General features: G+C 36.9%; 1 protein-coding gene across 2 annotated transcripts; it reads left to right on the top strand.

Moving 5' to 3' along the window:
* The first annotated feature begins 28,132 nt into the window (after positions 1-28,132).
* On the top strand, positions 28,133-64,810 carry LOC131161915 (uncharacterized). 2 transcript variants are annotated; one of them, XM_058117937.1, is made up of 8 exons: positions 28,133-28,462; positions 28,573-29,186; positions 30,890-30,968; positions 34,035-34,186; positions 61,266-61,389; positions 61,524-61,709; positions 63,282-63,353; positions 63,503-64,810. In XM_058117937.1, exons 2-8 carry the CDS (start codon positions 28,741-28,743, stop codon positions 64,331-64,333), a joined length of 1,890 nt encoding a protein of 629 aa, XP_057973920.1. In that variant the 5' UTR covers positions 28,133-28,462; positions 28,573-28,740; the 3' UTR covers positions 64,334-64,810. The 2 variants fall into 2 exon arrangements, with proteins under 2 accessions (XP_057973920.1, XP_057973919.1); XM_058117936.1 differs by having other exon boundaries at positions 28,133-29,186.
* The last annotated feature ends 7,279 nt before the right edge of the window (positions 64,811-72,089 follow it).

Raw genomic sequence — 72,089 nt, 5'->3', positions numbered from 1 at the left:
CAATGTTCACGGATTTTGCCTTAATTCCCTTTTTGTTATTTAATTACTTCGAAAAAAATATTGAAAGTCACAAAAATTTAAAATTTTCCAAAAATGTCTTTGCACTTGAAAAAAAATCAACCAGAAAAAGTCCAAAAAAGTCTTACAAAAACCATAAAAAATATGTTTGAGGTTCCGAGATTTGTGTCATCTCGAAGGATTCCGAAAACCTCCCGGAATATTATTTTCATACTTAGAAAAATCCTACAAATTTCAAAACCCCAGGAGTGTATTTTTATAAACTATTTTCTCAATTTTCCATCCCGACGATTGCAATAGGAGGCATTGAACTCTTCAGAGTATGGTATGCCCCGGTTCTAAGAGAATATCTATATAGTATTTTCTTTTGTGCACTTTCTTTACACTTTTGACAGGGAGTAATTTTCTAAGGCTTGTTAAATTTATTTTAGGATAATTTTCGATTAACTAAGTACCGTTCATAAGAACGGGCACGTAGGGGGTGCTAATACCTTTCCCTCGCGTAACCGTACTCCCAATCCTGACTTTGGCAACGCAGACCGATTCTACCCTTAATTAGGTAGTGATCAAGTGTTCTAACCACACTCTAAAAGGTTAGTGGCGACTCCATTACACCATTTTTCACGAAATTTTAAATACATTTTTCATTCGCCTTGTTCCGCTTCGAGATGTCGCGACATTATTCATGCTCATGCATCAGTCTTTTTGCCAAAGATTTGATTATTTTGGGAAATGTTAGACGAAATTTCGACGGCATGTCGTCTATAAATAGGACATTTCCCATAAAAGCCTACACTAAAAGGATTCAAGCAAGCAATATAATATTCTGGTTGAGCATGCGAGAACCTAAAATGTCTGCCAGCATGCAATACACATCAACTGCATCCGCCATGCAGGAGGCATTCTAGATTAAGCATGCAATTCAGTAGTACAATCAACAGTCCATATAAAATGTAATCCATCCAACTAGATACCATGAACAATAAATAACCATGAATAGATAGGAATTCAGTCCAGTACTCATATGGACATTTAGGCATAAAATAAAAAATATGAGAGCATTTTAATTTATATAACTATGAAAGAATATATGTTCCCCTTGAGTTATGCGCTTAATCCATTTTATGCCTTTTCATAATTTTTTAATTCTTTAGCCAAGAGATCTATATTTTTAATGACATATGCTTAGCTTTGGATGAATAGGCTTAGAGGACCAAAAAGTCATAATCAATACCTCTTCGGGGTCATAAGCCTAGGATGCCTCTTTTCTTATGAATTTCAATATGTGATAGAGGCCCAAGTTCAAATGGCTTTCAGATATAGCTACTTGTGCGCAGGTTTCTTTTACAATTTAAATTTGAAACCTAGTGCAATTAATTTAGCCATTCAACCTCACTTAAGATATGAAGCTCTAAAGGATTTGTCTTGAGGTTTGAGAACTTGTGAAAGAAATATAGGATGAATACTCTTAAAGATTAAATTTATATTATATTCAAAGGAGTATTCCGGTGATGCAAGACATTTTTCAAATTTCGTGCTAGTGATCATGTCCAAACTTGAGCAAAGAGCATCAAGGAGTAAATGAATTTCTTTGAATACTGCTCTTTGGTGAGTTCAAATTTTCCAAAAATGGAGGGTATCCTCTAGATATGACAAGGATACAAACCATTGAGAGGATGAATCTCTACTTAGATATGATCGTGGTTTTGTAGAGATTTCTTATGGAAAGGAAGGCATTAGCATGAATCAAAAGCAAAGAATTTTATATTTAAAGCACAAGGAATTATTTTGATTTGAACAGTAAAGCATGAATCCCTTAGTCAATGACTCTAATTTTGATTACGAGAAGGATGTCTATTAATAAGCACCTGATGAATAAGGAGTTATGATCAACAGTACATAAACCTGTAGAGATGGTTAAAAATTTTATTAGGAATTTAAGGCTCCAAGATGAGTTTAGGATTAGATGATGCTTAATATATTATTTATTTCCTAAAGCTCAGTCTTGCGCAATGGACAAAGTGTGCTTAACGATAGATTTTCATATTCAAGTATGAGTTAAGCATTTAAAATTAAATACTACGTAAACATGCCATGTCCAATTGGAAGTGAATTTTTATTCAAGTAGCCAACAATTTCATATTTCAGCCAATAAATATACGCATTAAGTTCAGAGTGGTTATATACATGGATTTGCAGATTGGCTTGATTCTCAAATGAGCTTAGTATACCAAAGGTGGAATGAATATGCTAAGATTTGCCATTTTAGGGACAGATCACTTCGTAGGCCAATAAACATCACTCCCCCAAAGCCTAGAACCTAAGGAAAGCATTTATGTAATTCCAATTAGAATTCGTTCCTCCTTAAGTTCTAATGAGTTTGCTTTCTTGACAACACATACCATTTTTCTATCTTTGAGTCTTGATGGGTTAGGACTAGGTGGTACTTTGACTCTCCAGACATGTTTGGGTTTCACACCTTTCCTTTTAAATGAGCAATCAAATTTTATGTGCCCCTTCTTTTTACACAAGATGCAGGTGGTGTGAGTATATGGATTGGAGGAGGTACTAGCACAATGTTTTGATGCTCTTACAAAGTACCCTATATATAGGTTCTTTCTTTTCTTATTTTCAATCCCATTATAACCTATACCTTATTTATCTAAGGTCATTTTTGTGAACCTAACAACTTATCGAAGTTGTTTTTACTTCTAGTAAAAGTGTAGATGATTTTAGCCTGGTCTTCTAATTTTCTTTCAATATCTTGAATTTTAAAATTCTTTAATTCTTTGCAAACATCCTGTAATTTTACAAATTCATTGGTCAATGTGTTTGCTTTACACTCAAGTTCTGAAATAAGAAGATCCTTTTTATTATCACTAGAAATTAGGGATCTCAAATCTTTCAACTCTTTTTCCAGCATTGCATTCTTGTTATCCAATTTTATGATTTTCAACTCATTTTCTTTTACAACAAGAATTTTAGATCCTAGATTTTTAAATAAAGACTCATTCTTGTTGTTCAAGGTAGTATATCTTTTATTAACTTTAACAAAAGACTTATGAGTTTTAATGTATACAACTTGCAATTCCTCATAACTAGGCATGCTTTCACTACTAGAACTATTACATGATTCAGTATCAAATGTATCACAAGAATTATCACAGGAATCAATGCATGGATTATTCGATGAAGTAGAAGGAGACAAATTTACCTCTTCGTCGGTTAAAGCTATAAAGCATTGATTTTCTCCTTCATGACCTTTTGAGCTTGAGTCACCCGAAGTGATAGCCTTTTCTTGCTTAGTTACTCCATATTTCTTTTCAAGTTCCTCCCATATCTTTTTAGCACTGTGAAATGCCATAACTTGATGAAAAATGTTAGAATCTAAAGCATGCAACAAAGTGTTCATGGCATCAAAATTTATTTGCATTAAATACATGTCATTATCATTTAACTCATTTTCAGATTTGGGAACTTCAACACAATCAATGATTTTCACTAGTACACTATTTCCCTAGGCAATAACTTTCCAGAACCTCCAATTCAAAGCTTTAACAAATATAGTCATTCAAAATTTCCATTCGGCGAAATTTTCACCGCAAAACACTAGAGGGTTTGTAGATAACCTTCCCTCACAAGATGGGGATGCACCAACACAATCCATCATGATCTTTTTACAAAATAACATTTAAGTCTAGGTAACAAGGCTCTGATACCAATTGTTGACTTTAGTGCAATCCTAAAAGGGGGGATGAATTGGAGATATAAAAATTCTTCCTAGGTTCAACTAATCCAGCAACAGTATTACACAACCTAGGGATAGTCTAAATACGTATGAAATTGTAGAGATGATATATCAATCAATTTTAAGTACATGCAACACACTTCCTATATCTCTCAACCAAATACAATAACGTGCCAACCAGGTACGCAGTATATTCAACAAGGAAAATTAATCAAGCACGAAGCAGAATATAATGTAGAAAAAGTAAAAGTGACACCGAATATGTTATTGGGGTTCGATAAACGTGGCTACATCCCCACCTTGTCCTGCAAACCCAAGGATTCCACTAATGCTCACTTAACGGGTAGAGCGGCACCAGTTACAACTAGGTCAAATTACCAAGGCTGACCTAAACCTTTACACACTCTCCTTGCAAGGCAGAGAATACCCTAAACAGTTGATCCTTTTAGGCTAGATCAAACCCCCACAAGCCACGCCTGGAATACAACAGTCAATTAAAATTCGCGTACAATTTAAGTGCTTCTATACAAGCATATATGTACCACAATACAGTCCATATAAATATGTACTCACTGATGATATGGATTTAATGCTCAGGTGATATCCAATATGTAAACTCTCCAAAATATGTGAGTATATGTATATGTGAGAGTTTAACATTTGATTCAAGATATGATATTCAACAAATAATTAATCAAAGGAAGTTAAACACAATCCAAATCAAATATCCCAAAGATTTTGTAAATGAACAGCGCAATAGATATGTTGGAATTGGTGTATTCCCAAGAGGGGAGTGAATTGGAATTTAAAACTTTTTTCCTAGGTTTGACCTAAATAACAGCAGTATATTCACAACTTAGGGTCTTTCTATGCAGTTCCAAATGCGCAAATAAATATAATGTGCGAAAATTAAAATCATGTGCAGCATTCACCAACTATAACATACATGTGTAGGAATGTAAACCGCAGAAAGATAAACAGTGCACACACGATATGTTATTGGGGTTCGGCCAATACTGCCTATGTCCCCACCTCTAGCTTGTAAGACTGAGGATTCCACTAAAGCACACTTAACGGGTCAAGCGACACCGGTTACAACTAGGTCAATTAAGGGGTTGACCTCAACCAACACGCCTTACCAGGAAGGTGCACCTAGCTTTCCTAATCGGGTCTAAGCCAATCCGAGACTATTCAACAGGACTAGTCTCCCTCTTCAGGCCTACGCCTAGAATACAACAAATGTATATAAAATTTGCGTACACAAAAATATACTTCTCACACTAAGCAAATATGTACTACAATATGCACAGCTAATAATCAATCCATACCAAACATGTAAGAACTATAAGCTCAGTGGTGTATATGTGTATCTTTGTGTAAGCAACACTCAACAGGATGTGATCACTATAATATTCAAGAATGTTCTAAACAAGCTATATCTTTGAAACAAGTTAATACCAAATCTTAATATTCAATCAGAGTTTCAAAGATGCTTAATCAAATATTCAAATTAACTCAAAATATTTTCCTTCAATGTAATGAGCTCAATAGTAGGTTGAAAAATGTTATAGCTTGTAGAAAATGTTTTTGCAAAACAAAATCAAAGCTAAGGGAATCTTGCAATGACAATGCAAAGATCCCTAGGCTTGTTAGTTTATCCCAACACAAGATTTGTAATATTGAAATCTGTGGGATAAACTTAACTAAACTCCCCAAAAATGAATCACACAATCAAACAAAAATAGCGGGAGTATTAGTAGTATCTAATAAACACAAGAGCAATCAATAAACTCTCACAATATCAAGATGTATCAAGGGAATGAATATTTGAGAGTATTTTGGGCAAAATGATATTTTGAGATAGAGAGGATTTTTGCTAATGATTTTGGCTAATCTCATCTTACTATTCACAAATGAACTCATATTTATAGACAAGGTCAAAAATATAATCGTTTGCGACCTATTGGGTATTACTAGGATTGTTTAAAAACATTTAAGCATAATTAACCCTATTTAAAAAATTTAACTGCGATAAAAATAATTTGCCAACCCGAGAGCTCCGGCCGACCGGACGCGAGGTTCGATTGACCAAGTGACCAAGTTCGATCAATTGGGAGTGTAACGACCTGCTTAATTAACTGAGTATTTTTTTTTTACACTAATATTCTACATGATCTGATACCATGCTGGGGGGTAAACTCAACCAAAACCTAAGCAGCAAGAAGCAAAAATCATGTAACATAACCATAAATCATTACATACAGTACCAAAGTTCAGAAATGTTTTCCCCAAAATATATACATATATCACGGTTCCCAAAATAACCTCAATTGGTGAGGGCTATACCAAAATGCTCCCACAAATGATACTCACTCTCTGACAAGGTACTACTGATGCCCTTCTACCTGCGAGCCTAATCTGCTCGCCTACCTGGATCACCTGAAAAATGTTTCAACACTAGGATGAGCCAACGCTCAGTAAGAAGAAAAATGCTATTACTAGTGTGTGGCAAATGAGTTACTATATATCATGAAATCTATTTTCATATAAACATGAATAACTGAATACAAAAGTACAGTACAAATAATAAATACACCAACCCTTTCCATGTTGTTTAACATAACAGCATTATAGGTTATAATTCAAACTACTTCTAGTGTACATAAATATGGTCCCTGTTTCTGTAAATCCGTACATATGTAGTAGTAACTGAAACTGTTCCCTGTGGCTATCTGTATGTCATGACTTACCCCCCTCATGACAAAGTTGTGCGGCCATAGGCTGGATTTACCCTAACTGGCCAACCAGGAATAAATCACTGAACTCCGTCAGTCGATCTGCCCACCTCAACCCATATCTAGATGGGGAGCCTAACCTCTTTAAGGGCTTAGGTGATCGACCTTACCACGTATTATCTGAAAAGGTGGTTCCACTAAATAAGTAACATAATATCTATAGCAACGGTACCATGCTCTGTAGCTGCAAGTCCAACAGGGTCTAATATCATATAATATATTTATATACATATCTATCTTATTTATCATGATTCTGAAGTAATTATAATAACCATGATGCTGCATAAACTGTACTGTAAATCTGATAATTGTATAATCATAACACTGTAACTGCATAATCATAATACTGATATTCGTATAATCATGGTACTGAGATTCGTATAATCATGTTACTAAAATCCATAAAATCATGGTACTGAAATTCGCACAATCATGTTACTAAAATCCATAAAATCATGGTACTGAAATTTGCATAATCGTAATACTAAAATTCGTAAAATCATGAAACTAAATTCATAAAACATATCCCCATACCATATACATATTCACAAGCCACACCATACTAAATACATAATTTTCATAATTAAATAAATTGTATCATATTTTAAGAAATGCCTAGCATACCATATTTCCCTTACCTGACTACTAAAAAGCCCCTAGGGAATACAAGCCTAACACCTGCAGGGCCTCCTACAAAACACCCTGAAACCAACATATATCAGAACATAATATCAGTATTTTTTCCGTCTATATCATTTCCTATAACTGCCAGAAAGCCAAAAACTAACTAAAAGGCCTTACCCTGAATTTGGGATGAAATCCAACTCTGTTTTCCTGACGATCCGCTCTGGCAGATTCGCAAAGAACTCTGCTAGGAATGTTGTGGTAGCTTCGGATTGTCGATCCGGTGACTGGTGGGGCCGGAATCGAAGAGAGAAGGGAGAGGGAGACATAGAGAGAGAGAGAGAGAGAGAGAGAGAAAGAGAGAGAGGAGAGAGAGAGCTCGATGAAAAATGATAAAAATCTCGGGTTTCCACTATTTATAGGGTCAGGTTTGTCAACGAGACACGTCACCTCGTCGACGAGCCCTTCATAAAATTCGTCGATGAGACCTTGTGTTCATTGACGAAATTCAGAGCAACCAGAACCGTCTCTCGGTATTTTCTTGTCGACGAAGCCCTGTGTTCGTCAACGAAATTCTGAAGACCTTCGTCGACGAGACCCTGTGTTCGTCGACGAAGTCTACGGCCTTCTTCTATTTCTGTTTCTATTTTCTCTCCCTTTTTATTTAAATTCTATTATTTTCCGGGTTACTACATTCTCCCCTCCTTATAAAATTTCATCCTCGAAATTTACTATCTGAATCTTTATCTATACTTCCATCATTCCATAAAGAAAAGGGTCTACTTATTTTATTACCTGCCCTCACTTATGGCGGAGGAATACCGTGGTTACATGGGTAGTTCTGGGAGATTACAACCATAAAAGAAAATTTCTCCCAAAACAAAATACTACCTAACCTATACTCTACATTACAATTACACTGGACTCAACAAAATAAAATTACCATCTAAGCATATATATATATATATATATATATATATATATCATCAATACTATGATCCACTAAACAAGTAGGGATATTTCTGTCTAATCTCGCTTTCAAGCTCCCACGAAGCTTCTTCTATAGCGTGATTTCTCCATAAAACTTTCACTAATGGTATCCTTTTGTTGCGCAATTCTTGGTCTTTCCTATCTAGGATCTGTACTGGAACTTCTTCATATGCTAAAGCCTCACTGACTTCTAATTCTGCGTGACTGATGATATGGGAAGGATTTGGGACGTATTTCCTCAACATAGAAACATGAAATACGTCATAAACTTGAATTAAAGATGGCGGTAAAGCTAGCTGATAGGCTATTGGTCCAATCTTCTCAAGTATCTCAAAAGGGTCAATAAACCTAGGAATCAACTTGCCCTTCTTCCCAAATCTCAAGATCCCCTTCAGTGGATTTATTTTCAGAAACACATGATCACCTACTCCAAATTCCAGTTCCCAGCGGCGAGTATCTGCATAACTTTTTTGCCAACTCTGTGCTGCACTGATCCTATCTCGAATAAGTCAGACTTTATCACATGCTTGCTAAATTATCTCTGGACCTAAAACTCGCCTTTCGCCTACTTCATCCCAGAAAAAAGGAGATCTACATCTCCTACCATACAATGCTTCATAGGGTGCCATATCGATGCTAGCTGGATAACTATTATTATAAGCAAATTCAACTAACGGCAAAAACTGAATCCAGCTACCTCCAAAGTCTAGCACACAAGCACGAAGCATATCTTCCAATACCTAGATGGTTCTCTCAATCTGACCATCGATCTGAGGGTGGAAAACTGTGTTGAATGCCAGTTGGGTCCCTAGGGCCTCCTACAAACTCCTCTAGAACCATGACGTAAAACGTGGATCACGGTCCGAGACTATGGATACCGGAACTCCATGGGATCGAACAATCTCCTGTATGTAAATCTCTGCTAACCTGTTCATAGGGTAGCTGACCTTTATAGGCAGAAAATATGCTATCTTTGTCAACCTATCAACTATCACCCATATGGCATTCTGACTATGCAGTGCTTGCGGCAGCCTAGTAACAAAATCCATGGATATGTGATCCCACTTCCACTCGGGAATGAAAAGTGGCTGCAACTGACTAGCTGGCCTCTGGTGCTCAGCCTTAACCTGCTAGCACGTCAGACACTGTTGCACAAACTCTGCTATCTCTCTCTTCATACCACTCCACCAGAAATAATCTCGCAGATCTCTATACATTTTCGTATAGTCAGGATGAACAGTGTATAGAGACCTATGTGCCTCCTCTAGAATTGTCCTCCTAATGCTATCATCTCCAGACACACACAATCTGGTGCGAAATCTCAAAGTCTCATCGTCAGAAATACTAAACTCTTCCCCCTGACCATCCTGTACTTTGGCTATCACCTCCACTAACTCTAGATCATCTTTTTGAGCAGTTTTAATCTTCTCATACAACGTGGGCTGTACAACCAAACTGGCCATAAGCGCCTGAGGATCACCTTCCACTAATTCCACACCGAGTCTCTCTAAGTCCATCTAAATCGGATGCTGAACCACTACTGCTAACTATGCTGTATCTCCTGACTTACGGCTCAACACATCAGCTACCATATTTGCTTTACCTGGGTGGTAACTGATAGTGCAGTCGTAATCCTGAATGAGTTCCAACCACCTCCTCTGCCGCATATTCAATTCTTTCTGTGTAAAGATATACTTTAGGCTTTTATGATCAGAGAATATCTCACACCTCTCACCATAAAGATAATGCCTCTAGATCTTCAGTGCATGTACAACCGCAGCCAACTCTAGATCGTGAGTAGGTTCTTTTCATATTCTTTCAGCTGTCAAGATGCATATGCTACCACCCTACCGTGTTGCATCAACATATAGCCAAGCCCTTTCAAGGACGCGTCACTGTAAATAACATAACCATCGCCTCCCAATGGAATCGTCAGTACTGGTGCAGTGACGAGCCGCTGTTTTAATTCCTGGAAGCTCTACTCGCACTCTTCATCCCACACAAATTTGGCATTTTTCCTAGTCAACCGCGTGAAAGAACCTAACAAGGCTGAAAACCCCTCAACAAAACGACGGTAATAACCTGCCAGTCCTAAGAAACTCTTGACTTCCTGCACATTCCTCGGCCTAGCCCAATTTACCACCATGTCAATCTTGCTGGGATCCACTGAAATACCATCCCCTGAGATCACGTGGCCTAAAAATGCCACCTTCTCGAGCCAGAACTCACATTTACTAAACTTAGCATAAAGCTGCTCCTCCCTGAGAGTCTGCAACACCTGTTTCAAATGTACCTCGTGCTCCTCAAAACTCCTCGAGTACACCAGTATATCATCAATGAAAACTACTACAAACTAATCTAGATACTGGTGAAAAACTTTGTTCATCAAGTCCATGAACACGGCTGGGGCATTCGTTAGACAAACGGCATAACGAGAAATTCATAGTGCCCGTGCCTGGTCCTAAAGGCAGTCTTCGCGACGTCCTCCGCTTTTACTCTCACCTAATGATACCCGGATCTGAGGTCGATCTTGGAATATACATGTTTACCCTGGAGCTGATCAAATAAATCGTCTATACGGGGTAGAGGATATTTATTCTTGATAGTAACTTTGTTGATTTCTCTATAATCGATGCACATACTCATGGACCCGTCCTTCTTCTTTACGAACAGAACTGGAGCTCCCCACGACGATACACTAGGCCGTATAAACCCCTTGTTCAACAAATCCTTCAACTGCTCCTTTAATTCTCCCAATTCAGCTGGAGCCATATGGTACGGGACCTTAGAGATCGGCGCAGTCCCTGAAGGTAAATCTATAGGAAAATCTACCTCGCGCACAGGAGGCAATCCTGGTAGCTCATCTGGAAAAACATCTAGAAATTTCTGTACCACTAGGGTGCTGTCAATATTTAATTCATTTTCAGATGCTTCTTTCAAAAATGCTATAAACCCCTTACCTCCATCCAAGAGTAATCTGTCCGCCTGCACAGCGGACACCAGCTGTGTTGGAGCACGTACCCGTGAACCAACGAATCTGAATTCCTGCTCTCCAGGAGGTCGAAAAATTACTTCTTTCTGGAAGCAATCAATGCTAGTGTGATTGGCAGCCAACCAGTCCGTACCCAGTATTATATTGAACCCACATATATCAAATACAATGAGATCTGCTGGTAATACTTTTCCCTGAATCTCTATCGAATAGTCTCTAAGTACCCTCTGACATCTGATCACTGACCCTGATGGTGTAGCTACCGACAGTGCTATATCTAATGACTGGGTTTCACTCTCAGATAATTTAACATAAGATGCAGAAATGAAAGAATAAGTAGCACCCAAGTCAAAAAGAATAATAACTGGGTATGATAAAATGGTAAATGTACCTGTCACCACATCCGTAGCAGCCTCTGCATCACCTAGCGTCGTGGCATAAACTTGCGCTGGAGCTACGTTCCTCTGCTGGCCACCCCGGGGCGCCTGGTATCCTCCCCGAGCTGCCTGATGTCCTCCCTGATAAGGCCTGGGTGCTGGGACCTGATCCTACTGACTTGGGCAATCACGCATCACATGAGCTAATCTCCCACAATGATAACATACACCCTTACCTACCCGGCACTCACCCAAATGATGTTTCCCGCATGTCTGACACACTAGGTAAGTCTGCGCACCCTAGTTTCCACGAGGTCCTACCATCTGCCTCTAGTCTCTTGTAAAAATCCCAAAAAGAAATATAAAAGATTAGTGGAATGATTTCCAAAAAAAGAAAAATAAATAAATAAATAAATAAAATAATTAATTAATTAACTAATTAATTAATCGAATTTAAAAGAAAAAGAAAAAATAATAATAATTAAAATTTATTTTTATTTTTATTAATAAAAAATATTATTAATATTAATAAAATATATTATTATTATTATTATTATTATTATTATTATTATTATTATATATATGTTAAACCACCTGAAGCTTCAAAAGAAGCTTCAGGTGGATTCTTAATTTGAATTCACCCCCCCTGTATTATCTTCTTCTTCTTCTTCTTCTTCTTTTCTTTTCTCTGCAACTCTTTGAACTCTCTCTCTCTCTCCTCACGTTCTCTCTCCTCGATTTCGTGACGGATTTTCGCTCGATCGAAAATCCGAAGATACCACTGGACTCCATTCGCCGCTGCCGTCATTTCTACCGGAGCGGATCGGTGGTAGGAGTGGTGTAAGCGTATTCCCCAGGGTAATCCATTTTTCCCTTTTTCTTTAATTTCTTACAAAATATAAGCCCAATTGAAGAATGGACACCACCACGAGAATCTAGGGATGATTCTCTACAAGTCTAGTGGGACAGAATTCTCGTGGAGGTGTCGGGCCAAAACCCCATATTTGCGGTGCATGGGTTATTAAGGGACTTATTTTTAATTAATTAGCATTAATTTAGAAATGCTAAAATATTAAGCATCTAGGACTAAAGTAGGATTTCTGGAATTTAGGACCCAGGTGAGCGCCGCGGGTGTAATTTTGGGACCCGCAGGTAAAATTCAGAAAAATTAAGTGGGGATGTTAAATAATAGTTTAAATATTAATTTGAGGTATATGAAGCCTAGGGAAGGCTGGATGAGTATTATTTTTGAGAAATAGATTAATTAATTTGGGAAAAATGTAAATTGCAGGAGTTAAATTTCGGGCGCCAAGGGCATGAAATTTTGGGTCCTAACGAATTTCTCAGTAGCCAGGTTAGGGAATAAACTAAAGCAGTAATTTTCCATACAAATTATTATTTATTATGAGTAAATTTATTTTTAGAAAAGTATATGTTATATTGTGTATTACGAATGAAATGTACGATTGGGAAAATACTGCTATAATGATTAAAATGTATATGTATGTATGAGATGTAAGGAATTCACGATTTTAGAATATGAAGTATGATTTTTTTTTTACGGCATATGTGTGGCATGAATATGTTTTACATGGAATGTATTATGATTTGAAAAATTTTACAAACGAAACATGTTTTCAGGTATTATGAAAAGATGAATTATGTTGTAATGGTTTTGACGATTATATGATAAATGATGTATTTTCAGAAAATATATACCTGAAACAATTTTGGTGCGAGGCCATATATTTGTGTTATCGGCACGAGGCCGTATTTATGTTATTGGCGTAAGGCCATGTATTTATGTTATCGACACGAGGCCGTATTTATGTTATCGGCACGAGGCCGTATTTATGTTATTGGCGCGAGGCCATGTATTTATGTTTTCAGCACGAGGCCGTAATTACTATATTTTAGGCACGAGACCGTAATGATGTTATATATATGATCATGTATTATATGTTATCACCACCAGGATATTAGTTTAGTTCAGTTCAGGGGCTCGGTACCATAGCTATATGTGTAGATCAGATATCTACGTCAGATTAGTGCTAACCATCCCACGAGGGGATGGGAGATGGATAGTCGATGTGGCTTTCAATAGAGTGTGGACGTCCACCTGACAGTCCGGACCAAGGTGTGGCGGGCTCATCGTACTTACAGACATATTTGATTCGGCAGTGGTCGGCCAGCCATTGTCGGGTCCTGCCTTCGGGCTGCACAACCCGTCATAGGGGTAATACATGACACCAGCTAGCTATTCATCCTGGGTTTGTTTTCAGTACTACAGTTATAACAGATGATTTTATGTATGTTATGATTTATTAACAGATGTGAAAATATATGTTTATCCAGTACGATATGATGGATGTTTACAGAATTATGAAATATACTGCATATGTATACATATGTGTACCTTAAATATTCATGTTGTCACACAGCTGTATTTAGTTTATTTTCCCTTACTGAGAAGTGTCTCACCCCTAAACTTAATTAATTTTTTAAGAGCCCCTGAGAGATCGGCGGGTCAAGGCCACCGTTGAGCTAGTGAGATTACCCTATGAGAAGGGTAAGATTTTGTAATAGGGTCAGAGTTATTTTGTGTTTGACCCTAGAGATATTTTGATGTATATGAGGATGTATAGAAGTATAGTTTTATAATGTTATAGAAAGCTCTGGTATTATGTTTTATGATTGGATGTTTGAGATTTTATATTTATTGTTGTTAGGTTTTCTGCTGTGTTTAACAGGTGTCCCCGCTATCCACGGGTTCGGGTTGACCATTTGATCTATTATGTGACATTTTATGTTAAGAAATTGAGGGACGTTACATCTCCCCTATCGCGACCACCTCTCCATGGACCCCTACTAGAGCCAGCTTGAAAACCCTGAGGCAGCAGGCCTCTTCCTCTGACTCTGAGCTGCTACATCCCTCTAAATGTCACTCTCAATAATCGCAGTTCTGTCTACAATCTCTTTAAATGTCTAAGCCCTAAAACCAATCACCTACTCAAACAGATTCTGCCTCAACCCTTTTTCAAACTTCCTCGCCTTCTTCTCTTCATCAGGTGCTAAATGGGGAGCAAAACGCGACAACTCGACAAACCGAGCCGCGTACTAGGATACAGTCATCTGCTCATGTACCAAATGTAGGAACTCTGCTGCCTTTGCACCCCGAACGATAGCAGGGAAATACCGCTCGAAGAACATATCCTTGAATCAATCCCACGTCACTGGAACTGGAACCGAACTTTGCTCCTCTATCAGACGCGTTGCTCTTCACCAGCGCTTCGCCTCCCCTGTCAATTTAAAAGTGGAAAATACTACCTTCTGCTCATCCGTACATGGAAGCACCGCCAACATGTCCTCGATATCCTGGACCCAATTCTCAACTACAGTCAGGTCATCTCCTCCAATAAAGGATGGGAGCTTCATATTCGTAAACTGCTCAATCGAACAGTCATGCTCCCCAGAACTCCTGGCCATCTCAGCCATCACCTGCTGAGTGACACTGCGTAGCACAACATCAGTATCTCCTCCACCTATGCTGGAAGGTCCTGGCCTGTCCTCCCTAACATTCGTGCCGCTGCTTCCTGGATCCATCCTAAAAACAAGAAACACACTTAAACACTTTATTTCCTATACGGACCTATCTTGTACCAACTCGCAATTAATTACCTTCCCTAACTTTAACTAATAGCTAGTTCCGTCACCTAGACACATGATCCGTCAATAGTTTACTATGGTTTTCCTGAAATCTTCACCCCAGGAAAAACACAGAAACCACTACGGAAATCCTATACCCAGACATAGAACAAATCTCCAATCCCTTTTCCTATACTCTGGTATTGCTTTTGCTGCACTCTGTAGTCTACAGAACCTAGCAAACCTAGGCTTTGATACCAAACTATAACAACCTGCTTAATTAACTAAGTATTTTTTTTTTTACACTAATATTCTACATGCTCTGATACCATGCTGGGGGTAAACCCAACCAAAACCTAAGCAGTAAGAAGCGAAAATAATGTAACATAACCATAAATCATTACATACAGTACCAGAGTTCAGAAATGTTATCCCTAAAATATATACATATATCACGGTTCCCAAAATAACCTCAATTGGTGAGGGCTATACCAAAATGCTCCCAAAAATGATACTCACTCTCTGACAGGGCACTACTGATGCCCCTCTACCTGCAAGCCTGATCTGCTCGCCTACCTGGATCACCTGAAAAATGTTTCAACACTAGGATGAGCCAACGCTCAGTAAGAAGAAAAATGCTATTACTAGTGTGTGGCAAATGAGCTACTATATATCATGAAATTTGTTTTCATATAAACATGAATAACTGAATACAAAAGTATAGTAGAAATAATAAAATACACCACCCCTTTCCATGTTGTTTAACATACCAGCATTATAGGTTATAATTCAAAGTACTTCTAGTGTACATAAATATGGTCCCTGTTTCTGTAAATCCGTACATATGTAATAGTAACTGAAACTGTTCCCTGTGGTTATCTGTGTGTCATGACTTGCCCCCCTCATGACAGGGTTGTGCGGCCCATAGGCTGGATTTACCCTGATTGGCCAACCAAGAATAAATCACTGAACTCCGTCAATCGATCTGCCCACCTCAACCCATATCTGGATGGGGAGCCTAACCTCTTCAAGGGCCTAGGTGATCGACCTTACCACGTATTATCTGAATAGGTGGTTGCACTAAATAAGTAACATAATATCTGTAGCACCGGTACCGTGCTCTGTAGCTGCAAGTCCAACAGGGTCTGATATCATATAATATATTTCTATACATATCTATCTGATTTATCATGATTCTGAAGTAATTATAATAATCATGATGCTGCATAAACTGTACTGTAAATCTGAGAATTGTATAATCATAACACCGTAGCTGCATAATCATAATACTGATATTTGCATAATCATGGTATTGAGATTCGTATAATCATGTTACAAAAATCCATAAAATCATGGTACTGATATTCGCATAATCATAATACTAAAATTCGTAAAATCATGAAACTAAATTCGTAAAACATATCCCCATACCATATACATATTCACAAGCCACACCATACTAAATACATAATTTTCATAATTAAATAAATTGTATCATATTTTAAGAAATGCCTAGCATAACATATTTCCCTTACCTGACTACTAGAAAGCCCCTAGGGAATACAAGCCTAACACCCGCAGGACCTCCTACAAAACACCCTGAAACTAACATATGTCAGAACATAATATCAGTATTTTTCCGTCTATATCATTTCCTATAACTGCTAGAAAGCCAAAAACTAACTCAAAGACCTTACCCGGAATTTGGGATGAAATCTAACTCTGTTTTCCCAACGATCTGCTCTGGCAGATTCGCAGAGAACTCTGCTAGGAATGTTGTGGTAGCTTCGGATCGTCGATCCGGTGACTGGTGGGGCCGGAATCGAAGAGAGAAGGGAGAGGGAGACGTAGAAAGAGAGAGAGAGAAGAGAGAGAGCTCGATGAAAAATGATAAAAATCCCGAGTTTCCACTATTTATAGGGTCAGGTTCGTCGATGAGACACGTCACCTCGTCGACGAGCCCTTCATAAAATTCGTCGACGAGACCTTGTGTTTGTCGACGAAATTCAGAGCAGCCCGTACCGTCTCTTGGTATTTTCTTGTCGACAAAGCCCTGTGTTCATCGATGAAATTCTGAAGACCTTCGTCGACGAGACCCTGTGTTCTTCGACGAAATCTACGACCTCCTTTTGTTTTTGTTTCTATTTTCTCTCCCTCTTTATTTAAATTCTATTATTTTCCGAGTTACTACAAAGAGAAATTTGAACTGAAAGTTCAGTCGACCAGACAAAGGGTTCCAAGGCAATTTTTCCATTTTCACGTGGTTCGGTTGACCGGGACACTTTGAACTAAAAAGTTCGATCGACCAGACAGTTGTGGCATCTCCCGAGGACCTTCAGTCGACTAGGGTGTTGAACTGCTTTCCTAGTCGGTCAACCGAAAGGTCAAAGTGTTGACCCCAAAGAGTTTAGTCTACCAGCAATTTTGAATTGAGCAAGTTTGATCGACCGTATAATGGTCAAACTATTGACCTGGTGACCGGTTCGGTCGACCGACAGATTTACACTATGAAAGTACGATCGATCGAACATACATTTTTAATGCATTTCGGTCCTATTCCCTATGTATATTAACCCTATTCATATAATGATTAATGTTTAAGACTATAGGACATATTTTTATAAATTATAGGAAGTCCTAAGGTTAGTCTAGGTCTTCTTTAGGATACCAAAAAAATTCAGCATTGGTCGACCAAGGGTGATCCCTAAGGTCTTTCTAAGGTCATGATTTTTTGTGGAGACCTAGAGTCATTCTAAGGTTTTTGAGCTTGTAACTCCTACATACATGATATGCATTAAATATTACAGACTTTTTTCCTATTTAATATTACAGACCTGAATTGAAGGATAATATAAATTACAACTTCAACTAATCTTCAGGGTCTTCAAGCTTCAAGCTTTCACGTGCCATCAAATATAAACTTGCCAATAAGAACCTGCACACAAACTTGAAAGTTATCAAATACAAAAAGTATTTGTCATTATCAAAACTGGGAATGACCCATAGGGTCAACAAGATATTTTGGATTGAGGCTTACAAAACCAATATCAAAGATATATGCAAGCTTTCAAGTCTTGCAATATAAGTGCCAAGACTAGCAAGAAAAAATCGACCTTCCCAATCAAGTATTTATAAATGAAATAATATGGGAAATATCAAATAACAAGAACTCTCAAAATGGTTTTTCAAAATGTATGCGTTTGAGAGAGTATTTTCCAAAGGAAATATTTGTAAAAATGTATGCAATAACCACAATCACTTCCCTTCTATGTTGCAATTGATTTGCAAGATATGGGAACAAATAAAAACAACACCCAATCTCAAAATATGTTTACAAGAGAGTATGAATGAGTGTTTTCCCAAATATGAGTTTGGAATGAAAATAGTATAGCTAAAGAGTATGAAAAATTTGAGAGGAAAAATTATAACCACTTTTGCTAATCAAGTTGCTAATTAAGTCAAATGAAATGATATATATATATATATATATATATATATATATAGGAGGGACTCAAAAAGTAACCGTTGGGACACAATGGGTATAATAACCCCAAAAATAATTAAACAAGATTAGTGGAATGATCCAAAAAAAAAATATTAATAATAATAATAATTAATTAATTAAAATAATATAAAATAATATTATAATATTAATATATATATATGTATAATATAAAATTATTATTATATATTATATATATAAAAAGTGTAACTCTAGCGCATCTCTCACTCTTGTCTCTTCCTCGTCTCCTCTCTCCCACTCTCCTCAATTTTTTCACCAATATTCGGCTAATTGGAAATTATAAAATACTCTGCCACCGACATATCTACTAGAGCGGATTTGTCGTAGGAGCGGCGTAGGCATGTCTCTTGGGGTAAGGCCAATTCTTACTCTTACCTCAATTTTTCTTTAATATTAAGCCCAATTAACGAACGTAAATTGCCAGAAGATTCGCGAAGAGATTCTCTACAATCTAGCCGGAACGGATTTTCAAGTTGGAGCTCCGGAGCACCAACTCTAAGTTGAGGGTAAGTTTAATAAGTTAGGTTTTATTATGCTATTTAGGGTATTCAGAATTTAGGGGAATTTTAAGGAAAGTTACTCTGGGGATTGTGACGAATAATATGGTGAAATTTGAATTTCAGGGTTTCAGGGGATTTGAATGTCGTGAGGTATAGGTCAGGGTTGTATCGGGCTTTTCAAGAATCAGGTAAGGGGGTTAAGTTAAGTTAGAAATTTTATTTAATTTGAACCAATTAAATTAATATATTTATTTATTTATTTAAGAATTTGAAGGTTATTTCGAAAACCAACCGTTCGAAATGGATTTTACAAACCTATGATATATGGTATGGTATTTTAAATAGAAACGACCAGCGAAAAGTTTGGTTGTTTGTATGGTTATGTTTAAATATTAAAATCATGTGGCCGATGATTATTTGGTAAAATTTATTGTTTAACTAGATTTGAGAATGTTTGCGAAATACTAGAACTGCTTGTGAAACATTGGCATTGTTACGAAAATACTGGAATTGCTTGTGAATAATGCAAGAATTTGGTATGACGGCCGTGGGGCAAGTTTTAATTAACGACTATACGCCATGGTTTATTTTGTGGCCGGGGGTCAAGTTTTTGGAATAACAAGAAAAATATGTGAAATGATGTTTTAAATGGTATTTTCTATTATCTAAATTGCATGATATGCTTTAGGAACCTTGGGGACCAGTGTATTGTGAGTACGATACCATTGCTAAGGATTTGTTATGTAGTCGTATGCGCCCACACCTGTGCTGAGAGGTGTAGGGTGGCCTTGTCCGATTTGCCTACATGAGGTGAATGTATCCCCTTAGGTGAGGGCAATCAGACCAGCAGTTGGAGCTGCGTATACCCGTGGAGTATCTTAGTGAAGAGTATAGATGACTACTGTTTGGGTGGATCCCCCAGGACTTTAGTCCAGCCTTTGGGCCGCACAACTCGTGCCATGGGGGAAGTAAATGGCGTGTTTGTTACAGGGAGTGTCTTATATGCATATCTGTTTAATTTATGTGAATATGGATAATTAATAAGATAACTTCGAGGACTTACTAAGAAAGGTGAGTGCCCTAATAGCAGTAACGGTATTAGAGTAAAAGGAAGCTATAATGGGCGGGTAATCTTCTCTATCCTTAGCTAATTGTGTGTGTGAATGTAAAATAAGAATGATTTCATAAATGTGTTTATCTACTTAGTGAACTGGCTATTTTGTGTATACTAAATGCATACTGGCCACACAATGATATTAACTTCGTTTTTCCCTTGCTGAGTTGTGTCTCATCCCTATTTTACAAACTGTCTTTTCAGGAAAACCTATAAATCGGGTCTGGCAGGCTAGAGAAGTCGGGCTAGTGGTGTAAATTTATGTAGGTAGTGTGTACAGATAGAGATTTTTTTTTGTTTAGTTTCATGGGATGTAATTATGATAAAATGGATTTATTTGTGTATAAAGGTAGTATAGAACTCTGGTAATGGGTTTTTGGAGATTGTATCTTTTATTTCCACTACATTTTATTTGATGAGTTTGGTGTTAGGTACACAGACGTTACTAAAGTAGCACCCCGGGCCCCACGTGACGGGTCGAGGCGTTACAATGGGGAATATTAAAAATGTTTAATTTGAGTTTTAACCCCAATTACCCTTAATTACTATAGTAAAAATAAGGCAACCCGAGTCGGTTGCTTGAGCCATAGGTTCGGTCACCCGAACACTCATAGAATGAAACAAGCATTTTATGCATTCGGGTGCCCGAGAAACAATTCGAGTGGCTAAGGTCAAGGCGATTTTCCAAAATGTTCGAGGTTCGGTCTCCTGGACTCAAGTTCGGTCGACCAAAGTGCTCAGTTCGGTCGCCCGAGGTGAAAATGAACATGAAGTTCGGGCGCCCGAGGACATTGAAAAAAGGTCAAGTTTTGAGTTCGGTCAATCGTGAACACTCAGTTCATTCTGGTTCGGTCGCTCGAAGTCAGGCAAACTATTTGACTTTTCTACGTTCGATCAACCAAGGCATTTTACCTTGTCTCAGTCGTCCGAAGCTTTTACAAGTTTAAGCGAAAGTTCATATTTTAATTTAAATTCACCCCTGATGACATGTGAGTTTAGGGGGATTCTATGCAATTAATGTGTAGGAACCTAAGTGTCAATCTAAGGCCACCTGAGAATATAGGCCTATCATGCATGATACAGTTATTACAGACCATATTATATTACAGTCCAAAATGAAGAATATATAAAAATTACAATTACAAATGAACACAATATTCTTCATTCTTCCTTGGGGTCATCATACGCCATCATGAGATAGGATTCTTTTCAATTTCATGCATAGAGTGAACCTGCATACAAGCTTAGGGAAAAAATCAACACCAAGGTATTTTTCATTATCAAAACGGGATATAACCAATTAGGTCAACACAAGCTCATGACCCCAAGTAATTTCCTCCAGGCCTTTGCCCATTCAGAGACATTAGGACCCTCAGACTCCAGAAAGAGGATTCTCTAAGGGACAAAGAAGGGTTGAGCCAATTCTTATGGCTTACTCAGAATTATTTCCCCAACTAATCTAAAGGAAGCTTATCTCAACCATCCATAGGGTGCCCGTACATCCTCCCTTCTTGAAATGGTATGACCCAGATGCTCGGTGCACGTACCATGCCAACTGTCCCGGACACACTATTGATCGTTGTTGATCGTTCAAATACAAAGTCCAATCATTAAGAGATGCATGTTGTCTATCATTCGATGTTGAGGAGCCCAACATCCAAGGCAATCCCTTACCTAACCATTGGGGGGGGGGGCACCATCAATGCTCTAGAGGAATGTGTGGAGAAAAGTAGGAAGCTAGAGCCAAATCAATTCCTATTAAATATGGTTTACGAAAAGTTATGCCTAGCAGGAATGCATCATCTGCCCCTGTACTAGATGCAGAAACTCTGCTACCTTCATGTTCCAACAGAAGGAAAATATCGCTCGAAGAATAACTCCTTGAATTTGTCCTATGTCACTGGCACTGGAACCGGCCTCTGCTCCTCTATCAATCGTGCTGATCTCCACCAGCGCTTTGCCTCCCCTGTTAGCTTAAATGCTGCAAATACTACCTTCTACTCGTTCGAATAAGGAAGCACTGCCAACGTCTCTTTGATGTCCTAGACCCAATTCTTAGCTACAATCGGGTCATCTCCTCTAGTAAAGGATGGGGGCTTCATCCACGTAAACTGCTTGATCGTGCAGCTACGCTCCCCTGAACTCCTGCCCATCTTAGCCATCACTTGCTAGGTGACGCTGTGCAGTACTGCATCGGTATCACCACCCATGCTGGAAGGTCCTAATCTGTCTCCTCTAACATTCGTGCCACTACATCTTAGGTCCATCCTGAAACAAGGACATACTTAAGAACCTTATCTCCTGCACACACCCTATATATTTTATTCCACTCAAATCCCATATTTATAGTTAACTACTCTCCCCAATCTTAACTCAAAATCTAGTTTTGCCACCTAGACACACGACCCGATGATAGTTTACTATGATTTTCCTGAAATCATCACCCTAAGAAAAACACAGAAACCACCACGGAAAATCCTGTACTCAGACCACAAAACAAACCTTAAATCATTTCCCATACTCTAGTATTGCTTTTGCTGCATTCTAAAGTCTACAAAACCTAGCAACCTAGGCTTTGATACCAAATTGTAACGTCCTGCTAAATTAATTGAGATATTTTTTTTATAATAATAATTACTGTGAAATTCCATTGCTTTGATACCTTCATATATAAAACTAACCATCCACCTAAGCAGCAAGAAGCTAAAATCACATAACCACCACCATATATAAATATGTACAATACCAGAGTGCTAGAATACTCCCAAAATATACATATAAAGCTGCACCTCCAAAATCCCTCTTTTGAGACTAGAAATATACAAAGAAGACCTTTCCCAAAAATACTCACTTTACCGACAGGTAGTACTGAAACCCCTCTATTTGCAAGCCTAATCTGCTCGCCTCATTGGATCACCTGAAAAATATAAGTTAAATGGGATGAGGCGACGCTCAGTAAGAAGAAACATGCTATTGCTAATGTGTGGCAAATGAGCTACATGCTTGCAAAATCTAATTTAGAAAAATACCATAAATAACATAACTGAATGAAACTTGTATACCTACTAGAAAATACATCATACCTATATTACTTAACATAAACTGAGTTTTCTAAATATCTTATTCATACTACTGCTAATAACTATAAGTATGTCTATTTTATGTAAATATGCTCATATATATATATAATAATTGAGAAAATTCCATGGATGGATAACTGAAATCTTGAATTAACCCCTCATGACAGGGTTGTGCAGGCCAAAGGCGGGACCTAACTTGGCTGGCCAACCAAGGTAAGTCAACTGAACTCCGACAGTCAGATCGTGCCCCCTCAACCCATATTTGATGGGGGAGCCTATCCACAACATAGGTACGATCGACTTCTGAATACCACCTATTATCTGAATAGGGGTTGCACTCTGAACTGAATATAGCTACGGCACCGTGCTCTACTGCTGAATATGGTCCATTAGGGTCTGATACTGTATACATAACTGATATTTCTAAAATATTATTTTTACCATGATTTTATAACAGCTGAAATAACCATAACACAATAAATACTGAGCTGAATAAACTGTAATAACTGGATAGCTGATATGTCTGCATAACTGAATACCTGAATTTTCTGTTTAACTGTATAAACTAAATGTTATGGTTTTGAAATGACTATATCATAATATTCTAAGAAATACTGTAAAATACGAGTTTCTATGCGTGTGCTGAAAATCGTGGTATTCTGAAAATTATGGAAACCTTATACTGGGCTAATAATAAACTCATGCCACGCAATTAAACATTAATATTATCAGGTTCTGAAATTGCACAAATAATTTGGATAATAATTTACTAAAAAACATATAATTTATACTGAATCAGAACAAGTTTACTTAACATAGCATATTTCCCTTACTTGATTCTGGATAAAACCCCCTACTGTATCAGGTTCTAGACCCGCAGGGCTTTCCACTCAATACCCTGAAAACCATATATCCCAGAACAAAATATTACTATTTTTACGTCTACTGCATTTCCTACAACTGTTGGAAAGCCAAATTTCAACAAAAAAGGCTTACCCAAAATCTGGGATGAAATCCATCTTCGTTCCATCGACAATCCGCTCCGTTAGATTTTGGGAGAACTTCCCTAGGAGCGTCGTGGTGGCCTCAGATCATCGATTTGGTGGTAGACGGGGCCGAAATTGAGGAGAGTGGGAGGAGAAGCCGTAGGGAGGAGAGAGAGAGAGAGAGTGTGTGAGTTCGGTGGATTTTCTACAAGAAAACTAAGTTTAACACTATTTATACTGTGGCCTTCATTGACAAGCCACATCATCTCGTCAATGAGGTCACGAAGAAGGTGCGTCGACGAACACAATCTCCTCGTCGACGAATTTTAGAATTTAGAGAACATCCTCTCGGTAACTTCTCATCGACAAAACATGTCCTCGTCGACAAGACCCTATGTTATCCTCGTTGACGAATCCCCTATATTCGTCGACGAGTCCTGTTTAAATTCTTGGATTATTACACCCCAAGTGCAACGTCGTCGACGAACACTTGCTGCCTCCTTCTGTTTCTATTTCCATTTTCCTCCCTCTTTATTATTTAAATACCATTATACTTTGAGTCGTTACACTATGTCTAAGTGGAAGAAGAAGATTTTTTATGGTTTGGAATAGCCCATGTAGGCATTATGAAATGATTGATTCATTACATAATTTAGTGTAATTTAATTGGAAGATGATTGATCATCTTTGGAGAGATTAAAGGTGGCAAATTAAAGAGAATCATGGCCGAGAGTTACTACGATTTTAGTGCATTATGGTTAAAGCAAAGAAGGGAGAAATATGAGAGAGTAGTAAAGAAGAAAAGTAGATGAAAGTTAGGGTTAAAAGTGTTTGTGCGGTTAGATTGATCATTATGATCATATGTTAATTTTTTGTTTGATCGAGCTAATTTCTAACACCATGTTCAAGACTTATCTTTCTTCAATATGGTCGGTTTGATCATCATTTGGAGGCCATTTGCTTGTTTTTCGTGGATTGGACAATAGCCTTTACTTTGTGTGCTTGATTTGTATCTTTATTACTACTTAATTATTCTGCTTAGTGTTAACTATTGGCTAATTAATTAATCTACTTAGTTTTAATTGGACTAGGGGAAGGTTTGTCTTCGGATTTTGTATTTTAACCATCACCTCTATATCTCCCCTTCCCATCAAAGAAATGTTAATTGAAGATCTTTTAATTCAGTTAAGATAAATTTTAGGTTAATAAGATATCATTCGTGGAACATGTATGTAGGGGCACTAAATCCTTCTTTACCATAATTGTATATTAACTTTAGTAAAAGTAAACCAAGACTACTGTCTCTTTGGCCTTAGGTTTTTAACTTAGAGATCAATTAATTGATAGTAATTAGGTTATTTAACCGGACTTAGGTAAATAACAAGTTAGTAGTGACTCTTTCAAATTTTAATATATAACATCTAATCTCTCTCCATCATCTTGGGTCAAGGCATTGGATCCTTAAGTTCCACATGTTGCAACATCTTGTCTCTCAAATCAAAGATCGCAGAACCAAAAAAGATTGAGAACGGGATGATGATGATAATGATGATGGTGCTCATGGTGTAATGATGATGGTATTGTTATATACTTGGGTATGTGGGAGAGAATGTCAATATGATCTTGATGGTATATAGGAGTCATATATCCTTAATTAAGAGTGAAACCATTATCATATGAATATGGCCATTATAACGGGAGGAAGCACACAAGGGAAAGGGAGAGCATACCTTGAATACCTAGTCCAAAGATCCTTCAAGAAAGAAGATAAGGAAAATACAAACCTTCTAGCTCTATCCTTTAACATCTCTCTCTCTTTCAACATGCCATGCTTAAGCCCCTAAATTTATGCTTTTTCCCTTGTTCCATTTTTAAAAATATTTTTTAATATATTTTTACGCATCTCTCCTTCAAATATATGTGCCCTCTAGGTTTTGAATGTGAAATCTCAAGTTTTGAAGGTAAATTCCCCTTTTTTAGAGCTCCAAGCCTCATTTGATATAGTCTTAGGAGTTAGGGTTTTGTCCTAACCAATACCTCTCTTTCCAAAATGTCCATTAGGCTGCAAGAGGTTTCCTTACTTACCCAAAAAGGGTATTTAAGCACTACACTTGCCCTATTCTAATAAGAAAATCCTAAATCGACTAGTGATATTCTCATATTCCTATAAAAAGGTGGATCAAGTCTTGAAAAGTGTGTAATTGAAGTTCAAACTTAGCTTAAACATGAAATGTGCTAGTTAAAGTCTAAAAAGAGATCAAGAAATCTTAAATAATTACTCTCAACTCATTTTTTGTTCATTATTTGTCTAATTAATTAAGAAATTCTTATATTTTTGTCAAATTGGTCTTGTATAAGATTAGGTATCAACAAGGTGATTGATCCTTATAAGTGCAAAGCAAGATGCCTACAATATAATGAGTTAGAAAGAAGAAATTTGAAATGATAGGAAGATAGAACATAATGTGTTAAAGGAAGGGAATAATGTTGGCATTATAAAAGTTGTCACATGGGGAGACTACCATGAATTTGGATTTTTTTCGTTTAGGGGCTGCAATTTTTGTCCATCTCTAAATTTCTCTTACATTTTTCCATACATGTGTGCATTCACGCACACACACACACATATATCCTTTTGTGCTTGTCACTCCATCAATGACTTATAAATCTCTTAGACCTTTGTTTGGAACTTGGATAACACAAGAGAAAGGAAAGTAAAACATGAAAAAAATTCTTTTTGTTTCTTTTTTTATGTTTCACTTTCGGGAAAATGGGAAAGAAAATAAACAATATATTGAATTAAGGGATAAAAATTTGATCTTACACATCACAATGTTAGATTTTTCCTAATTTATAATCATATTAGAATAAATTTTCATTTTTAGTAGTATTTGGTATAAAGAGAAAATATAGTAGAAAATAAATTTCTTTCTTACTTTCTTTTCTTTTCCTTTTCCCAACAAAAACCCTTAATCCAAACGTATCCTCAGAAATAGTAATAATAAATATTATTGTGCTGACTAAGGGGAAGAGTGATAACCACTACTTATGTAACGACAATTTATAAAAAGAGGCAGGTGACAACTTTTGGCAAAAAAATTCTCTTTTACCGATGCCCCACAATGACTGAAAATCGAGAGAGAAAAGAATGGTAGATATTTTACTTTATTTTGTATTGATTTTGTTTGCTTTTCTTTTGTCACATTTTTATTTAGTTCATGATAAAGTTATAATTTAAGATTAGATCATGTTTCATAGGCAAAGTAATTAAATTTTTTTTAAAAATTAAAAATTCGAATCACAATCTCCATGCTTGATTAAAAATTGAATCAAGCGCAATGTGTACTAGTCGTTAAAAAATTACCCTTATATTCATTGTCGTACAAAACGTAAAGTTTTGTATTGCATATGAAATGTTCATTAACATACTCGTAACAATTATTTTTTTATATTCATTATTATTGTTATTATTGAGTGTAAATTTTATTTTATATATAAATATATGTGTAGGCATTTGCTTTTTGCTTTGGATTGGATATGTCAATTTTCATTTTTAATGTTTTTGAGTTACAAATTTTAGTTAATTATAGTAAAATAAATGTTTATTTCAAGACTGGTGATTTTTTAAAAATACATCTGCATACTAAAAAAATGAAGAATATATAGTTATATTATTTTTTATTCTTACCCTAAATTTCGTCACGGCCTGTTGTTTAAATGTAATTAAGCTTCGGGTAACCGGAACAAAGGGGGGACTTACCCCCACGGCTTCCTCCGTGCTCTTTCCAGTTTCCACAGCAAACACACATTCCCCCACCGGAAAGCGGACGTCAGCATCGCCGTTCACTTTAAAAACACTTTCTTAACTCCCTAAACTGCCCCCGGGTTTTATCCAATTGCCTCAATCAACTCCTAAAACTTAGGTGCAGCAGAGAGGTAGAACCGTCTTTTCGGGGCAAAGGCAGCTACACTCCCGACGGCACAAAATGCCGTAGGCGACCTCAAACGGTCCCGTTTTGATAGTCCCAGCCGGCGAACTGACAACTGCGTTGTCTCGGCTCTTCGTAAATGTATCAATTAATATATGCGATTCTTTACTTTAATTGCAGTCTCGATTGATGCCTTTTCTTCCTAGGGTTTTAAATTTCTACCCTTCTTTGTTTCACTTTTATCGATTCAGCTCGATTCGATAGACATCGTCTTGCTCTCTCTGCATATCAGCGTATCACAAGCAATAATTGCATGTTCTATCTCTTTGTACCATGCGATCCATGTTGTACTGAGTTGTTCTTGAGTGTCAGATTGGAACTCTGATTGTGTGAAAGTTTAGTATTTGGATCTGAGATCAATGGCGGATCAAGAGGAGGATGATTTGCGCATGGCGTTGCGAATGAGTATGCAGCAGTCGGCGCCCGAGCCCAAGAGAAGCAAGCCACGGGAGGGAGGCGGCCCTGGAGAGTCTACGGGGGAATCGCCAGAGGCCAAGAATCGGAAGTTGCAGCGGGAGCTCATGGCTGCTGCAGCAGAGAAGCGCATGCTGGAGGCGAAGAACTCGACGGCTGCGGCTGCTTCTGCTCTAGGTTGCAAGGTTGAAAAAAATGCTGCTGTTTTAAAGGAGACAAAAGGGCGTGGTGCCGGTCAGGGAAGCGAGAAAATTTTGTTTGAAAATAAGGGGAGAGACGTGAATTTGGGTAAAGAGCTTTCAGAAGTTGAAGCTAGTGAATTGTTTTCTATGATGTTTGGGAATGAAGTTACAAAGGGTATTCTTTCGCAGTGGAGCAATCAGGGTATAAGGTATTTTTTGAGGCTTTGATTTCCCCCCACCCCCCCTCTTTTGGTCAAGTTTGTAATTTACAATGCATTGGTTATGTTTAGCAACAATTGGAGTACATGCGATAACTGGTGCTTATTAATTGGAAATGGCGCCTACAACTCAAATTTTTGATGATTTACTTGGGCTGTCATTGTCATGTGAATTGTTGGCAGTTGAATCAACTGTTCTGTCTTTTGATTTGACCGGCATTTCCTATAACTACAAAGGTTCTTTCTGTAGTTTTGATGCTATTCATTTCTCCAGCCTACATGAGTGGTGCATTTGGAGATGAACTGCGTTAATGATAATCTGGCAGTCTGTGCCCCTGAATTTTGATTCGCATCAGTAAATCTGTGACGATGGGGTGATTTTTATGAGCAATTAAGGTTTACCACATTGTGATTTTGGTAGAATATGCCAGTTGCTTGACTTAAGCTTTGTGTGATTAATATAGTTAGTTCAAAGAATCATTACCTTTTGAACGATAACAGTTTGTTAGACGATTTTGTTCAAAAGCAGCAAGAGAGCTTTATTACCCAAAAAAAAGCCATGTTTAATGTTTTTGTGTGAAGCCCATATAGACTCAAAAATTTTTAATTCATTATGATTTTCTTCTGATTATTTCTTGTTAAGAATTTTATTTTCAAATGAAGGAAATTCCAGTGGCCTTGTTGGTGAAGATAAAACGTTTTGGTATTTTATATGCTTGCAAGTATATGCAATTACATGTTGACTTGGCAAATGTGTATTAAACATGGACGTTGACATGGACACCTAGCATACATGATTTTTTGTAACCATGTGTTTGCCACTTTGCCAGTATGCATTTTCAAATAGACGGTAAAAAAAAAACAGATTAAAATACTCTATAGGGTGATTTCATTGAGGCACAAAATAGCACGTTTTCTCCAATTTGGTTATTCCTTCAACAGAAAAACTGATGCCCCTTCCCATTTTTCTTAATTGGATGCTAAAAAATTGCTTAAGCAATCTAAGAAGGCCGAATTTTACTCAAGTTAACAAAATTTTCCCCTAATATACGTTATACACAATATTACGAAAATGGCAATGACTAAGAAAACTTCTACTGTCTTTCTAAGCTACTAGTCTGATATGTTTTTATAAAATAAACATTTTAATGTATTATGCTTTCCTGTGCCCACTGAAATTTCAGCTGCTGAATCTTGAAACTCTGATATAGTGCCTTTATGGCTCCCATTGCTTTCCCCTGCATCAAGCTAAGGCTATTGTTCACAAGTGAATAAATTTGTTTCAACAGTTTTTCTGCTCTGTCCATGATCGCATAAATTGGCGGAAAATGATTCATGTAGCCGACCCTACCTAGTGGGGTTTAAGGCTTGGTTTTGTTTTTGTAGTTTTTCTGCTCTTTTTAGATTTGTTATGCTTTGTTTTGCTGCGGATTGAGGAATGGTGGAAAAGGATTCATAAGCTGACACTGCATAATGGGGCTTAAGGCTTTGTTGTTGTTGTTTCCTACTCTGTCATCGCATTTCATTAACTGTTGTTGAGTACTAATACTTCTGGCCTTTCCTTCCACTTGTTTTGAGATAATTTATTTTCTATTTTTCCAGTTTGCTGGTAGTAATAATTGAAACAAGGAATTGTATTGATGTTATTGTTGTCATGCCATTGATTGGATTTTTAATGTAAAACTTTCCAATAGGTTTAGCCCTGATCAAGAAACATCTGTGGGGCTAGTGCAGCATGAAGGCGGGCCGTGTGGCGTCTTAGCAGCCATACAAGTAATGCCCTGATTCTTACTTTAGCTAAAGAAGTGTTAAAAATTGGGGTTATCCAGAATGTTGAGTACTCTGTAGAACGTAGCATGTGAATTTAAACTTTACATGTAAAGAGTCCGTTGCTTTTGACATTTATGTTATGTGTCATGTCACATATTTCTAACTGTAAGTCAACTTTTGATGTTTTGAATAAAATGATTATCAAATGCAACAGTTTATTAGGATTTAATAAGTTTTTGCAACTATTTCGGGATGAGTGGATGTCCATGTTTTAAACTCATGCAAAAATTGCTTGCGGAAGTGGAAAAAATGATGTTCATATAATTCTTGAAGACACCTCCAATGTATCATGTATGGTGTTAAGTTCTGATTTAGCATGAATTCCCTTTCTTTTCTTAAATATAAATCATCGGTGGAATTCTGGTCATGTTTATAGTACTTTGAAGTTATGATTGACTTACTTCAACAAAAGACTTTATTGGAGTTAAATGCAATATTGGAATTGTGTTGCATGTGATATGGTAAGCTCGTCAAAGTTGCAAATCAAGTATATTTTGCTAATCTTTGACATAATTATACAAATCACAATCCAATTTGTTGGATATATGCACTGGGTTTATGGGATAATTAGGTTCTATTTTATGTAGCATTTTGTAGCTCAAATGAGTATTTTTTTTATTTTGTAATTTTTTTGAATGTACCTTTCTGTTATGAGGCATAGTCTTAAATTTGTACAAAACTATTGAAATTTCCTTTTAAACATTTTATTTTCCAGCTTCCATCATCTTCAAAATTAAAACAGAGGTCAATTTTCATACTAAAATTCAATAATTTATTGAAATCTTGAAATGTAGAAGAAATTTGTTGAAAGTTTGACCATAAAACAAAAATTTCTTGAAATTAAAGTTTTTGGTTCAGAATCCTTCAAATTAAAATTTTGTCTTGATAAACGTTTTATTGGAAATAAAGTATCATTACAGAGAAATATAGGAACAATAGCTTAAAACTTTGAAATATTTATGCAAAATTGAACTTAGATATTATTTACACCATCTTATTCAACCTTTTAAGTTTTATATATAACATTGGTTGCATGTGCATATGGACTAACGTTTAATTGACTTATGAATTTCATTTACATCAATTCAAGATAATTGTTCTTGTCTAATGGTGACTGCACCTAAAGCACTACATGCTTGCTGTTGATGTATTTTGTTGACAATATTTTAGTTTTAAATCTTGCATCAGCATATCTATTAACAGCTTCTAATGTTTCGTAAGAAAATTCTTTCTTTTTATTGCTAATTTCATCGTTTTTAAGAAATCAAAATTGAAGTCGACGTTTGAAATTTACATAAAAGTTTCTGTATTTTTGATGCGTTAAAATTTTGTCAAAATTGAAATTTAAAACCTCAAGATTAGGAAGCTGTTTTGGCTTTTAAAAAAACTATTATTTGAATCGTGTAGCGCCGAGGGTAGCCCTGACATTAGATAGATCCATTCATTTTTTATTTTATTTTTGGCAACCTCAAGCATGAATGAATAAATAAATAAATCTATGGTTATATTCATTTTTTATTTACTAATTTAATTCACATTCCTTGTTTGTTCTAGTTTGAGTAACCATTTCTTCAATTCTTCCTCATTAAGAAAGCTGAAATTATAGGTTTATCTGACATTGAAAAGTTTTATGCATTAGTAGATCTCTCTTTGATGCCAATGTAATATGATGATTCAACCAAGGCCTTGATCCTCAACCACTTAACTCATGAACGAGCTAGTCCTTGTTTGAATGGTGAATCATTTGGGTTCAATGCTTTGCCAAACTGGAGGACTAGCAGTGGTTTGGATTTAATTGTATAGCTATGGTTGCAATATTACACATAAGCTGTCACTTTGGTCAAAATATTATAAATGTGGCTTTAGATTTGCAATTCATAGGCCTATGCAATCAAACTATTCTTAAGGTTGTAGTGAAAACCTTACCTTGCTTTCCTAATTTCTGTAATATTCTCTTGATGTCTTACTATTAATAACACAGGTATTTAGTTTGGTTGTATTTAGGAATTTTGGTTTTGTAGAATTCTATGTATGACTTCTTAGTCCTATTAGATACTTATTTACTGGAAGGCAAATTCGATCAACTTGCATTTTTTATTTTTATTTTTTCTTGGAAGTTTCCTCTTTGTTTATTTATTCCATATATTTTGGTGGTGTATGCCACTATCCTTGGTATTTTATATGCAATTGCACTGTTAGGTACTAGAGTAGTTTATTTGCAATTTTGGTCCTACTGCTATAGTTTTGCTTCATGGTGGTTATGGAGGTCCATATAAATCTTTTTGCATTTTTGTAGTAGTTATCTTGCATCAATCCACAATCGTATTCTTTCACCAATGTATTGGTCTTGAAACTCGTCTTATTTATTTTGTGGTCCTTTCTTTCTAATCTACATGTGGTATCTGAGAGCTAAATTTAATCATAAATATGTGACGCCATATTTGATTGATGTGGTACCCTACATGGATATTTTTCTTGTGCTGGCTAGAACTTTGTAGGTGAATATTAGAAATATGCTTTCTTGTAAAACTAATGATTTTTTTCCTAGGCTTTCGTTGGAGGTTTGTAGAGAGAAAAGAAGAGGAAAGAAATGATTTTTCTCTTTTTTTTTTTGTTGTAATTTGATTGATACAAGGTGGAGAGAAGAGAAAACAAATGGATAGAAGTGGAGAGGGAAAAAAACATGAAAAATGTGTCACTTTTTTCTCCTCAAATCAATGAAAATTGGAGAGAAAATAGGAAAAATGACAAAACACCCTTTAGGCAACTTTAAAAAGTGGTCATCTGGGAGAAATTCTCAGAATGACTGTTGGCTTTTGTCTTCTTTCCGCACACTCTTCTATATTTCTTCTCTCATTAAACCGAACAAAGTGGATAGGAGCTAGTTTCTCTTCTCTTCAATTTTCTCTAGCCACACTGACTCTTAGTGTCTTGTTTTTGTTGATTATTTTTCTCTAGAAGCTTATAAAAAATTATTTTAATGTTATTTTGAATGTTCTGTGTTTGCAGGCATTTGTTCTTAAATACCTTCTTTTTTCCCCAGACGAGTTTGGTAAATTTGCACCGAATATGCCACTAAATTGGAGTCCAAGGAGATTCTCTAAAAGTCAGTATGTCTCATTGGACCATTTTGCTTCACTTGGTGAAGCTGAAAAAACAAGGTGATTAATCTTTGCTTGTTACTATGCTGAGATTAACTGTGCCATGTCATACAATGATGCACACACAGGCACTGTATATATTCACGAATTCAAATCATTTTTTTTTAGTTTCATACATTTTTGCTGTGTTTGGGTTAATTGCTTCTGAGATTTGAGACATTGTCACAATTTCTTGTCGTGTGCTACGTGAATTTGATTAATTTTCTATTGAGCACTAATAGGCTCCCATATTGTAGGATCTAAGCAACTTGAGTGTTGCTTTGTTTGAGAGTGATTCAACTAGAGGCTTCTTCTATAATATGCTTGAGATAAACAAACTGACCTCAATGTTGTTATGGAATTCAATCCCTTTGTTCAAGCAGCTAACTGCCTGACTTTTCTGGGCTTAATACTCTTCTTTCATTAAATTAGAAATTTGACTTTGCCCACAAGTAGACAAATAAATTTCAGAATGACTAAAAATCACTGCAGCCTTCTCTCTGCACTGCCATTTTGCCCTCATCAACTGCTCCCATCTTTCACCCACTCCCCCCAACCACGGAATACGATAATTCATCATTCATTCCTTCACAAACTCATTATGGGAAATATTAGGATTTAGGGGTATTCACCAAACTGCTCAAGCCTTATCTGAATTGCTCTGCCATTTTGAGGGTTTAAGAATCTGCTCGACCCCGCCTAAGACCCACCCCTCTAGGTGGTCCCCATCAATATAACAGCCTTTCATCCTACACATTAGCCCACCTCTCATCTGTTTCCTTCAAAATCCTGCACTATCAGACATCACCTTGCGCATAGAAGCTCTCCTCCTTGTTTTCCTTCAGTTCCTGATCTCTCATTGTTGAATCCCTGAAATTGTCAGCTCCAAGGCCCATTGTTGAAGTTCCTTGAATTGCCACTGCCAACTGTCCAAATTCGAAGCTTTGCTCAGTCAACTGTGGAACCCACTAGATCCCATAGTTTTGTTTTTTATTTTTCCATTTTGGTACATAGCATTTGAAACAAAATTCAATTTCAATCCGCTTTTGGGTCATTTTATTCAGTGACTTATCACTGTCCATGCCATATTGGAGTTCGTTGAATAAGCATAGGTTTTTTCATTGTTTTGATTTGTGGGATTGTGTGAAAATGCATGTGCCTGCCTAACCCACTGACATTGACAGATCCGAATCAAGCAATTCCGTTTGATTTAGGGATTTGACTGGGATGTTGGGTTATATGTGCACACATCTCATTTTTTGATTGTGCAATATGTGAAAATGAAAATACCTGCCTAACCTGCTTACATTGGCAGATCCCAATCAAGCAATACCATTGGATTTAGGGGTTTGAGGGGGAGGGCGGATTATATGTTTTCAAAAAGTTGAAATGGCAGGTTGGTTGTGGGACTTGCGCGTAAACCAACCTCGCTCAACTCACAAACGCCCCTTGGAAATGAGTTTAGTCATAACTGCAGAAAATTGTTTATTTTCATATTTTACCAAACTGTAAGGGTTCTAGCATGTAGTTAGTTACCCATGAATACCATTTCAATCATAAATAGAACTCCCTGCCAATGGTCATTCTGTCTGGTTATTCCTTGATCCCATTTCTTAAAGGTTGTTCCTTTGTCATCTTGGCACTCCTTTCCTGATTCTGAGATCCATATATTAAAAGTGGTTCATTTCCTGTCATGATCTTCCTAACCTGATTCTGAGACATGTTTCCCGTAGTTTTTTGAAAATGTGTTGTTCTCTTTTGGCATATTGACAAATAATGCTGAGGAATTAAGGCATTGTTGTCTAGTATGCACTGATTCCTTGGACTTGTCATACTTCAAGATGCTTGCTGCTATAGTTCCTAATAGAGTTGAGAATTTAAATGCTGCTTTGATATTTTCTTGAGGGTTTGAATTTTTAATTGCAACATGTAACCTTTATGCTGCAATAAAAAATGTGGTATTTGGCTTGTAGGATCTAAGATGCCCTTGCATTGTGAGTCCCAGGATTAATGGTACCTGGAATATAGGATTGTAATGTTTGATTTAGAAGCGTATTATTGATAGATTCTTGGGAATGTGGCATTCCCATGTATGGTTTGTTTTTTGGAAAACTGATGAAATAACTATGCTTTTCCAAAAATATCCTCAAGTTGAATGAGTGATGCTTCTTAAAAGAATACTTTGTGCATAGTATTTTAGCATAAAATTCATCAACTCATTGGAAACACAATATAAAAAACAACAATTAAAACCAGAGGAAAATGAGGAGGGAGAAGTAGTCGCAGAAGGGACGGCGAGAGACAACAGGAGATTGGGAATGAAATAGGTTATAAACATGCAAGGTTATTTTTAGACTTCCAAAATATAAGCAGGGCCTTTTTTGGTGATTCCCCAAGGCTGAGAATCAGAATGCCCCCTGTTCAAATGTGAAGCAATGCTGCACATTAGCTTCTGATTTCTTCAAGCTTTCATCTACATTAACTGACATCATCTTTGAAGCAAACCAGCTTTTGAGGAAGTGAAGGTTTGCTCTTAATTTACCTAAACACGAATCTTATGAAATTTCCTAAACTTCATGTTGTAAACTTGGTAATGGTGATATGATTTGTAGGAAGTCTAAAGCAAACCGACTTTTATGGATGTGAAGTGTTGCACTTAAACATGAGTCTCATAAAGCTTCCTAAACTTCATTTTATAAACTTGGTAATTTACCAATGGTAAATCTAATTCAGTAATTTTCGGTGAAGCGTGATGCCTCCTCAAGCCAACACTTTCCTCCAAGCGTGAGATCATGGAGTCGAGAGAAAGGTTGTGATGCCTCCCAAGCCATTTCCTTCCTCCAAGATCGTGACTGTGGAGGTTCCTCTTTCACTGTTTAACCTCTCTCTAGAACTTCGTCAATCTCTCCTCTTCGCCTCCTTCTTCCTTCATCCTCTCCTCTTTTTTGCAACAAAAACCCTAATCCTCCTTTTCCCTCCTTCTCTCTCTCTGATTTCTCCTCATTCACCCTTTGTAGCTTCTGATTTTTGCTCTTTGTAACTAAGGGGGACATCTTTCACTCTTCAGTCTTCGATTATGGATGACCTGGTTATCGAAAACGAGAAGGCGATAGGTTATGTTGAAAAGATCTGTTCAGATTGAAGGAAAAACCTTTAATCTACGATTAGACAAGGTTGGGGAGATCTCGTCTTTGCTTGTGGTTGAGAATAATGCCTCCTGTAACAGGTGGGTTAGGTTTTCCAAAGAAATGGTGGTCTGGTTTGTTGATGTTTTGTCTTATTCTGGTCGGATGCAAAGGGATTTCAAACTTTTCGAATGGGATTCACTAAGTATTGGATATTGATTAGATGGACGAAGGTGGAAAAGTATATGGAGTTAGGGCTAGGGTGGAAAGGAAAGAAATTTTCAGTGCTTATTTCGGGAGGTGCTAAAGGTGATGGGTGCAAAGCTTCATAAGTAATTTTTGCAAGATATGAAAGGTTTTTCGTAAGGATTCTGGAGGTGTTGGTGCTGATAGTTCTTCATGCTAAAGATTGTGGAGTGAGTTGTTGTTATAAGGCAAACGGAGGGATGGAGAGGGTTGCAGTAGGCAAGTTAATTCTGGAAATCAGGGTGTGTTAGCCAGGAAAGAAGATATGTGCTGTCAGTGTGGAGGTGCAATGCAACTGAATGAACCTGGGACCATTGAAAATCAATCGGAATCGATCAATCAGAGCATGAAGGAATCTAGAGTTTTGAATGGTGTTGTGATCATCTCAGAGGCAGCTAGGGATGCTTTTGGAGAGGAGGATGCAAAAGAATTGGGCCAGGATGTATGTTACTTGTTTTAGAGCTGGCCCAAGTTATTGAAAAAGGAGGTATTTCTTTTTGACTAAATTGGGCCAATTATTTGAACAAGCCCAATGTCTAGAAAAGGTTAATTCTTTGGATTCAAAGGAAGGTTCTCTTCATATGGGTTTCCAGTACAAGGTCAAGGTGGTGTTTAGGTCCATGTGTGCGGTAATGGTGACACAAGTACCTCTTTATTGATTCTGGATAAAATGTAGGTTCAAAATTTTGCTCCTGGATCTCAGGAAATGTGTATTGGGGAGGGGGACTAAACATTTTGCTAATGGAATCCAAATCCAGCACAGAGTTTTATGATTTGAGTTGGAATGACAAACAAGTTCAAAATTCTAGCAGTGTATTGGATTCAAAGTAGGATCATGGGGTGAAAATCCTGTCAAGTTTGGAAGAGGTATTAGAAGGTGGCATGAAAAAGAGTAAAAAAGAAGAATCTGGGTTTGAGGAGATATCTGACAATCGGAGCCTGTTGATAGATTTGAGGGTAAAAAGGTTTATGTTCATAGGAGGGCAGCTTGTATGGGTGCTGAAATGAAGAAGGTTTTTGAAGAAAAGAGAGAGAATTATGGTGAGTTAGTGCCAACTCTAAAGGAGAGTTAAGTATTGTGGAAGACTCGAGTGCAAGGAAGAAGGCTGGATGTAGTAACGAGGTTAGTAAAGGAAAAATGGGAAAGAAATGGTGGGACTTTTCATATTCAGAGAGTGATGATATAGTGAGTTTGATTGTGGTCGGGTGTTGTTATTGGACGAGGTTCGAGAACAATATGGGTAGACTTCTGATTCTTGTGATGAAAAGGGGGATTTATTGTATGTCCCATCCACCTCTATTGAAAAGCTTGGAAGGAATTTCTATTTTTGATAACGATGGATTGGTCAACAAGTTACGGAGTAGGGATGGAATTTTGCCTACATCTATGGTGGAGATTACTAAGAAGGACGTAGAAGCTTAAAATCCTTTGGATAAAATGGATTTAAAGTTGAGAGACATTGAAGGAAATGAAGTGCGTATGGATGGTGGTAAATGTCGAAAGATCAAGGGAGGAAGGGAATTAGGGAATTTGAAGAGCTCAGTAAATATGATGGGAATGGTTTGAAAAGGAAGGTTCCTTGGCTAATATTGTTTATTTTTATTTTTATTTTTATCTCTTTTTCCTTTATTTCTTTATTTGGTGGACTTCTTGTCCCTGCACATTGTACCTTCTCTTCTTTTCATCCATTATATCTTCTTTATTTAAAAAAAAAATTAAGTCAGGAAGTTTAAAGCAAACCAAATTTTGTGGATGTGAAGTTTTGCACTTAATTTACCTAAACATAAGCCCTATAAAATTTCCTGAACTTCATTTTTGTAAACCTGGTAATGGTAAGTTTGACTTAGGAAGTTTGAAGCAAACTAATTTTTGTGGATGTGGAATCTTTGCACTTAATCTATAAGCATAATTCTTATAAAATTTCCTAAACTTCATGTTGTAAACCTTGTAATGGTAAATCTGATTGAGGAAGTCTGGAAACAATAATACAAGGGTTGGGGTAAGGGAAATTGAGGAGGACAGAGGGAGAAATAAGAGAACATAGATTTTTCCAACATATCAATATTTGATCCATTTTTTTTTTTTCCTTTTCTCCCAAACAGTCAGCTGTGTACATATTATACTCTGATGACAAAAATACCTGTACATCAATGAAATAATGCCATGGACATACCTGCTGCTACCCTTAACACTCCTCTTAAAAAAGACTTTGAAGTTCTCAGTGCAAAAGCAATTTAGATTTTGATATCTCTCTCTCTCTCTCTCTCTCTCTCTCATGCGAGGCGACTCCAGGCGATCAGTGGTCATTGAAAGGAAGACTTTTGAACTGGTACTTGGTGGTGAGTGTGTTGATGTCCTCAGCATCACCGGAATGTCAAAGGGCCAAAAAGATTTTGATTTCCTTTGTGGTGGATGAGATTGTATGATTCCTTGCTGCCTGGGAAGATTTTTGGGTTTGCAGAGAGGAAAGGGCCCATGTCGCACAAGGAGCAAGGACAGAACCTTGTTGCTTCAACCCAAAGAGAACAAATTTAGCAAATCTCTTAACCTAATGGAGATCAATGCTGGTGGATGGAGGAATATAGCCTTACCAGAGGGCTTCAACTCAATGGGTTGGTGCAAAATTAAAGCTGCTGCAGCTTATTTGGCAAGCCAAGTGATTCTGAACCTGAAGCTAAATTCCAAGGTCTCTGTGCTGAGAAGAGCGTCATCATTTGAATTGTGACAGCGAAATAACCACGCCACCCTCCTCTTGGTGTAGCTACCCTTCAGGCTTCTCTGCTTTTTTAGTGTTTTTGTCCCCTTTGAGGCAACTCTTTTTAAGACTTCAGGCTCAAGGCTTTGCAGAAGCCAGATGAAGAAGACGAGTGGTGATATGTTTTCCTTTGTTAGTGTCATACTATCCTTAGACAAGAGAGTAAGGAAGAGATGGATTCTTATGATCATTTTTTTTAACTTTCTTTGTCAGGCTCTTACAGGCACAAAACTCTCTTGCTTCTTGGACCTTGGGGTGGGCTTAATCTCAGGCTCTACCAGGCTACCAGTGCTAATTCTGATGTGTTTTTTTCGGCCTTGCATCCCCTTAGGCCTCTTCGCCTACTAGCCAGCTAAACTCCTCCTCTTATGTTAAATCTTCTGAAGGCCAAAATTGTGACAATAAGCTATGGGTCAGCTTTGGGACCCTTACTAGCGCTGGACTGGAGCTCTCTCCTCAGCAGGAAATTCTCATGCAGGCTGTTAAGTCTTGGGAAGAAGGAGATTGCCTGGAAGAGGAGTCTATGAAGTTTCTGGGGGAAGAAGATTGCCAGGCATTAGTTCTAGCCCCCATTACATGTGGAAGACATGGAGGACAGTCCCTCCTACCCTGGAGTTGAGGTGTTAATATGGACATTGACAGTGGTTGCTTCCAGGAGCAGATATCTGATTGGGTTGTTTTGAAAAATGAAATTGATTAGTAAAACCATCAGTCATCTTTGAAGGCGCTGAAGATAGAGCCAAGAGTCTTTTTAAAGAAATTGAAAAAAAAGGGGGGAAAACTACCTTCAAGAAGCACTTGGACAGTAGTAGGAAGGAGGCTAATAGGGAACTCAAAAGTTTGGAGTTTTCAATAAATTATGATTAGGCTGGTGGGATTTTAGACTTGATGGAGGCAGGCAGCAGTTGGAGTCTTTTGGTGAGCCTATGTTAAGGAAACCGATATTGTGGAATGTGGATGGCTTAAATGGCAGATCAAAAAGGGCTTTTATTAAGTCTTTTCTCAAAGAGCAGAGAGTAGATGGTGTTTGCCTGCAGAGAAGTAAGACTAAACCTTTGGATCAGTTTATTGTCATCAGCTTATGGGGTCATAGGGCTTCTAGGTGGATTTCCTTTGGAGTTGCTTGAAATGCCAAGGGTAGTCTCATTTTATGGAAGCATGAAATTGTGGAAATGTTGTATCACTGTATAATTCCATCTTGGTTTCTTGCCTGTTCAGGAACCTGGAGGATAACTTCGAGTGGATTCTTACTGGTGTCTACAGTCCAGGGGAAGGACCTTCTGGACAGCTCTTGTGGAGCAAGCTCTTGGAAGTCAAAGGCAAGGGGGATGCCTTTTGGGTTACTTTTCCACTCATGGGTGGCTATTTCACTTGGTCCAACTCGACTGAGACTCCCTTTTATTTGAGGATCGTTAGGTTCTATCTCTAAAAATTGTGAAGAAATCTTCCCTAACATCAAATAGATTTTTCTTCCAAGGCCAATCTCAGAGCACTTCCCTATTTTCCTTGATACAGCAGCAGTTAAGTGGGGGCCAACTCCTTTTCGTTTTGAGAACAAGTGGCTCAAGCACAATGTTTTTGGCAATCAGGGTAAATACTGGTGGTCTATTCTTTATTTCAAGGGAAAGAAAGGTTTTTATTTGTCTCAAAGTTGAAGGGGCTGAAGGAAATTTTAAGGGAGTGGAACACTAACATCTTTGGGAATATTCAATTGAGAAAGACTACGATCCTTAATGGGGAATTTGGTCATGGCCTCAAATGCTGTGGGAGCCTGGGAGTAAGGCTAGAGGATTTTTTCTCAGGAAAGAACTGCTGAGGTAATTAAACTTAAAGACTAGGCCAGTTGGAGGCAAAAATCTAGAGCCTATGGCTTAAGGAGGGATATTGAAACACTATGTTCTTCCATTGAACACCATAGATTCAACACATTGACAAGAATTGAATTTTTATTTATTTATTTTGGGTTGGTTTTGAAGGGGAGGTGTTAGTTGTGGAAAAGGAGGCATCAATTTGTCAAACATTTGCCAATTCTATAAGGATCTTTATGCTGAACCTGAGACATGGAGACCAGCACTAGATGGCATCACTCAGCTCCCTGAATTTTCCACACTGCGATGACTTGAAAGGCCCTTTGATGAAGAAGAAATTTACCTAGCATTCAATGATAGTAATGGAGATAAAACATGCCTTCTCCTTGGCTTTTTTACCAGGTTAATTGGGATTTTTTAAGGAGGACATAATCAGCATTTTTGATGAATTTTTTAGAGCAGGCAAATTTGTGAGTAGCATGAACTTCACTTTTGTCACTCAGATTCCCAAGGAAACCAGGCTGTGCAACATACAGGACTTTCACCTGGGCAGTGTCTACAGGATTCTTTCCAAAGTCCTCGCTGTGGTGCTTAAAGAGGCTATTCTGGAAGTTGTTAGCCAGCACCAACATGCCTTTGTTGCAGGTAGGCAGATCATGGATGCAGCTCTTATTGTTGACGAGGTTGTAGATGGCTACAGTAAGGATAGGAAGGGGGAGGTTGTTTCAAAGGTTGATATGGCGCTGGCTTTTGACCTTTTTAATTGGAACTTTCTCCTGCACATTCTTAGAAGAATAGGATTTGGGGCTCTAGTGCAGTTGGATCTAACAATGCATTACCACTGCAACCTTTTCAGTGCTTATCAATGGCTGTCCATCTGACTATGTTCTTTATCCTAGAGGTTTGAAGCATGGCTATCCTCTCCTCGTGTTGTTTATCTTGTCTATGAATAAATTAATCATCTAATATGAGTAGCTTGATGTTTATCTTGATGTGAGTACCTTCTCTAATATGTTAATTATCTTGTAGGTTTTCTTTTGAGGTTGAGAATTGGTTTCTCCAAGGGTGAAATTGTTGGGATTGGCGTTGAATCATGTAAGCTTTTTTCCTTTGCTATGTGCTGCCTTTTCTTTTTGGGACCTTCATAATGAGAGAATTTCTAGGAGTAGGGATCATCTTGTGGGGGTGGGAGACAATGATTAGGGCTAAGAGGGAAGTGGCTATTAGGCTTTGGTAATTTGGTGTCCAAAACCATTTCTTTGGTGGGCAAGTGGTTATGGTGTTTTCCTTTACCACCTGACTCCCTTTGATGCAAGGTTATTTAAAGTAAAATTTAACCTTAAACAGAATGGGTAGGATGCTATAGTACAACAACAACAACAAGCCTTAAGTCCCACTAGATGGTGTTGGCTACATGAATCCTTTTTCTCCAATTCACCCGATCAAGAGCATTTTCGTCTACTAGATTAAGAGGGTAGGATGCTATAGTCCATCTAATATTTCCCATGTTAGGGGATGGATAGGCTCCTGTTCTCCCCTCCTGAAGCTCTTGCACCCTTATTATCTCTTGGACATGACTACTGAATGCCATGAGAAAACGTTGTCTTTGGCAAAATGTCCTGAATCCTTTAATTTGCAACTAGAGAAATTGGGAAGAGGTTGTTTTGTGTTTTTGCCGGAGAAGAAAAAAAAATAAACCCAGTACATAATCGCTGGGTTAGGAACGTTGTCTTTGGCAAAATGTCTTGAATCCTTTAATTTGCAACTAGAGAAAGTGGGAAGAGGTTGTTTTGTGTTTTTTCCAGAGAGAAAACTAGTACATCATTATAAAAAAAAGAAAAAAAAAGAAACCCAGTACATAATCGCTGGGTTAGGGTTGTTTCGAGGCAGCAGATTAGATGGCAGATGGCTTGTCTTTTAGCATTTGGGTGATTGGGAAGGTTCTTTCATGCATTGATATTTGAGGAGGTCTATTATTAGATGATGACTAGGTTGACAAAGATGGGCAAGCTTTTTAGAATTAGGGTTGGATTGAAACTAAAAGAGCTTTTGTGTATTTATTCCAAGAGGTTCCCATGGTGATGGATGGGGACTTCTGAATGAAGAACTTTGATCACTAGTGGAAGGGAAGCTCCTTCTATGGTGAAGGGCACTCATTATGCATTGTACCAATGATATTGGTCGTGGAAGGATGTTGTGTGAAGTAAGAGAACAAACATCTTTGCTTGAAGAGTGGTGAAGTGTATACTAAGAGGGTTTGTATAGGAAGGCAATTGACACAAAGAAAAAGTGAATAGGATTTTGCATGAGGTAAATTAAGGTTGATGAAGGGGAGCTTAGGCATAACGGTAAGGTTGTCACTATGTGACCTGGAGGTCATAGGTTTGAGGCGTGGAACCAGCCTCTTGCAAAAATGTAAGATAAGGCTGTGTACTATTGACCTATTGTGGTCCGCCCCTTCCCCGGACCCCGCATATGCGGGAGCTTTGTGCACCGGGCTGCCCTAAAATTAAGGGTTGATGATGGGTTTATTTGGCCTAGTTCCTCGCAATTGTCTTGGATTTGGGCCATTTACCAAGTAAAATGGCCAATGGTTCAGCCTGTTTGGGAATTCATGAGGCTCAATGTCTAGGGATTAAAGAGAGAGTACATGCTGAAGTGAATAGGTCTATTGTGGCGTTTTGAAGGACTGTACCTGACCTTCTTTAGAGTCTACTGTGCATATGAATCAGACTCAAAATTCTAAGTTATTTACTATAAATGAAATGCCCGAGACTGAGAGTAGGTACAAGGTTAACGAGGGTACAAATGCTTTTGCAGTCCCACGAGGGTTGTATCACAGATGGTGAAGGAGAAGCTGGTTACATACTTTTCACTAAGAAGGGTTAACAATAAGGTGAATTTTAAAGCGCAGAATTTTGGCCCAAGACAGCTATGGTTTAGGCAAGTATGGGTGTTTGATTGATGCTTTTGCACCCTTAGTGGAAAGGGAGCTGCTGTTGCAATGAGAAATTGAGCAGCAAGTATTTGTTGGGGAATGGTAATTTTTTTAGGGGCTGGGTTTGACCAAGTTCTAGGAAGGTTGTGTAGATGTTATTCAAGGTAAAGGTGATGATGCGGGGGATAGATTTATATCTAAGGGCATATATGATAAGGATAATGGTAATAAGATTTATTTCATCGAATGTGAATGTAGGCAGGTGTGGAAATGCAAAATCCCTTTTGAAGAAAAGTGAATAATTTTGATGAGATATTAAAAAATCTATGTACATATTATATAAAAGTATCAACAACAACAACAACAACAACAGGCCTTAAGTCCCACTAGGTGGGGTCGGCTACATGAATCCTTTTCCGCCAATTCACCCGATCTTGGGCATTTTCCTCTATTAGATTAAAGGCTATTAAATCCTTCCTCACTACTTGTTTCCTAATTATTTTAGGCCTACTCCTACCCCTCATGCCAGAAACAATAATTAACTCACTTCTCCTCATAGGTGCTCTACTAGGCCTGCATTTTAAATGAACAAACCATCTAAGTTGCCCCTTGTCTTGTTTTTGACTGGTGCTTAAAAAAAAAAAAAAATAGATTAGCCTAGTGCACAAAGCTTCCGTGTTTGTGGGGTCCGGGGAAGGGGTAGACCACAATGGGCCTATGCCTAAATTACTACGTATTTGTTCATTTCTTTATCTTTTAATGTTAAACCACTCATCCACCTTAACATATGCATCTCAGCAACTTTCTTTTTTTGTACACGTTGTTTCTTTGCCCAACATTCTAAACCATAAAGCATAGCTGGCCTTATAGCCATCTTATAAAACTCTCCTTTTAATTTTAAGGGTATTCTATGATCACACAACACACTTGATGCTCTCCTCCATTTTACCCAACCTGTCTTAATTCTATGTACTACTTCTTCAATTTCTCCTTCACCTTGCATAATATATTCAAGATATCTAAATCTATCATTGCTATTAATCTCTTGATTGTCCAATTTAATATTCTCTCTGTTGCCACTCCTTGCAATGCTAAAATTACATTTCATATATTCTGTCTTATTCCTAATTATCCTAAAACCTTTTGACTCTAATGTGTCTCGCCAAAGTTCTAGCTTAGATCCCAGTCCTGTCCTACTATCATCAACACGATATCATCTGCAAACAACATGCACCAAGGGATCTCATGTTGGATATTCCTACTAATTTCATCAATTACTAAAGTAAAAAGATAAGGACTCAAAGTAGAACCTTGATGTACACCTATTGTGATAGGAAACTCTCTAGAAACTCCTCCTGCAGTCCTAACGATAATCACTACTCTGTCATACATATCTTTAATGACCTCTATATATCTACTACAAATTCCATTCTTTTCTAATACCTACCAAAGCACTTCCCTAAGTACTCTATCATAAGCTTTCTCTAGATCGATAAAAACAATATGCAAATCCTTCTTTTTTTCCCTGAACTTTTCCATTAAACTTCTTAGGATTTGTAGGCTTAATATATGCATTTTTGTGTTTTTTGTTTTCATTTGCAAGTCTTGGAATATAACAAATTTTTTTTTTTTTAAAAGTACTATTTCATGGATTTTAGTCAAGCTTGGATTCACACCCAAAATTGTATGCTTTAAAATTTTTTAATGCATTGTATTGTGTGTGTGGCTTTCACTAGTTGTAGGGCGTGACTTAGAAAATTGTCTGTGAATTAAGTTTGTTAAAAAATAAAAACGCAAACATGTACTTCGCCTGTGTAACACATTCTTTGTACACACAGTCAGTCCCAAGCCTGGATAAAGGAGCAAGGTTGTATTAGGTATCTGACAGCCAACATAAAACTTTGTCAAATCTTATTATCATGAATCCTTACCAAATTCACTTAGATCTAGGGAATAGACCGGGTCAGTATAAAAAGGGAGGGTTAATAAGTTAGCATAAGAAACTAAGATGAGATTAGCAACTTGGAATATAGGGACTCTTACGGGAAAAAGTATGGAAATAGTGGAAATAATGTCTAGAAGGAAAATTAACTTAATCTGCCTTCAAGAGACGAAATGGGGAGGAGAGAAAGGTAGAGAAATTGAAAAATCTGGATTTAAAATTTGGTACACTATTAAAGAGAAACATAAAAATGGGGTGGGTATTATTGTAGATAAAGACCTAAAAGATAATTTAGTAGATGTTAAAACAATAGGGAATAGAATCATTAAAATCAAGATAGTTTTAGGCCTGGAGATATTGAACGTCATTAGTGTGTATGCTCCCCAAATAGGCTTAGCAGAAAATTTGAAAAGAGGGAAGATATGGATAATATTTTACAAGGATACCAATGGCTGAAAAAACATTCATAGGAGCTGATTTGAATGGTCACATTGACAAAGATAATATAGTATATGAGAGGATACATGGAGGCCATGGATATGAAAATAAAAATGAGGCTGGTGATACAATCTTAGATTTTGCCATGTTTTACAATTTGGCTATATTGAATACTTGCTTTATAAAAAAATTAAAAAAAAAATGAACACTTAATACCTTTCAAGAGTGAGTACAATAAGAGCCAAATAGATTTCTTATCAACTAAGAACGTGGATATTCTATCTTGTAAGGATTGTAAAGTTATTCTAGGTGAAAGTTTGTATCTATAGTGTAAATCATTTTGTGGACAAAAATATCCTTATCTTTTGAAAGAAAAAATAAAAATTCCTTAAAGAAATGAATTTGTATACGGCATATAAAAGAAAGAATATTGTATTTAATTTGTGAACTAAAGTACCCTCATCTTTTAAAATTAAATTTCTATATTAGACCAATATTCCTTATAGAAGTAAATTTATATATACTAAATATAAAAGTATGGATAGGGGTAAATCATTTTGTTATCTTTTGAAAGTCAGACAAAATGTTCTTAAAATAAATAATTTTTTATACTATAATATATATAAAGAGAGAGAGTAAATTCAACCAAAATAAGTTAAAATCAGAATTGGAATGTCTAGATGCTTGAACTTAAAGAAAAAACTTAGTTAAAAATGAAATAACCTAACGTTATAAGTAGATAGCTATACATATATTTATACTAATAAATTAATAAAATTACAAATATGGTAAATTATTTTGTGGCAAAAATGTCTTATATTTTAGAAGTAAGACAAAACAATATGAAATGAACTTATTAGTATTTTCATTGGAAGTAGTCAGATTTTTAGAATTTTTGTAGAATGGAAAATCTACGTATTAATTTTTTTATCGTAATGCTATATAAATATGAAAATTTAATATTTCACATAATTTTAATTAGAGCATTTATGTCATGTCATATCCTATATGTTTTAATATTTTTCATGCCCTTACTATCTTAGGCCTATGTTTATATTTTATAGTTTTTTTAAAAAAATATATAAATTTTTATAAGAAATTTTAATATTAATATTTGTAAACTAAATTATGACAAGATTTTATTATTTCATTTTAATATTAGGAATTATAAAAATATTTTACACAATATTATTCACATGAAACAAACATGATAATTTTACTAGTATTTTAAGAAATGTTGAAAGAAGTTTGTGTATTTAGATTTAATAATAACTTTGAATATTAATATTTGTAAACTAAATTATGACAATATATTATTATTTCATTTGAAAATATATCTAAACGTTATGAAGAATTATAAAAATATTATATACAATGTTATTCACATGCATACGTGAAACAAACGTTACATATTTACTAATATTTTAAGGACTGTTGAAAGAAGTTTGTGTATTCATAGGGGGGATACAGATGAGAGGGTTAGTAAAAGGTGGGGAAGAACCGACATTCCTGGAAGCCTTTAGTGTTGACACGCTCCGACATGTGTCAAAAAACTAATTTTTTTCCCTAACACATTTGAGACACAACTAGACACTTTGGGACATGTCTTGGACCTAAAACATTGTGATTTGTTCCCCCTCTTCATTCTTTCATTGTATGGAACAAAAAACCAAAAAAGAAAAAGAGAAAAGAAGAGAGGAGAGTGTTGAGAGACTAAGACATCTGAGTTGGAGCCTTAGTGTCTTTGCTGCCTTGCATGATCAGACCACTTTCCTCGCAGCGACGACGAAGAGGAATTGCTAGTATAGTGAGAGTCACAAGATTTTCCTTCTTTAGTTTGAATAGACTTGTCCCTCTTCTCTCTCTCCCCCCTTCTCTCACTAGCCATTAACCACTCATTTTTTTTTTCTAGTATATATTTCTTGATGAGCCATTACCACCATCAACCATGTGTGTTAGAGACATGGCCAGCCATTAACCACTCTTCATTTATTTCCGTGTTCCTTATATTTTATTTTATTTTTTTCTCATTTTCCTTTTGTGTTGTTGGAGCAGAGTTTCAATGGTTGACCATTCTCTATATGAATGTAGCTAATGTATGTATAATTGTTGTTTGTTGATGGAAATTTTATTTTTATTTATTTATTTATTTTATTTATTTTTTAGAATCTGCATAAATGATGCCTGATCATGCAATTTTTGGTGGCAATTGTCTTCATGGTAAGGTATGGCCGTATAGGTCTCTTTGGATCTAAGCGCCTTAGTTGGGCTTGGAAAACCCTTTGGTACTTTAGTTGGGGTTTATAGGAAGGAGGCTATGGAAAGCCAGGAATGTGTAGGTGTACTTACTTTTCCTTCCTCCCACACACCCCACCCCCCCCCCCCCCCCCCCACACAAAAGTGGAAAAAAAAACTCCATTGGCCATGAGTGGCAGCCTCCACCATTATCGAGACGTTGGGCTTTAATAATGTATTTTGAGGGGCTACACATGTGGTTCTAGTGTATTATCTATTATCAATTGATCCCCTGCCTTGTAGTACCATGTATGCTTTGGGCCAAAGAGGTTTTGACCTCTGTATTTTGGCAGCCACAAGAGACTTAGCATCTCCCGATTTGGGCTAGTTGGTTGGTCTCCTCGTTCTTGTAGTGTCGTCATCTGTAGTTGATATGTTTGGGGGTGCGCTTGGTGTTATATTTGGTTTAGGGTTACACTCCTTGATTATCGACACGCAGTGCCACTCCAAGGGCAGTGTTTGGTAAGAAGTCTCTTGGAATCCATATGGTCCTCCATTGTGCATTTTGGGATCTTGAGTCATGCACACATGCACCATAGTTTGGGATTCCCCATGCATATTCTGTTTACTATGTGTCTTCTTACGCAAGACTTCTATTCTCTTCCCTAGGTATTTAAACCAAATTTTGTTCATTCTTCACTTTCCTCCATTGTGCATTTTGGGATCTTGAGTCATGCACACATGCACCATAGTTTTGGATTCCCCATGCATATTCTGTTTACTATGTGTCTTACGTAAGACTTCTATTCTCTTCCCTAGGTATTTAAACCTAATTTTGTTCATTGTTCACTTTTTTTCTTGGTTTCTCTCTGTAAGCCTTTGGTTCTCTCGGTTCCCTTGCTACCAGTGCTGCCAAGACAAAGGAAATTGGATATAAGCACAAGCATCATTCACAACTTCCACCATGTTGCTTGCTCCTAATTCTATGACAATGTTGGATTCCTAAAGAATGCAAGAGCCCAAAAAATTCCGTGTAGGGGACTTGTCCTCCTCTTCTATTTGTTCCTTATTCATTATCATTTTAACTCTGCTTTGAAGCATCAATAAATTTACATTCTCAATTTTTCTTGCTAACATTTCCTATCTCTTTGCTCATCCAAGTAATTTGAAACCTTGTTTGAGCTCTTAGCCTTTGGGATAATTTTGATTTTCATTTGACCCTTGAAATTTTATGAGGATTAAAATGTCTCAAATAGCTTTAACCCCTTTTTGCGCTCTTGGCCTTTGGAGTTGTTTTTGTTTTCAACCTTGCTAGGGCTCTAGGTCCTTGGGTTTTTAAATGATTAAAATGACTCAAATAGATTAACCCCCTCTCCAAGCTTTTGGCTCTTTGGGTAGTTTTGATTGTCATCCACGGTTGGCGTCATGGCCTTTGGATTTTCCTTAGTGATTTAAATAATGTGAACCCGTTCTCTAAATGCCTTGCCCATAGGGTGGTTTTTCATTCCTACCTAAGCTCTTGGCCATTGGAAAGATTTAAACAATTTGGATCCCTTCTTCAAGTTCTTGCCCCTTGGGGTTTTAGGAGAATTTGAAGGCCCCAAATAATATGAACCCATCTCTAAGCTCACAACCCTTAGGGTGGTTAGTCATCCCTTTGCGGGCTCCCTGCCCTTATGATTTATGAGGATTTAAATAATCCGCGTGCTTTCTCTGAGCTTTTGGCCCTTGGGATTTATAAGGATCACTATGCCTTATATTAGGATTACAGTAACACAACATTTGATGTGAAAACGGAAACAAATATTTACATTGACGTTTCAATAGATGTGTACATGAGGGCGGGCCTTGGATTAACAGTAAGGTAGTTCATTTGTGACTGATTGGTCATGGGTTCAAGTCCAAGGAAGCAACCTCTTTGCATAAAAGCAGGGGTATGGTTGCGTACACTATGACAACCCTCCCCCTACCCTTGCAAAGTGGGGAGTTATGTGGCCTCGAAACGCACCTTTTTCAATAGATGTATACATCTAACATTAGTGTCTGCCACCTTGGGATGTTGCTTTTACATTGATCCTTCTACTTTAAGTGATTAGAAATATTTAAAAAGGGTTCTCCAAATTCCATGTCTGAGGCATCATCTTCCCATTTAGCCTAGCTAGCTTGTGGATTCCTTCGCAGAAGACCTCTCAAACCTTCTATGACTTTCTTAGTTGGCATGGAATTTTCCTTCTTATTCTCTAATACAAGATACTTGAGGCTTTCTGAGCATGAGATCCCTTTCTTAGGACATATTGGGCTGTCCTTTGTAGGTATGCCGTAGTCTAGATGGATTCAATCTCCTTGGTTTCCTCCAAAAGGTTCAAGTTTGTTCTTAGATCTTGGTCTCTTGGGATGGCGATCAAATCTCTAGTCATACTACTACCTCAGTTCCAAAGTCAAGGTGAGTATGATATCATTAGGAGTTTGTCCATCCACTTCCTACGCACTCCTATTCTAGTCCTTAGTGCATCGAGAATAGTGCAATTTTTCACTTGGCCTCAAGGTAGCTTACTTAAGTTCATTGAATGCATATGCTTAGATTGAATCAAAATTCCTTGAATTGATTACAATCACACCACATTTCGTTATATATCAAGGTTGTATGCGATATTCTAAGCTTGCAAATTATGGAGTTCTACATGAACATCAGGCGCTGTTTTTGAAATGCGAGCCAACTCTTCAATCGCAGTTGGTGAAATAATCTAATATCAGTGAGAAAAACTTTCTCAAACTTGCTGATTTCTTGGGTGTTTAGAGTAGATTGCTCCCTTTTAAGAAAAAGTGCGCAGATTATTTGGTGCATTTTGTTACAAAAATCATCAAGTATTTGCCTTTTCATAGTGGGGCAAGGTTGGTATTGAAACTTTCTCAAACTTGCTGATTTCTTGGGTGTTTAGAGTAGATTGCTCCCTTTTGAGCAAAAGTGCGCAGATTATTTGGTGCATGTTGTTACAAAAATCAGCAAGTATTTGCCTTTTCATAGTGGGGCAAGGCTGGTATTGAATTTCAAATTGGCTCAACCTTAAGGCCTACTTCATTAGCCTCTCAGAGGTATTTAGACATTTGGAGAACTTGCTTGATTGGCTGATTCATCAAAACAATCACCAAATGGGTTTGAAAATAGTCTTTGCTTCAGATATGAAAGATTCAGTGCATAAGCCACCTTTTCAATTCTTGAATAAGTCAGCTTGGGGCCTTTTAGGAGATGTTTGATATAATAGATTGAGCCATAGGTTTGTTCTTCATCTTGGTCAAGAATGGTGCTGCCAAGCTTGGGAAGACGTCGCTAGGTAGAGGAGTGAGGTTTCCTTGTTCTCTACCCTTGAGATAGGAAGGGGACCGAAGAACTTCTTTAGATCTTCAAAAACCTATTGATGCTGGTTCATCCATTGGAACTTAGGGCACTTTTTAAAATATTGAGAACAAAGATTGGCACTTATCTACTACTTAGGAGATGAAACTCCCCAAAGTTGTGCCTTGCTTTTGGACCTCGTGTACATTTCAAGATGCCTTCATGTCGATTAAGGCTTGTATGCAAAATGCACGTTTGGTCGATCCTTCTTCAAGACTTCAAAGCTCGCGGCTAGAACTACCATCTCAACCTCCGAGTTGGGGCTTTCTATCAATTGTCAAAAGTGTACTTCCATGTTCTGACCTAGGCAATAAAGATGCAATTCTTTGAAAGATGTCCCCAACATTCTTCATGCTGAAGGGCATAACCTTGTATCAATACATCAGTATATCCCCTTGTCAATTATGAAGGAAATTTTCCTTTTTGTCTTGTGGCGCCATCTGGATGTGGTAAACTATAGGTTCAATCTTGGGTAGCAGGAAGCTATCCTTTGGGTAGGCCATGATGAAGTCAATGCACATCCGTTTATTTCCAGTTTTTTTTCTTTAACTAGTATGAAAGTTTGACAACTAGTTTTTGTAGCTAAACCCAACAGCTTCTACATGCTATGAAAGAGAGGCAGGCTCAGAAGTCTGGTTACGCATAAGGAAGGTATCAAGCACCTTCACAACATCCATTCCATGAACAATTTCCATTATTGGTCGAATGTTTGTCTAAAAAGGGAAGAAAACTATAAGGAAATTGAAGGGAAGGGAAAGAATTATTTCCCTTGTATGCCCAAATCAAACACCAATGATGGTATGATTTTGAGATGGAAGGAATGTCTTGAGGACATCATTATTGTAAAGCCTGAGGCTCTTAAAGGAAAGAAATTTTGAAAAAAAGGGAGGAAAAATGGAGGAATGTTTCCCTTGTACACCAAACCAAGCACCAATAATGGTGTGAACTCGGAACAAAAGGGTAACCCATAGGGCTTTTATTGTAAAGTCATGGTTTTTAAAAGGAAAGAGTTTAAAAAATAAAAAGAGGGAAGGTGGCCTCATAATCCCTAATTTCAAATTTTGAAATGATGAAGAGGGAAAATCTTTAATTGATTTTTTTTTTTAAAAGAAAGGATGGATTTGGAAAGAAATTGAATTTGAAAGTCAATGTTTGAAAAGGGGAAGTTTTTGAAAATATCGGATTTGTATAAGATTTCAATAGCAATATGATTTTGAAAGATTGATTGAGCGTTTGGAAAAGGACAAAGAGTATCATCGTCGGCCAATTACAAAACACTTGTTATGAAAAAAATTTAATGAGCTACCAAGATGTTTTTGAATTTTCAAGCATCTTTTGAGATTTTTTTATAAATAATTTCTAGAGTTATTTTTTTTTATCGTTTTATTTATTTTTTTCTTATTTTTTGGGATTTTATTTCGTTTTTTTTTTTTTTGGATTTTCTAAAACACTTAACAAAGAAGAAAAAACAAAGGAGAATAGGAAAGAACTACTAGTATAAATATATTTTTGTTATTTTCGGAGTTTCCCTATTTTTTTTTTTTGGGGGGGAGGGGGGGTATTTTCAGGAATTTTTAAACAAAAAAAAAAGAGAATAAAGAATTAGAAAATGAATGTTAAAAACAAGAAGGTCGAGTCAAGCCATCTCTCTAACCTCGAAAAAGAGAAAAGAAACGAAGAGATGCACAAAAAAAAATAAAATCCAAGATAAAGTTTTAATGCATACATGATATCTTAAGATGCATGATCAAAATTTTAACTCATAAACAAAAATCTGAAATCAAAGTTTTAACAAAATCTCAATATACATTACCAAAGTTTCAACACAAACAAAATTTCAAAAGGCATGATCAAAGTTTTAAATTTCAAGATCAAAATAGAAGAAGGAAAGTGGGTGAAGGGATTACACTTTTTGATGAAGGAAGAGGGTGAAAGAGTCAAGTGTGAGTTCTTTTTTCTCTCTAATCGAATGTGAATTCTCTCCTTTCGTGAAAAGAACTAAGCTTTGGGCTCCGAATCTCCCAATACTTTGTGAATATTCCTCCATTTGTCTCCCAAAAATAAGTGTCTAAAGCTCATTTCTTGATGCTTTATATAGGCACCCAGGGTTGACTTTGGGGGGAGATATGTCAAAAATGCTGACAAGATTTTGTTTGTAAAACAAATCTCCCTTTCTATGATTCTCTCCCATTTATTTGTGCCAATTAGAGATTGATCCTCAAGCACAATAATGGGAGGATCTCTTCCTTTGAATCTTCGCCAACTATTTTAAAGAATTAGAGCTAAATCATATTAAATGTGGAAAATCTACGTCTTCTTATGCCAAGGTAGCCCCTTAAATTTTTAAAAAACATCGATTAACTCCACAATTTCAAAATTATATGCAAAGAGACCATCGACTGGGCACATTTTGGTAATTTTACAATCCAAAAACAAAATGGCCCTTTGACCCCAAAATTTGGAAATGATGCCTACAATTGGAAGAATAGAGGGAAGGGGATCTATTTTAACGGAAAAGCTGATCTAAAAGCAAGCACAATCAATGGCCATCGACAACTACCACTCTTTAGTCAATGCCTTTGCAATGAAGACATTAGCCTGAGAGGGGCATTTGTTGATGGCCATTTTGACTAGGATTACTTTTAAAGTCTCTCCCTTCATTCTGCTAACCATTGGCTTGGTTTTCTTATCTTGGGGGTTCAAAGGCCTTTCGGTGTTTGGATGGTAAAGTTACTAAAATGTCCCTAGCTCGCCGAGGTTGTTCTAAAAATGCGGGGTCAATTGGTGTTTTCTAAAAATTAGGGGGCTACCTTGTTATGAGAAAATAAAGAGATCCTTGCATTTAATGTAATTAGGGGGTAAACCTCTAATTCGTTTAAAATAGGTGGGGAAGAATTAAAGAGGGAAATCCTCCCATCTATTGTGCTTGCTAGTCAATCCCTAATTTGCACATATATGTGGGGAAGATTTGAAGGAAGAGATCCTCCCATTTATTGTGCTTGGGGGAGGAAAAAAGAGGAGGGGGGGGGGGGGGGGCTAATTGGCACAAATAAACGAGAGAGAATCATGAAAAGGAAGATTTGTCTTGTAGACAAGATCTAGTCTGCATTTATGGCATGTCACCCCAAAAGTCAACTGTTGTTGTCTATTTAAAGCACCCAGGAGTAAGCTCTAGACACTTGATTCTTGGGAGAGAATTGGAGGAATACTCACAAATATTGGGAGATTAGGAACCTAAAACTTGGTTTTATTATTATTATTATAGAGAAAAATCTTGTTGATTGGAGAGAAAGAGCTCACGCTTAACTCTCTCACCCTTGATCATCACAAGGTGCCATTTGTTTGCCCTCTTTCCTTCATCTATTTTGATCCTGAAGTTTTTTTGTGTTAAAACTTTGACCATCTTTTTTGAAAATTTTGTTTTAGTTGAAACTTTGATCATGTGTGTCTGATTTTTATTTGAGTTAAAAGTTTGATTATGCATCGTAATGATATCTTTAATGTGTTAAAACTTTTAACTTGGATTTTTTTTTTTTGGTTTTAATCTAGGATTGCACATCTTTGATTTTATTTTTTCATTTGAGGTTAGAGATGGCTCAACCCTTCTTGTTTTTTTTTTTTTTTTTGCTTTTATTTTTTAACTTCTTTATTCTTTTTTTTTTAGTTTAAAAATTTCCAAATGTAGAAAATTAGAAATACCAAAAATATATTTATAATAATAGTTGTTTCCTATTTTACTTTATTTTTTATTTTATTTAATATACTAAGTGTTTTAAAAAATCTAAGAAAAACCAAGAAAGATCCAGAAAGATAAAAAAAGAGAATAAATATAGAAATTAAAAATATCTAAAAAAATGCTTGAAAAATCCAAATCCTCATGGTAGCTCGTTAGATTTTTTTCATAGCAAGTGTTTTTTAATTGGTCAATGATGATACCTTTAGTTCTTTTCCAAAAATCTCCACCACTTTCAAAATCATACCTTTGTTCAAATCTTATGCAAGTCCAAAATTTCAAAAACTTTCCTTTTCAAACATTAACTTTCAAATTCAACTTCTTTCCAAATCCATCCTTTGCTTTCCAAAAAAAAGAAATGACTTTCCCTCTTTGTCATTTCATGATTTGAAATTAAGGACTTTGAGGCCCACTTTCCCTATTTTTTTCTTGGAAAAAAGTGTTCTTTCATTTTAAAAGCCATATGGCTTTACAATAAAGGCTATGTGGGCCATCCTTTCTATGTCAAAACCACACTGATATTGGTGTTTGGTTTGGGCGTATAAAGGAAACATTACTCATCTCCTCTCTCTCTCTTTCTTTCTTTTCTCTTTTTTTTTTTTCCTTTTGAAGAAACTCAAGACTTTACAATAATGGTCCCTCAAGGCCATCCCTTACGTCCTAAAATCATACTATCATTGATGTTTGATTGGGCGCACAAAGGAAACATTCAGTCTTTCTCTTCCCTTCAATTTCTTGTCATTTTTCTTTTATTTTAGGATAAACACCCAACAAATGATGACAGCCACTCATAGAATGGATGTTGTAAGGTATCCTTATGCATAACCAAACTGTCAAACCCACTTCTCTTTCATAGATCAACATAAGGATTTTCTTCTTTTTCTCCCCCAAAAAATGAAGTGGTGACTATGCTTTTGTCTTAATCTCATTCCTCTATCCTGGTTTTGTCATGTTGCACCTGGACACAAATCAGCGTCGATAGTTGTCAGCTGAATTCTTGTAGGTAATGGTTCGCCCATTATTCCCCTTTAATAAAAGAATTTTCTCCATCATGTCAATTTTTGTCAATCTCCTTTTGCCTTTTGTATTGAATGGGGCGTTCTTCATTCTTGGTCGTCCATGGTGGGTCAAGGTTTGCCCTCAAATTCATGTCAATTTTTGTCGATCTCCTTTTGCCTTTTGTACTGTATGGGCTACATGGTTGTCTTGCGTTCTTCATTCTTGGTCGTCCATGGTGGGTCAAGGTTACCGAAGTCACTTGCATCTTAGGAGCCTTTCCTTTTTGGTGTGGTTGCAAGTCTATGAACTACGAGCCACTTCTCCCTTAATTAGGGGCATTATGCTTAGTATTTGTACATTTTTTGCCAACTCCTTCACCTAGTCTTGCTTGGTCTAGAATTGTTAGTTCATTAGTATAACATGTCACGAGGATATTTGGGATGCTTGTTGTTTCGTCTTGGAGGGCTCACCAAGATGGTAGAACATTGATATTTGTTCTCAACCATCTTCGTGATCCACATTTCCTTTCTTGTTTCGGTGAGATTACGAGGGTACTATGAGTTGCCAAGCTGGTGCAATTTTTTTGTTGGTTGATCTTTACAATTGGAAATGGGCATCTTTGGATTTGGTTTCGATTTGAAAAAATAATGGAAACCAGTAGTAGAACTTGGAATTCTTTTATGAAGCTTTAGAAATGATTAATAGACATAATAATGTAAGTTTTAGGACTAATATATTACAAGTAAATACATCTATGGTGTGTATAAGGTGGAGAAGTTGTAATATAATATGTGCGTTAAACATATTTGGAAGATAATGTACATTAAACATATTTAGTGAATCAGTTAATACAAGTGAAATTCATAAATCATTTAAATATTATTTATTATACAAATAATGATAATTTAGAAATGAATGGTTAAATAAAATGTTGTAAGTTTATTTTTTCATATAATTTCAAAAGCACTTGTAATAATCATTTGTTTCGATAAAAATAAATTAAAAGAGAAATTTCATTTCACTCCTAAATCCCTCATTTGAATTCTGAGTAAATTTCATTATATAGTTCAAATTTTGGCTAGTTTCGCTAAAATTTTGAGATTTCGATTAGTTTCGGATGATTTGTTGAGATTTCGATAGAAATTATGCAAGACAGGAATTGACTGCCATTTCGATTTCGAGGGTGACAGAATTTGGAAATGTCGACGGAAATTTCAACAATTTCGTGGAAATTTAAGGCCATGGTTGTACTCTTCTTTCAGCGGTGGATGATGTCTATGTACTTGTCTCCCGGACGGCCTAGTGTGTTGGAAGAGTCCACTTCGAAATCACCAATCCATCATCAAAAGACTCGTTGGTATTGGCTGGTTCTTCATGAAGATCCCAGTAGCTATCAACATTGTGTTTTCCTTCTCACAATTAGTACACACACGGGCACCTCCATGACTGACACCATTACCAGAACCACAACTTCTTCCCCCCCCCCCCCCACCCCCGGGGTGCTTCAATATAGAAAAAGAAATCATTAAAAGAATAGAGGAGCTTCAAACGCTTGAGAATGAGACCTCATCCTTCAAGAACCCCTAAAAAAAAAAAAAAATAGTTACAAGCACCGCTCACATCTTCCACAACATTCTTTGAACCTTTGCCTCTTCAACCATTGCTGCCTTTTCCATCAGAAGCAGCCCTTAGAAGTCCACCTTAAGAGATAATTGAGAAGTGAATCAGTCCCTTTTTTTCAGTAATATATTAATATGTGGATATTCTAGCATGTGCTTCATTCAAAGATGGATCGACTCCAGAAAGAATCTGACAATGAATGGACTGGATCTTAGATCTCAATCCATAGAAGAATTTCAGAGTAGAAAATGCTGTTAAACATTTATTTCCTCCCACATACCTTTTAGGGTGCTATAATTCTCCTTGACAGCTCCATTTTCTTGGACAACTGAATTTTCTCATAAAATCAAACATGCAAATCTGATTCTTATTTCATGAGCAACTCTAGCAAAGATCAGCCCAAACTACCTTGACACTCCTGTGAAACATCACATTTGGTGACCTCTGCTGGTTCCATACTGTTTCGCAAGAATACAAATTACAAAGATTGCATCATTCTTCCTCCTCCATTCCCCACAGTATTTTGCTTGTGAGGATGGAGGAGATTCAAGCAAGTACTTGGTCCTGGCTTTTTGTATTGATGTACACCTTTACCACCTGCAATTACAGCAAATAATTCAATGAAAGTAGTGGGTACTGTACATTCACATTGTTGCCAGATATTTAGAATCAGATGTGCTACAGTAGTTAACAAGGGTCAGTTAAGCTTGTTATCCTTTGCAGGCTACTACAAAATACACTGAATTTGCTACAGTAGTTAACAAAAATAAGTTAAGCTTCTTATCCTTCACAGGCTGCTACAAAATACACTGAATTTGGTACAGTAGTTAGCAAGGTCTTCCATAGGCAAGGGAAGACCAGAAGAACACAAGTACTTTAGGAAAAGAAAAAGCAAGTAAGATGGACAATGCTTCCAGTCATGACAATCACAATCTGCTGCAACATGATCACACTTGCCATAGAATGGTTAAGCAAACAGCACTTTCAGACAAACTAGAGATGGATAAAACAGGTTTAATCATCATCCAGCAATCTGCTGGCAAAAAAAACAGACAGAAAGCACTATAAAGCCTCATGAGCCCAAACAGAGCCATGAATAATCAGGATACTTGTAGACAGAGGATGCAGGACCTAGCACATCACAGGCAGGTCGCTGAATAACTGCCTTCACATAGGGGCAGACAACGAGAACACGGCACTGCAAGTGACGCACCCAAGCTGCCTCAAAAGGGTAAAAAGCTTAACGTACTCTGACTAGAAAAGGAATTTTTTTTTTTTTTTTTTTTAATAGTCAACCAGGGAGGGGAGGGGGAGCAGAATAGAAAAAAAGAGGCTACACCAAGTCAGATCAATCAGGTTGAAGATGCTACTTGCTCTGATACCATGTTGTAAACCTGGTAAATTTGATTCAATCTGGAAAAAGTAAAACAAGGTTATGCTAATGTAAGGAGAGAGGAAAAAATAATAGAGAATAAGCCTGCAGAGAGCAATATGGATAATTTTCTCTCCTCCCAGACAATTGACCCTATACTTATTATAATCTAATGACAGGAATACTCCTACAGTAATAAAACTATGCCACCCAAACTCGCCATCTTGTAACACTTGCCAAAATCATCTTGAGCTCAGGTCAGCTTAAAAGCTGTGTTTGATTCTTGTTTTACTTCGCTGATTTTTGGTTAATTAGCAATTATTGTGAAAGGGGTGCAGTACCTGTTACATACTATTTGACTGTATAATGGCATCTTGGAAAATATGTTGAATCATGTGGGTTATTTTTAATGATTATCTTGTAAGTCTTAATTTTTAATGCTTTTTTCCTCATCGGACTGTGATTGTTGAATACTATTTTTTAATTTTTTACAGAGCCCTGATTAGAAGTATGGGTGAGATATTGTTTTTATGTGGAAGCAATAAAACGGCTGTGATTGCAACCCTGAGCGTTTTAGGCTGTGAGGATGAGGGACCTGAATGCAGCTTGAAGGATGAGGTAAGTCGCTTGTAGGTCTCTCTTGGTTAATGCATCTGGATTTGGAACTAGCTTGAAATAGTTCATTGTTTTCTTTCTTTCTTTCTTCATTATTATTTTTTTCTTACAACAAGTGTTTACTTCATGTTGTGCAGATTATTGTAAAAGCCCTCGAAGGTATTTCAATTGAATCAGCTTCAGATTTACGGAAAATTTTAAGAGTTAAGGCATATGCTTCACTTACAAGTGCATTTCAGAGGCTGGAAGCAATGATTCCTGTTTTTCAAAGTCGTATGGGAGCAATGCTATTCCTTATCTCTGCTTTACTTTCTCGAGGACTGGTATGCTTGTTAATCAGAACAGTACTCTCAAATTTACATGTGACTGTATTTTCAATTGCAAAAGGCAAGAGATGAGAGTGTAGGCTTAGATCTCACTAAGCATGTGGTATGCAAAATTGTCAAAACATATGTGATATTTTTCCAATTAACCAATCTATTGTTGAATCATTGGCCTAATTGATAACACATAAATAAGCAGAGATTCTGGTTTCTTGTACTTCCATACCTTGTAAGTTTATTGTTTGCTTGAGCATATGATGTTTAGAATGGCTTTTGAGGAATGATTAGTTATTTATTTTAGGTTCTGATTATTATTTTGTTTTCAAGCCAGAACTGGTATTTATTGGAAAATAGAGGCATGGTGAAAAAAGGGTATCTAGCAACTTAATACATCAACTGGAGAGAGGAAATATAACACAAGGCAATTCTTTGGAGAATTTATATTTCTTTATCTATGTCTTTCCCTGATGCTTATTACGAGCAGTTGAGTGGCTTAGCCTATAGGCTCACTGCTTGCTCTTGCTTTCTGTCAGTGTGACTTCACAGAAAAAGAATGGAAAAGAAAAGTAGTTCATGCTTGAAAGCTAGAACTGACTAAACATCATGTGCGTCTTTCCTTTGTTCTCCATAAGACACTTACCCTGTGTTTGGGAGGAGTCTTGGATTTGAATGTCTAGATTCGGATAAAATGTAGTATAGAATTGTATTGAGCTTGTCCAAATCCATACAAATCTAAATTGAAGGTCTGAAATTCATGCTCCCCAAATGCAGCTTTTGCTGCATTTAGATGAAGGTTTTTGAAGTGTATTGGGTGTAAATCTGCCTTTCATTTTGATATATTACTTTATTGGGGCTTGGTGTCAATATGTTGGGTTTGAGGAATATTTGCTTTAAGTGAGAAATGAAAGGGATTGATCTCTTTTGTTATGGGAAATGAATTAACCTTGACCATGGGTGACATGCTGTTAGCTAGTGATAAATTACTTAGGGCCTGTTTAGCTATGGGGAAAGAATTCTCATTTTCCATTTTTAGTTTTTTAAAGAATTACAAAAAAGAAAATTATTTTTCAAATTTGCACAACATTACTTGAGGCAAATAGTTTATACTTTTTATGTTTAATTTTTCAAATAATTTTAAATTTGTCACCTTGTTTTCCAATTTTCTATGTTTGTATAGGAAAGTTGCAAAACATTACTTTATTGTTTCCTAAATTTTTTATTTATCATATAATTTTTGAAAAATTCGAAAACAAGGTGTTTATTTTTTCAAATTTTTTTTTGTAATTATTTGAGATCTAAAAATGAAAAATGGAAACTGTTTTGCACAATTAAACAAACTTTTATTTTCTTCCTTTTTTAATACGAATTTTGGAAAAAAAAAAACTAAGCTGGATTTTTTTTATTATATTTGGAAAACTAAAAATAGAAAGTGAAAACTGTTTTCCCCAACTAAATGAGCCCTTAGTCTTTTTGCTTGCCAGTGCATAATGAAGTTATATTGTTAAATAAATGTGGGATTTGGGTAGGGGGCTCCATTATTTCTCTGATGCCTGTTAAAATTTGTCTTTGAAGGACTCCGTTCAAGCTGACAGGGATGATCCTACTCTGCCTTTAGTCACGGCACCTTTTGGCCATGCCTCACAGGTATATTTGGGTATTATCAGTGAAGCACTTGCCTGTTCTATTTGTTGCTTCAGTGACTAATCCTATTTGATGCTCTCTTGTTATGAGTTCTGCATTATGATTGGAATTGTACATAAGATTTCATCTAACTCTCGAATGTTATGGAACAGGAAATTGTGAACCTACTGCTCTGTGGGCAGGCTGTCCCAAATGTGTTTGATGGAAGGATGGATTTAGGCGGGGGCATGTTTCTGAAGGGCATATCCACTAGTGTAGAAGTTGGATTCCTCACCCTGCTAGAATCTCTCAATCTCTGTAAGGTTGGCCAGTATCTGAAGTGCCCAAAATGGCCAATATGGGTTGTTGGGAGTGAGTCCCATTATACAGTGTTATTTGCTCTTGATATCACTGTTCAAGAGGAGAATGAACTGGAGGGGAGAGAATGTCAAATCCGGAAAGCTTTTGATGTTCAAGATCATAGTGGAGGTGGCGGTTTCATTAGTGTGGAAGGTTTTCATCAAGTCCTTAGGGAGACAAATATCAGCCTCCCACCTGGGAAGCTTGATCAGCTTTGCAGCACAGGCTTTATTGTATGGAGTGAATTCTGGCAGGTTATTTTGGATGTAGACAAGAGCCTGGGTGGCTTAAAAGATTCATCGGGATCAATGGGTAAGAAGGTGTTTGATCTTTACCATTTTAATGGGATTGCAAAATCAGTTTCCAATGGCAGCCAAACCTCCTCCGGAAGTGAGACTCCTGTACAGAGACCTAGGCTCACCAAATTGAGAGTTTCAGTTCCCCCAAGATGGACTCCTGAGGAATTCATGGCAGATATGGCTGTGCCATCTGGATCAGGTGTGCATGATTCAACCATGAAAGACACGGTTGTTGAAGTGTCTAAACCTGAGCAATCTCAGATTGCTCCATTAGTGGACTGCATTAGGACTCGTTGGCCTCGTGCAATTTGCAATTGGGAGGGGGATCCCCCTAGCATAGTGTAAGTTACTGTTTCACCCTATTTGAGATCCTATAATGTGTTTTTATTACTGGAAATATGAAGAGCTCTAAATTGGAAACAAACTGTAGACGAAGTGAAGAAATGAAGTCCTTTTGCCGGTCCTGCCTGCTGTGGGAGTAGGTTTCCCTACTTTAAAATCTTCGTGTGCGATCTGTTGCTTTGAAATTCCTAATTCGATTTTGAGATGCCAAGTACTGAACAGAAAGAAGATTGTCATATCTATTGTCTATTTTATGTGTAAAATTCATTCGTGTTCATTGTTCTTGGCTAGAGAAGTTTTTGCATTTTGGGGAGGTCGTCAATAAACACAATCACCGACTATTCTTGCTGTTGAAATTGTTGTAACAGTAAAACTCTGACCCCCTGCTGTTATTATGGTGCATTTCATGTCATAGGGAGGTCCTGTAATAATACAAATATATCAGTTATGGTTTTCTCGAGTTTGAAATTGTTCCAGAAAGTTCTCTTCAATTTTCTTTTCCTGCCATTTTGGTCATATCCTGGTTCTGAATACTTTGTTTTGCCCAATTATTTCTTGCTGTTGCGTGGCCGTATGAAATCTTAAAAGAAGAGGTTGAAGTTTGCCCTACAGCATGGGCTTTGGTCCCTCATTGTGACTTTTTAAGTTACCTTTCCGTTAATATTGGTATACTCAATGACCATTTGATATGACAATTGAGTGCATAGGACTTCTCTCAGCTCTAGAATCCAAGAATGCCTAGCAAAAAATTAAAGCTTAAGAACTTCTGTCACCATATTGATTGAATTTGGATTTTCAACATGAAATATGATGCAATCAATTGAACTGAATAGTGAAGGAACGTTTATCAGTGAACAAGAGCAATACAATAATAGGAAATTACATACATTATGCAAAGGAAGAAGTGCAACTTCGCTCGTAACTATCAAAAAGGAAACACTACTTGCTATAACATAATAAGTAAACTAAAACCTGATGAATAATTACTCTAATCTAAAATAGGTTATCACATAATGCTAATTACCTATTTGAAAATATTCTAACCCTTTTAAAATGTACTAAAAATAAAATAAAGGTAAAAAATTTATGCGCAAATGGAGACCCTTCTTAGTTTCTGAATTTTCAATTTTTTTATGATTTTAATAAATTTGAAAACCTAATTTAAGGAACAACATAAAGAAATCTTAGAAAGTGTCTGAGAGAAGTTCTAAAATATTTTCAGCCATTTTTCTAAATTGTTTTTTTTGTATTTTAAAGTATTTTTTTATGAAAAATTAAGACACAAAATGTAATAATGATAATAACAATGATAATAAATAATACAATAAGAAAGGGGCCTAAAAGAATACTTTTTGATTTTACTTTTTTTTTTTTTGGATTTTTAAGAATGAAATGCAAATAATAATGATACAAAGAAGCATAAATACAAAAATATAAGGAAATAATAAAAAATGATAATAAAGATACAAAATATAAATCATAATAAATAAATGTTTATATTTTTCTCATTCTTTTTATTTTTTAAAGGTAAATCAAATAATAATAATAATAATAATAATCATAATAATAATAAACAACCTGAAAATGCATAAATACATAACTAAATAACAATTTCTATTTTTTTCTATTTTTTGAAAATTTCAAATGATTTAAACTAATTAAAACAAATTAAAATAAAATAAATTTAAAAACTTTACCGTACCCTTTGTCAACCTGCAAGTCAACTCGACCCGATTAAGAAAAAACAAAAGTAGTCAAGGGGACAAGCTGAAAAATTATTAGGTACATCGAATGTATATACCTGGCCAATCTTCCATTATCATGCAAAGGAAGCTCTTCTGATTTGATATTCAATTTCCTAACAAGGAGCCCACCTTTGACACAAGTATTTATTTTTATTGGCTTGATTGGTACAATTTGTGCACCTGATATTTTCTTCATTGAGCTCCCCATTTCTTGTGAAGGGTAAAAAAAAAACAACATAGCTAGTGCAAGCCAAGGTTGCCCCCTCCCTACACGTAGTCATTGGCAACTTGGTACCACCACCGTTATTGCCATCCTTATTGTCACCAAAGAAATATGCTCTTGAATATTGATTCCCTTTCTCTGTCCCTCTTATCTCTCTCTCTTGCTCATCCTCTCTCATGTTTATCTTTCTTTTAAATGGAAGCAGACTTAGGGGTTGGGACTCCTTTTTCGGCCTGGTTGGGTTGCTTACCAATGGCAACTTGGCTAGCCACCCCACGGTTCCTTCCATCCTTCTCTCTCTCTCTCTCTCTCTCTCTCTCTCTCTCTCTCTCTCTCTCTCTCTCCCCCAACCTCCTTCATGGAGGCTACCAAGCACTCAAGAAACCAAAATGGCTATGGCCTTCATGATTACCAGTGAAACATGACCTTTGGTGATGGTAAGAAGATCTTTCAAAAAAAAAAAAAAGAGACTATTCTATTCTCTCTCTCTCTCACACACACACACACACACACACACACAACTTTAGGTGAATATTAGTACATCAATAGAAAACATGGGAGAGAAATGAAGAATACTTGAATGCTTAGTATTTGTATGAATAATTCATGCTAAAATTGAACAATTATATAAAAATAAAAGAAGCACAAGTCATGCCTTGAATTCCTCTTCTAAACCTCACCCATAAACCCCAAGAATATTTAAGCCTCCTCTCCAAATATGCTATATTCAATATCAATGATATTGTGCCTTCTACCAAAATCCTTCTTTGTCTCCCTAATTTTTCTTGTGGTTCCTCCTCCAATAAAACTTCCTTAGGGTTCCCCTTGAACCCTTGACTTGTTATTTAAAACCCTTCCTAGGCCTCCCAAAAAGTGTATTTGGACATATCCAAATTAAATCTAAGGTCTGCATGGGCTAAGGCTACTCTCTTCAATTTCTCGTCGTTCGTCACCCAAATCGACGATCGGAAGTCACCACAAGGATCTGGGGGCAATTCTCTACGAGTTCACCAGAACGGAATCATGTTTTGGGGTTTTCCAAGCATCACTCCAAAGTTGAGGTAAGGGTAGAAATGGACTATTTGTCTAGCATTTAACTGATTAAAGGGGGTGTATGGGCCTACGGATGTTTAATGATTATTATTCTCGGGTTGAGTTGTTTGAACTGGGGAAATGTGTTTTCAGGATTTTGAAGCCCATGTCACCGTGGGTTGGGCTTTAGGAACGTTGTAAGGACTCTCTCAGTAAATAGGTAAGGGGATTAAGTTAAGTCAAGATTTTATTAAAGTTGAACCAATTAAACTACTATATATATATATATATATATATATATATATATATATGTATATTTATGAATTCAATGGTTATTTCAAAAATCGACCATTCAAAGTGGACTTTAAATGTAACGTCCCTCAATAAAAATACAACATAATAAATAAGTGGTCAACCCAAACCCATAGGTAACGGGGACACTTATCATACACAACGGAAAACCTAGCAGCAGTAAACATAAAAATCCATACATCCATCCATAAAACATAATACTAGAGCTTTCTATTAACATCAATATACTGTTCATATGTACAATCCCCAAAAGTCAAAATAACACTAGGACTATGTAACAAAAATCTCCTAGTCCTAGCTCAGGGCTTACCCTTCTAGTAGGGAAGCACCAATCACTCAACGGCGGCCCTGACCCACCGGTCTCTCTGGGTTTCCTGAAAAATATATTAATGTTGGGGGTGAGACACTTCTCAGTAAGGGAAAATAAACTAAATACAGCTGTGTGGCAACATGAACATTTAATGCATTTTACATTTACAGTACATCTCATAAATCGGAAAAACATTCATCATATCATTTTGAATAATCATACGTTTTTCATATCTGTTAATAACTCATAACGTACATAAAACATATGCTAGAACTGTAATACTGAAAAAAAATCAACCCAGGATGAATAGCTAGCTAATGTCATGTATTATTCCTATGACGGGTTGTGCAGCCCGAAGGCGGGACCCGATAATGGCTGGCCGACCACTGCCGAATCAACTATGTCTGTAAGTATGATGGGCCCGCCTCACCCTGGTCCGGACTGCCAGGTGGATGTCCACACTCTACTAAAAGCCACATCGACTATCCATCTCCCACCCCTCGTGGGATGGTTAGCACTAATACGGCCTCGTGCCAAAATCTACCCATAGCTACGGTACCGAGTTCCTAGTCTGAACTAAACTAACATCCTAATTGTAATAACATATAGTACATGATCATACATAACATCGTCACGACCTCGTGCCGAAAACATAGATACGGTCTCGCGCCGAAATCATACATATGGCATCGTGCCAAAATCATAGTAAATACGGCCTTGCGCTGATAACATAATAAATACAGCCTCGCATCGCAATCGTTTCAGGTAGTTACATTCTGAAAATACATCGTTCATCAAATAATCATCAAAGCTATCACCATATACTCATCGTTTCATAATATCTGAAAATATGCTTATCTCATAAAATCGTTCACATCATGATTCACTTCACATAAAAGTAATGTTCATGCCACACAAATGCCGTTAAAGTCATGTTTCATGTTCTAAAATCATCATTTCTAGCATCTCGTATATACATATACTTTTTAATCATAATAGCAGTAATTTCCAAACATACGTTTCATATATAATAAACAAATATAACATATGTTTTTCTGAAAATAAATGTACTTATAAATTATAATAGCTTGCATGGAAAATATCTGCTTTAGTTTATTTCCTTACCTAGCTACTAAGAAGGCCCCTCAAATTCCTAGTCTAACCCCCATAGGATTTCCTATTCAATACCCTGAAACTCAAAATTCCCAATATTAAACATCCGTATTTTCATGCGTACATCAATTTCTATAATTACCTCAAAGTCTAATTTGGCTTAAAAAGCCTTACCTCAACCCAGGGATGATTTCCAACTTTGTTTTCCCAACGATCTGCTCCGGCAAACTTGTAGGGAACTTCGCCAGGAACGTCGTGGTAGCCTCAGATCTTTGATCCGGCTTAAAACTGACCCAAAATCGAAGAGAGAGAGTGAGAGGGCCGAAGAGGAGAGAGTGAGAAGGAAGCTTATATGAAATAAAATCGGATTTTTCTTATTTATATAGACAGCAGAATTCGTCGACAAGACCCTGTATTCGTCGACGAAATTCAGGCTGCCTCAAAACCCTTCTCGGTATTTTCTCGTCAACGAAACCCTGTGTTCATCGACGAAATCTTTAAAGCCTTCGTCGACAAAACCCTGTGTTCATTAACGAAGCTTGGTTCCCTTCTTTTCCCTTTTTCAAATTTTCCTTTCTTTATTATTTAAATTTCATTTAAAATTCGGGTCGTTACATTCTCCCCTCCTTATAAAATTTCTTCCTCAAAATTTACTATTCACATAATTCATCATCCCTTATTGAGCAAAATGGTCTACTTGTTTATTACTCGCCCTTACTTATGGTGGAGGAATACCGTGGTTACACTCAAATCTTGGGAGATTACACATATCAAAAGAAAATTCCTCCCAAAACAAAATACTACACTACTAAAACCATACATGTTCCTGTAAAAGAAAACTACATATTTACTCACCTTTTCTAATTATATTTAAACTTCCTGAAATAGTTGCGGATACCTCTGTCTCATTTGCTCCTTGGACTCCCAAGAAGTCTCTTCTACCGCATGATTCCTCCACAAAACTTTTACCTGAGGAATCTTTTTGTTACATAGCTCCTGTACTTTCCTATCCAGAATACGTACTGGTACCTCCTCATACCCCAGTGAATCGCTAAGCTCCAACTCATCATAACCGATAATATGAGAAGGATTTGGGATGTATTTCCTCAACATCGATATGTGGAATACATCGTGAATTCTGGATAATGAAGGTGGTAAAGCTAGCCTGTAGGCTACCGGTCCCAATTTCTTTAAAATCTCAAACGGGCCAATGAACCTAGGGCTAAGTTTATCCTTCCTACCAAATCTCATAACTCCTTTCAATGGAGCTATCTTCAAAAATACGTGATCACCCACGTCAAACTCTAAATTCATGTGGCGATTGTCAGCATAACTCTTCTGTCAACTCTGAGCTATGCTGATTCTTTCCCTGATAAGCCGAACCTTATCATATGCCTGCTACACTAGCTCTGGTCCCACAACTCGCCACTCACCTATCTCATCCCAATAAAAAAGAGATCGACATCTCCTACCGTATAATGCCTCAAACGGTGCCATACCAATACTGGACTTGTAGCTGTTATTGTACGCGAACTCTACCAGTGGCATGAACTGAGTCCAGCTACCCCCAAAATCTAAAACACATGCTCTGAGCATATCTTCTAGTATCTGTATCGTCCTCTTAGTCTGCTCGTCTGATTGAGGATGGAATGTCGTACTGAACGATAACTGAGACCCTAGAGCCTCCTGCAAGCTCCTCCAAAATCGTGACGTGAAACGTGGGTCTCGGTCTGACACAATGGATACAGGCACCCCATGAGAACAAACTATCTCCTGAATGTAAATCTCTGCTAACCAGCTAAGGGAATAGTTGATCTTGATAGGAATGAAGTGGGCGGTCTTCGTCAATCGGTCAACAATCACCTAAATGGCATTCTGGCCATGTAATGCCGATGGCAGCCCTGAAACAAAGTCCATAGAAATATGATCTCACTTCCACTCTGGGATAAATAACGGCTGCAACTGCCATGCCGGCCTTTGGTGCTCAGCTTTCTCCTGCTGGCACGTCAAACACTGCACTACATACTCGGCAATCTCCCTCTTCATACCACTCCACCAGTACGACTCTCGCAGATCTCTATACATCTTCGTACTTCCGGGATGAACAGTGTACAAAGACTTGTGAGCCTCCTCTAAAATCGTCCTCCTAATGTCAGCATTTGCAGGAACACATAGTCTAGAACGGAATCGCAAAGCTCCGTCGTCTGCAATACTGAACTCCTTCCCCTGCCCACTCTGTACTCTATCTATTACCTCTGCTAACTCTGGATCTTCCTTCTGGGCGGCTTTAATTCTTTCCTGCATAGTAGGCTGTACTACTAGGCTGGTAATACATACTGGGGTGTTACTCTCCATCAACTCAATGCCAAGTCTCTCCAGGTCCATCATGATTGGACGCTGGATCTCCATAGCTACTAACGTTAATACTCCAAATTTCCTGCTCAGCGCATCAGCTACCACATTTGCTTTCCTTGGGTGATAACTGATGGTACAATCAAAATATTTAATCAGCTCTAACCACCTTCTCTGTCTCATATTCAATTCCTTCTGAGTGAAGAAATACTTCAAACTCTTGTGGTCAGAGAAAATCTCGCACTACTCGCCGTATAGATAATGCCTCCAAATTTTTAGTGCGTGTACTACTGCGGCCAACTCAAGATTGTGGGTAAGGTAGTTCTTTTTATACTCTTTCAACTGTCTAGATGCATACGCTACTACCCTACCATGCTGCATCAACACACAGCCAAGTCCTTTTAAGGACGCATCACTGTAAATAATATACCCCTCACCCCCATATGGGATGATCGATACCGACGTTGTGACTAATCTCTGCTTCAACTCCTGAAAGCTCTGCTCACAGTTGTCGTCCCACTCAAATTTGGCATTTTTCCTGGTAAGTCGTGTCAGAGGCCCTGATAAGGCTGAGAACCCCTCAACAAAACGATGATAATAACCGGCTAACCCCAAGAAACTCCTGATCTCCTGGACGTTCCTTGGTCTAGCCCAGTTCACCACCACCTCAAT

The sequence above is a fragment of the Malania oleifera genome, chromosome 8, assembly GCF_029873635.1.
Source record: "Malania oleifera isolate guangnan ecotype guangnan chromosome 8, ASM2987363v1, whole genome shotgun sequence".
Lineage (NCBI taxonomy): Eukaryota > Viridiplantae > Streptophyta > Magnoliopsida > Santalales > Ximeniaceae > Malania > Malania oleifera.
Note: the sequence above shows the minus strand (reverse complement) of the source record. Positions and strands in the feature narration are given on the sequence as shown.

Excerpts from the sequence above, each read along its gene's own strand:
- LOC131161915 (XM_058117937.1), top strand. The coding sequence starts at position 28,741 with ATGGCGGATCAAGAGGAGGATGATTTGCGCATGGCGTTGCGAATGAGT. Across the intron at positions 29,187-30,889 it reads TGGAGCAATCAGGGTATAAG|GTTTAGCCCTGATCAAGAAA; the intron begins GTATTTTTTGAG and ends ACTTTCCAATAG. Across the intron at positions 30,969-34,034 it reads GCGTCTTAGCAGCCATACAA|GCATTTGTTCTTAAATACCT; the intron begins GTAATGCCCTGA and ends CTGTGTTTGCAG.